Source organism: Benincasa hispida, chromosome 8, assembly GCF_027475165.1.
Source record: "Benincasa hispida cultivar pf3 chromosome 8, pf3_genome.v1.1, whole genome shotgun sequence".
NCBI lineage: Eukaryota > Viridiplantae > Streptophyta > Magnoliopsida > Cucurbitales > Cucurbitaceae > Benincasa > Benincasa hispida.
The window spans coordinates 19,568,958-19,640,372 of record NC_143485.1 but is presented as its reverse complement, the minus strand read 5'-3'; the positions used below and the strand labels follow the sequence as shown (position 1 = coordinate 19,640,372).

General features: G+C 34.7%; 4 protein-coding genes and 3 long non-coding RNA genes across 16 annotated transcripts; 6 read left to right on the top strand and 1 right to left on the bottom strand.

Annotated features, from left to right (window-relative positions):
• Positions 1 to 14,555: 14,555 nt before the first annotated feature.
• Positions 14,556 to 19,711, top strand: RBL1 (RHOMBOID-like 1). The gene is made up of 6 exons (XM_039039625.2): positions 14,556 to 15,290; positions 15,810 to 15,973; positions 16,570 to 16,733; positions 16,812 to 17,068; positions 17,245 to 17,371; positions 19,297 to 19,711. Exons 1-6 carry the CDS (start codon positions 14,974 to 14,976, stop codon positions 19,417 to 19,419), a joined length of 1,152 nt encoding a protein of 383 aa, XP_038895553.1. The 5' UTR covers positions 14,556 to 14,973; the 3' UTR covers positions 19,420 to 19,711.
• Positions 19,712 to 27,465: 7,754 nt separating this feature from the next.
• LOC150034419 (uncharacterized) lies at positions 27,466 to 37,221 on the top strand. 2 transcript variants are annotated; one of them, XR_016531380.1, is made up of 5 exons: positions 27,466 to 32,821; positions 32,913 to 32,948; positions 33,014 to 33,089; positions 35,196 to 36,069; positions 36,161 to 37,221. It is a non-coding gene; the product is annotated as an uncharacterized LOC150034419 (long non-coding RNA). The 2 variants fall into 2 exon arrangements; XR_016531381.1 differs by lacking the exon at positions 33,014 to 33,089.
• A 421-nt stretch (positions 37,222 to 37,642) lies between these two features.
• On the top strand, positions 37,643 to 40,689 carry LOC120082939 (uncharacterized). Of its 2 annotated transcripts, none has more exons than XR_005483334.2 (2): positions 37,643 to 37,770; positions 39,829 to 40,689. It is a non-coding gene; the product is annotated as an uncharacterized LOC120082939 (long non-coding RNA). The 2 variants fall into 2 exon arrangements; XR_016531348.1 differs by lacking the exon at positions 37,643 to 37,770 and adding an exon at positions 37,807 to 37,946.
• Positions 40,690 to 42,241: 1,552 nt separating this feature from the next.
• On the top strand, positions 42,242 to 45,146 carry LOC120082938 (PGR5-like A protein). Its single transcript, XM_039038374.2, has 7 exons — positions 42,242 to 42,694; positions 42,788 to 42,850; positions 42,942 to 43,028; positions 43,624 to 43,861; positions 44,023 to 44,096; positions 44,291 to 44,389; positions 44,729 to 45,146. Exons 1-7 carry the CDS (start codon positions 42,467 to 42,469, stop codon positions 44,813 to 44,815), a joined length of 876 nt encoding a protein of 291 aa, XP_038894302.1. The 5' UTR covers positions 42,242 to 42,466; the 3' UTR covers positions 44,816 to 45,146.
• A 2,435-nt stretch (positions 45,147 to 47,581) lies between these two features.
• LOC120083785 (uncharacterized) lies at positions 47,582 to 50,546 on the bottom strand. 3 transcript variants are annotated; one of them, XM_039039656.2, is made up of 6 exons: positions 50,033 to 50,511; positions 49,307 to 49,410; positions 48,581 to 48,613; positions 48,350 to 48,479; positions 48,187 to 48,271; positions 47,582 to 47,837 (listed from the first exon to the last, which is right to left on the bottom strand). In XM_039039656.2, exons 1-5 carry the CDS (start codon positions 50,141 to 50,143, stop codon positions 48,233 to 48,235), a joined length of 417 nt encoding a protein of 138 aa, XP_038895584.1. In that variant the 5' UTR covers positions 50,144 to 50,511; the 3' UTR covers positions 47,582 to 47,837; positions 48,187 to 48,232. The 3 variants fall into 3 exon arrangements, with proteins under 3 accessions (XP_038895584.1, XP_090172493.1, XP_038895585.1); XM_090316367.1 differs by lacking the exon at positions 48,581 to 48,613; XM_039039657.2 differs by lacking the exons at positions 47,582 to 47,837; positions 48,581 to 48,613 and having other exon boundaries at positions 47,996 to 48,271; positions 50,033 to 50,546.
• A 5,832-nt stretch (positions 50,547 to 56,378) lies between these two features.
• LOC120082506 (uncharacterized) lies at positions 56,379 to 58,146 on the top strand. 4 transcript variants are annotated; one of them, XR_005483193.2, is made up of 5 exons: positions 56,391 to 56,862; positions 56,951 to 57,023; positions 57,109 to 57,202; positions 57,289 to 57,357; positions 57,923 to 58,146. It is a non-coding gene; the product is annotated as an uncharacterized LOC120082506 (long non-coding RNA). The 4 variants fall into 4 exon arrangements; XR_005483192.2 differs by having other exon boundaries at positions 56,417 to 56,862; positions 57,099 to 57,202; XR_005483195.2 differs by lacking the exon at positions 57,289 to 57,357 and having other exon boundaries at positions 56,379 to 56,862.
• Positions 58,147 to 62,313: 4,167 nt separating this feature from the next.
• Positions 62,314 to 67,656, top strand: ORP3C (OSBP(oxysterol binding protein)-related protein 3C). 3 transcript variants are annotated; one of them, XM_039039317.2, is made up of 11 exons: positions 62,314 to 62,514; positions 62,778 to 62,933; positions 63,979 to 64,072; positions 64,463 to 64,579; positions 64,668 to 64,740; positions 64,855 to 64,973; positions 65,193 to 65,314; positions 65,833 to 66,009; positions 66,604 to 66,748; positions 66,909 to 67,087; positions 67,179 to 67,656. In XM_039039317.2, the coding sequence occupies exons 2-11, from the start codon at positions 62,833 to 62,835 to the stop codon at positions 67,429 to 67,431; spliced, it is 1,380 nt and encodes a 459-aa protein (XP_038895245.1). In that variant the 5' UTR covers positions 62,314 to 62,514; positions 62,778 to 62,832; the 3' UTR covers positions 67,432 to 67,656. The 3 variants fall into 3 exon arrangements, with proteins under 3 accessions (XP_038895245.1, XP_038895246.1, XP_038895244.1); XM_039039318.2 differs by having other exon boundaries at positions 62,361 to 62,514; positions 62,821 to 62,933; XM_039039316.2 differs by lacking the exon at positions 62,314 to 62,514 and having other exon boundaries at positions 62,517 to 62,933.
• Positions 67,657 to 71,415: the final 3,759 nt, after the last annotated feature.

Here is a 71,415-nt window from a genome sequence, read left to right as displayed (position 1 = left end):
ACAGACGATCAACCTCATGAATTACACACGCAGGTAACACAAAAATGCTACACCAAAATACCTGAAAGGATTGTAAGACAGACCTAACAAGCTGTAACCTCCCAACAAAGAAGAGGGACCATGCTGCCCAGTTTCTAATACGAGCTATAATCCTCTGAATCAAAGGAGCATAATCCTCAGCCCTCAACCGACCCACCAATAAAGGTAAACCCAAGTACCTAACAGGCAGCGAACCAAGAGAGAAACCCATAAATGCAGCTAGTTCCTCCGCCTCCCCAGATTCCATACCCACAACAAACATGGAACTCTTTCCAACATTTGCAACTAACCCAGACAACCCTACAAAATCTGCTAGGACATGCCTCACAAACTCAAAAGAATCTCTCTCAACTGCATAGAAAATCATCAAATCGTCTGCAAAAACCAAATGCGTCAGGCCCACACCTCACACCGATCATGGAACCTAAACCACACAAGGACAAGAAAAAATTATATTAGAAAATAAAAATAAAAGGAGAATCAAGAAATTTAGATTAGGAAAATTATATTCTAACTCTCTCCATATCTCTTTCTTCCCTAATTTTCTCAAATTTTCTCTCAATATATTCCCCAATCTTCTTCATAAAAAGAAGAATGATTACAAAGAGACTTTCTTTCTGGTTTCATCGAAAGACTTTTTTAGGGTAATCATGGTACTGGTAGCTCACTTTGATTTAGAGCTACACCAGATGGATGTAAAAACTGTGTTTCTCAATGGGAACATTGATGAGACGATTTATATAGTGCAACTGGAAAACTTTGTGTCTGGTAATTCAAAATCTATGGTGTGCAAATTGAATAAATCCATCTACGGTCTCAAGCAAGCCTCTCATCAATGGTATCACAAATTCCATGAAGTGATAACCTCCTTTGGTTTCGAGATAAACATAGTGGAAGATTGTGTATATCACAAGTTCAGTGGGAGTAAATCAATCTTTCTGGTGTTATATGTCTATGACATACTCATGGCTAGTAATGATGTAGGTTTATTGCATGATACTAAGAGATTTCTCAAAAGGAATTTTGAGATGAAGGATCTTGGTGATGCTTCTTTTTTATTAGGAATTGAAATACTACGAGATCGTTCTCAATATATTTTGAGATTGTCACAAAAGAACTACATTGAAAAGATTTTAAGTAGATTTGGCATGAAAGATTGTGCACTAGGAGATTCCCCAATCGCTAAAGGTGATAAATTTTGTCGAAAAACAGCTTGTAACCCTAGGGGTATTTTAGTAATGTATACTCTAGGGCTTCCCTCTAGTCTATTTATTTAGCCTATTCTCTTGTACTTTGTGTATCAATTCAATAATAAAAAATCAGTCTCTATCGTGGTTTTTTCTCCCTGATCTAGGGTTTTCTACGTAAATCTTGTATTGCCTTCTCTCTTTTTCAACATGGTATCAGAGCATGGCGACGAAACCCTAGCCACCATCGATGAGAATAGACCAGATTCTCCATGAAAAACCTCCATTGGGACTAATGGGACCGTAAACATCGACATCACTAAAGCCGTACGAGAGGCCATGGAACAGTAACTCAAAGTCATGCTGCTGAAAATCATCCAATCAATGTCGGACTTCAACCCTAGCCGACCTAGCTCCAGCCGCCCATTCCCAGCCGAATAGATCCCATAGGATTTCAACCCCAATCGACCCAACCGCAGTCGCTCGACCACATCCGGACAGCCGCACCTTCAGTCGCATGACCCTAGTGCGTTCCAGACCCAGTCGCTTAATTCTACTGCCCGACTTCACGATGACCTAGCTGAGCAGTAACCGGTTGCGCCAGACCTCCAGTCGCGTGACCTAGTGCGTTTCAGACCCAGCCGCGTGATTCCGCCGCCTAACTTCGCGATGGCCTAGCCGAGCAACAACCGGTCGCGATGATCCAGCTAGCAAACCCAGCACTCTTTATGGTCGAGTCCTCCCGGGAGAAGTCGGTTGAACCCTATGCGTTGGTCTTCTGCCCAAGTGCTTCGACCGGCTCTTCGATCCAGCGGTCTGCTTCGATGGCGCCAGCAGTGGGGTCTGCACAGCAACCTTGTCGAGGGTCTACAAATGATCTCCAATGGCGTTTTGTCCATCTCTAACAGTAGATTGTCGATTTTGGAACGGTTCTTAGGACGAACTCTCAACTAGAATTATTGTTCAACATACCAAATATATTCTAAAAACTCAATAAATTTTTTCCCTATTTTACCCACTACTAATATTATGTTTGGATTCATGGGAAATTCTGCAAGATTTATTACCGGAGAAAAACTGAATAGCCAGAACTACTTTTCCTAGTCTCAATCCATTAGAATGGCCTTGGAAGGACGTCATAAATGTGGGTACTTGACTGGAGAGATACCTAAGCCCATACCAGGAGACCCTTAGGAACGGATCTGGAAAGAGGAAGACTCGCTGTTGAGATCTGTTCAGATTAATAGTATGAAACCCCAGATTGGCATACCGTTACTTTATGCTGTAAATGCCAAAGATATTTGGGATGTTGTTCAACAACTTTATTCAAAGAGGCAGAATGCATCCTTGCTTTATACGTTACGAAAATAGGCACATGAATGCAAGCAAGGGACTATGGACGTAACGTCCTATCTCAATAAAATGTCTCTTTTGTGGAAAGAGATGGGTCTTTGTAGGGAGATAGTCTGGAAATGTGCATATGACGGAGCACAGTATGCAAAAATTGAAGAAATTAACCATGTCTATGACTTTCTTGCTGGGCTAAATTCGAAGTTTGATGTCGTTCCGAGTCGTATTCTAGGGCAATGCCCTACTCCTTCTTTCATGGAAGTTTGCTCAGAAATATGTCTGAAGGAAGACAGATCAAATGCAATGAATAACATAGTGATTACCTCTACAGATGTTGCTGCTTTTGCCACCCCCAGCACTGACGGCCATAAAAAGCCCACTCCTATCTGTGAACGAAAAAGTCGTGGCATACAAAAGACCAGTGTTGAAAGCTACACGGACGGCCCTCGAACAGTAAACGTCACCAGTCACATGACAAATCAACCCCTAGATGTGCTCTTGTGAGTGACTCGGCGAATGAGAATCCTCAGCATCAACCCTCAGCAAACAGTACAACCAACCTAAGTATAATTGGAGTCAGTGCCATCGCCCAGTCAGGTACTATCCAATCTTTTGGTCTTATTAGTATTAATGGTAAAAACCATGGATTGTTGACTCAGGGGCGATAGATCATCTTACTAGTACTTCTAATCAGTTTCTTTCATATTGTCCAAGTGCTGGTAACGAACGAATTAGAATTGCAGATGAGTTGTTTGCACCTGTTACAGGGAAAGGGCATTTATCTCCGTTTAAGGGTTTAGTATTGCGGGATGTATTTCATGTTCCTAAAATATCATATAATTTGTTATCCATCAGTAAAATTACAAGAGATCTGAGTTGTCACGTAGTTTTTTCACCTGACTCTGTTTTAGTGCAGGATCTGAGCTCGGGGACGACGATTGGCACTGTCCGACACGATAGAGGACTCTACTTCCTGACTGATAATACTTCCTTTAGGAATGATTATAGGATTAGCCTTGTCTCTTTAAATTTTTCTACTTTTGAGAATGATTTTTTGTTATGGCATTATCGCTTAGGACATCCAAATTTTCAATACATGAAATACTTGTTTCCGTATTTATTTTGCAATATTAATATGTCTTCTTTACATTGTGATGTTTGTATTCGTGCCAAACAAAGTCGTGTCTCCTTCCACTCTCAGCCCTACAAACCATCCAAACCCTTCACCTTAGTTCATAGTGATGTTTGGGGTCCCTCACCAACCACAACCTCCACAGAAAAATGCTAGTTTGTCACCTTTATAGATGACCACACTCGGCTTACTTGGGTCTTTCTTTTCACTGATAAGTCCGAGGTGTCATCTGTATTCCAGTAATTCTATGCTACTATGGAAAAATAATTTAATGTCAGGATTGGTTTTTGAGAAGTGACAATGGGCGGAAATTCTTTAACGCTTCCTTCTAGGACTTCCTTGCATCCAAAGGAATTATCCACCAAAGTTCGTGTGCATACACTCCCCAGCAAAATGGGATAGCTGAAAGAAAAAATCGTCATTTGGTGGAAGTAGCTCAGTCAAAGATGGGATCGCAATGTCCCAACGGAAATATACTATTGACTTCCTAAAGGAAATAGGAATGATTGGGTACAAACCTGTTGACCCCCCAATTGAATCAGCAACACAGGTAACAGTGTCCCGATTAACAAATAAAGGTATTAGCGGTTAGTGGGGAAATCGATATACTTATCTCACATTAGACCCGATATATCATATGCAGTGAGTACTATCAGTCAGTTTATGCAGGCTCCCTATGAAGAACACATGACAGCGGTTGAACGCATTGTACGATATCTGAAAGGAACACAAAGTAAGGGATTAATGTTCAAGAAGTTTGATAAACGTTGCATTGAAGCCTATACTGATTCTGATTGGGCAGGATCTGTTGTTGATAGAAAATCAACATATGGATATTGCACATTTGTCTGAGGTAATCTAGTGACTTGGAAAAGCAAGAAACAGAGAGTTGTGGCCAAAAGTAGTGCTAAAGCTGAGTATCGAGCCATAAGTTTAGGGATATGTGAAGAAATCTGGTTGATGAAAGTGTTGTCAGATCTTCATCAAAGAAATGAGCTCCCAATGAAATTGTTCTGTGACAATAAGGCAGTAATAAGTATTGCAAATAATCTTGTTCAGCATGACAGAACAAAACATGTTGAGATCGACCGACACTTCATTAAGGAAAGACTTGACAACGGAAGTATATGCATTCCTTATGTTCCCTCAAATCAGCAAATTGCAGATATACTCACAAAAGGGATACTCAGACAAAACTTTGATTATTGTGTCAATAAGTTGGGCCTTATTAATATTTACGCCCCAACTTGAAGTGGAGTGTCGAAAAACAGCTTGTAACCCTAGGGGTATTTTAGTAATTGTGTATATCCTAAGGTTTCCCTCTAGTCTATTTATTTGGCCTATTCTCTTGTACTTTGTGTATCAATTCAATAATAAAAAATCAGTCTCTATCGTGGTTTTTTCTCCCTGATCTAGGATTTTCCACGTAAATCTTGTGTTTTTGCCTTCTCTCTTTTTCAACAAATTTTATTTAGACCAATGCCCCAAGACCACACTCGAGACTAAGGAGATGCAGAAGGTTCCCTCTATATCGGCCATTGGAAGTCTAATGTATGCTCAAGTATGTACGCGTCCAGACATTGCATTCATTGTTGGAATGTTAGGCAGATATTTGAGTAACCTAGGGATGGATCATTGGAAAGCAGCCAAACGAGTTATGAAGTATTTATAGAGAACAAAATATTATATGCTCACTTATCGGAGATCAGAAGTTTTCGAGATCATTGGGTATTCTGATTCTGATTATGCTGGATGTCAAGACACTTTGCGATCCACTTCAAGCTATATCTTCCTGTTGGCTGGAGGAGTTGTATCTTGAAAAAGTGTTAAACAAACACTTATGGCTTCTTCCACCATGGTTGCAGAGTTTATAGCATGTTATGAGGCAACCAAACATGGAATATGGTTGCAAAATTTTGTCACTGGGTTGCGGATAATGATTGGCATAGAATGACCACTAAAATTATTTTGTGACAATAAGTCAGCAATGATGTATTCTAACAATAACGGAAGCAATACAAAGTCAAAGCATGTAGATGTGAAGTTTCTAGTTATTAAAGAAAGAGTTCAGAATGGTCAAATTTTGATAGAACACATAGGAACAAACTCTATGGTGGCAGATCCATTGACTAAAGGTTTACCACCTAAAGTTTTTCATGAGCATGTTACTCACATGGGTGTTAGTCACTTTTCTGATTTCATGGTTTAATGGGAGTTTGTTATTGAGGATGTTCTTTGACCTTGTTTTGTTTATTTTCTATATAAAATAAAGTTGATGGTTTATGTTTTATTATCTGGACTCATTTATCATGCATGCAGTTTAGCATAAAGTTTTCTAAGAATGATCTCATTAAGGAATTTGGACCAGTTGGAAACAGACATGATCTAGATCACTTTGCATGTAATTTCCATGCTATTCATCCATACTTGACATATGTCATTGAATGTATTGAAATTGGTGATCAAGGAAGATTTAGTTACAAGGGTAGTAACAAAAGTCGACTTAATTCCGTACTAATACAGGAGATGGACCAGATTGAACTAAAGAGGAATTCTATTATTGAAATAACTTGTTTATGCGTGCTTAAGGTTTATGTGATTTAATTATAATAGATACACAGACATAGCCCAAGTGGGAGATTGTTAGATATATTTAAATAATAATATGTTTAATTAAAGTATAGGCTATGTATGTGGATAAATAATTATCACATTGGGTTATTTTATTAGATTGGGTCCTATTATGTGATCTAATTAATTAAGGTCCTAGATTCCTAATTGAGTATGAACTTAATGGGTAGAAGTCCATTCCTAGTTAATTAGGGTTTAATGGGAACCCTAATTGAACTAGTATATAAAGAGACCTTAAGGCTGTGGTCCTCAATATACCAAAACAATAAGCACTCAGTCTTTCTTTAATCTCATCTGGAGAAAGATCCCACTAAGGGCATTCGGAGTTTTGGTTGAGGAAGACCATAGTCATCTATCATCATCATCTTGAAGTTATCATTAGTTTCTCAATGGAATCCGGTATGTTATTATTTTTGACAATTTGACATGAATGATCCTAGGGTTTATCTATTCAATATAGATTTAATGTATTTATGCTAACACTAAAAAGATCTAGCGCAGGTTTTGGAGTTGTCAACTGTTCTGGTTGTTACTATTTTTGTAGCCTCCCCACCCAAACCAACTTATATAAATGTATTGTTAAATGGATTCTATGTTAGAAAGGTGTCTCTACGGAAGAGTTTTAATACGTTAGGTAGAATAACTAATCATTTAAGTCAAGGACATATTAGGGATATAATTAATCATTTTAGGTTGGTTTCTAAAATAAATACAAGCAATAAGTCCTAATCTGGTAATGAAGAGGGTCGATAGACTTAATTTTAAAATATCAAGGCCTCGTTCGATAACCATTTTGTTTTTTGTTTTTAAAAATTAAGCCTACTTCCTCTCCATTTCTTACAATGATTTGCATTTTATACCATGGTTGAATTCTTAACTAAATTCCAAAAAGAAAAACAAGTATTTAAAAGCTACTTCTTTTTTAGTTTTTAAACTTTGGTTTGGTTTTTTAAACAATTAGTAAAAAGTAAATAACAAATGAATAAATTTGGAGGTAGAAGTAGTGTCTATAGGCTTAATTTTCTTTAAAAAAAAAAAAAAAAAAAAAAAAAAAAAAAAAAAAAAAAAAAAAAAAAAAAAAAAAAACAATGATTACCAAACAGTGCCTAAATGGTTAAAAACAAGGTTTTAGTTTTAAGTATTTTAAAATTAAATCTATAAAAACTACTGTTAAAAAGTAGGAGATAAACTTGTCTTGTTGGAGTTCAATCAAGATTTCATTTTTTTCAATTTTTTTAAGTAAGGGGTTTGAATCTCCAACCTCTTGGATCAGAGCGCATGCCAATACAACTTAGCCAAGCTCACTTTGGTTAATTTTCTCAATTTTAAAAATGTTAAGAAATTAAAAAAAATATATTTTAAAAATGTGATTTCATTTTTTGAATACACGTCTGATCTTGTTTTAATAATGTAACTACGTCTAAAACAAACATACTTCTCTTATGCTCCTATAGTTAGGATGACTAGCTTTCAACTAGAAGCAGAGTGAAAGTTGGTTCAGTTTTAGGACCAATCAAGATCAAGACCAAACCGATTGATTTTATAAAGAAAGAATTCAAATCGATGTCCAATAAAATAAAACTAATTGATTGATTGTTATTTTTGGTTCGGTTTATTATTGACTTGGTTCTCGACTTTTTGCCTTTTTTTTCATTTTTTATTTTTAAGCTAAATTATACAAAATATCCTTAAACTTCAACTTTCAAAATAGGGGCAACAAAAGCTTTGATTGAGTAGTTATATAGAATTAGTTGGCCAACAAAAGCTTTGATTGAGTAGTTATACAGAATTAATTATTTAGTTAATCAAAGGCTTCAATATGTAGAAAGCTTCAAAAGGGATTGTTGCTCTTTTAATCTCACAACCTATCCAACAAAAGAAAGCATCTCTTCTAAGCCTTTTTTTTGGTATTTTAAGTAAGGCATATTCCAACAACCCAACAACATGGTTATGGTAGTTGGATTAGGATATAAAATGATGAGGCACAATAAAGTATATATATATATATATATATATATATATATATATATATATATATATTAAATTAACTATTCATGAATCAGAATATAATCCAACTAATTAAACCATACTTCATAGAACGACTCAATATAACTTTGTGTGGCAAATGTGTGCTGATACAAGTTTTTCTCTCTTTTTTCTTCATTCTTCTTCCTTTTTCAAATTTATCTGTTATTTTTGTAATTTTAATTAATAAAATATGCAATGCTTTCTAGTTTGAGTCAAAGAAAGGTTATTGGTTATATAATTTTTAGATGTTACCTAAAATTAGTGGATACATTTAAGCTTTTTTTCCAATATTCAAAAATTAAAAAAAAAAAAAAAAAAAAAAAAAGTTAAACAAAATCATTAAATTTGACTCTACCTTGAGGGTGCAAGAGATTAACTTCTATGAATCTACCTAAAGAAAAATGATTATACTAAGATCTTGTTTGCTAACTATTTATTATTTGGTCTTTGGTTTTAAATTAGGTTATGAAAAGTCTATTTTCATTTATTGATTTTTTAAGTTCGTTAGGTACTTTTCACCCATGTTTTCAAATTCTAAACTTTTTTTTTTTTTTAAATTAAAACTTGTTATTATATTTTAAATTTTTGCTAAGAATTTAGAAATTTCTTTTTTTAAAATTAATATTGTGGTAAGAAATTTACAAGAAAAAAAACAATTTTAAACAATAAAAACTAAATAATTATAAAGGGCCTAACCATTTTAAGTTAAATTGCTAATGCCAGATATTAAAAAAATTTAAGTTTGCAAGGAAAATTAAAATGAAGGAATTGGAAAAGGAGTTTGATTGGCTTTTTATTGAAAAGAAAGGCAAGAATTGGATACTAACTTGCTTCTAAAGCCTTTTATATTGGATTATAAACTAAAGAACTCATCATACCCAATTCTTGCCTCTATAATCCAATAACAATTCATATTGAAATCTAAATTAAACTTAAACAAAGATGATGAGGATGAAAGATAAGGAAAAAAAAATTATATTTGGTGAATTTAGAACCTTATACATTTATTTATTTTTAAGGTCTTTTTAAATATGAAAAAATATTTAAAAATATTTACACTTTATAGTAAAAAATTCCAAGAGTATAAAACACTTTTGAAATTTTTTACTATAAAATATAAATATTTTTTAGATTTTCCTATTTATAAGAATTTTCTTTATTTTTTTATCCTTCAACCTTTAAAATAAAATTTTTATTTTAATTCTTCAAATTTTATGTTTTTTTCCCTAGCTTTTTCATAATATAAATTCAAATTCATTTTTTAATCTAACATTAGAACTCATCCTCCACTCGATTCAACTCAAACTTCTTATTTATGTTAACAAGTAGAGTAAATATATGTTTTATGTGGGAGGTTTGTATTAAATATTTTATATCTTTCCGCAATTTTAAAAGATTTTTTTTTTTTTTGATAATTTGTGAGGTGAATGAATTGAATCTCTAATCTCGAGGTTTATAATTCAAGCACTACATCAATTGAACTAGGTTCATTTTAATAAATATAAAAAATAACAAATGACTAATTTTTGTATTTAGTATAATTCAATTATTACTTGTTTGATAAATAAATTGACTTTGCTAAAGAATGTGCAAGTGGCATGGGCATATATATATGTGTGGGGTATCAACTCATTTGTTCAAACTCTTATAAAATCCATTATTAGAACATTTGATCACATAATAATTGCATATTAGTAACTGCCAAAGTGAGGTTAACTCAACGATAATTGACATGATTTTATTTCTAGAGGTCGAAAGTTCGATTTCTCATCCTAACCATTGTCGTTGAAAAATAATTACATATTAATAACTTCCATCAATAACTTCATTACATGTGCACAACAATACATTGGTTCACATATGAGCAAGCCAACTTGAACTTACTAAGAGCATATTCAAAACCAAATTTTTTATTAATCAACTTAAGAGCTAGCGAATTTGAACATAATTCAATTGGTTAAAGAATATGTCTCAACTTCGAAGTTAAAGGTCTGAATCTTACTATTCCACTTATTATTGAACATGGGGCAAAATAACAATAATGAAATGGTTATTTTTTAAAAGCTCAAGAACTACGGTATAAATTTTAAAAGTTGATAAACTAAAATAAAATTTAGATCCTATTGGTAAAGATAGCTAAAATAAAAGTTGGTAAAAAGCCAATTTAGTTGAGATGAGTCATATAAAATTTCATCTTGAACTTTTAATTTCATCGTATTGAACCTTAAACATGAATATATGTTGCAAAATATATCTTATATAATTTTCTTTTTTCAAAATTCACCGCACCATCTTGATGCGAAATTGGAAATACAAGAATTAATTTGAAAATTTTTCAAAATCTAGAGAAAAAACAAGACTAAAAATATTCTAGTATGTGAAAAGTTATAATAATCATACATTAATCTTTTCACGGCCACAATTACAAAAGCACACTCTAAAAACATTATACCACTCATACAATTGAGTTAGTATACCAAACTTTAAGGCCCCGTTTTGTAACTATTTTAGTTTTTTGTTTTTGTTTTTTAAAATTAAGCCTATAGACACTACTTCTCTCTCTAAATTTCTTACTTTATTATCTACTTTTTAACAATAATTTAAAAAACCAAACCAAATTTTGAAAACTAAAAAAATATTTTTTCAAATGTTTTTGTTTTAAAAATTTGGCTAAGAATTTAACCATTATACTTAAAAAAAATGTAAATTAGTGTAAGAAATGAGGAAAAATTATGCTTAATTTTCAAAAATAAAAAACAAAAGAATAAAATGGTTACCGAACGGGCCCTTGGTTTTAAAAAAATTAAAGTCTATAGACACTACTTTCATTTCCAAATTTCTTCTTTGCTATACTTTTTGCAACTGTTTTTTTTTTAAAAAAAAAATCTAAATTTTGAAAACTATTAAAAAAAAATAACTTTTTAAAAACTTGTTTTGTTTTTAGAACTCAGCTAGAGATTCAACTATTGTACTTAAAAAATATACAAATCATTGTAAAAAATGGAGAGAAAATAAACTTAATTTTCAAAATAAAAAATGAAATGATTACCAAACAAGGCCTAAGTGTTTTGAATTGGAATTATTAGAAACCAAAAACATATATAGACTACTTTTATAATGCTTGGAGTTCATTACTTTATTGAACCTTTCAGACGTGGGACAATTGCACTTCTAATATTTTGTCAAAACGTAACAAAATTCCATCTTGACAAGATATATGAATAATTCACAACTTCTGCTACAACCATTGTCTTTACCAATAATAATAATTCTCAACTTAAAGAATTATAACTCACTCCACTATTAAGAGTAGACCACTTGGAATACCACCTTCTAAGAATTTTTCATTTGAAATACCACCTTCCAAAAATTTACTTTCTTGTCATATGCCAATAGACATTATTAAAATTTATAGTGCAACTTCCACCTACTTGGATCATCTGGAAGTTCTTCCACCATCGATACAACTTCCACTGCACACCTTGCATAACTGCTAAGTCAATACCCTTATTCAAACTTATGGAACCGGCCAACATAACGTCCTCTATCATGGTCAAGCGAACATACTAAAATGATGAGTTTCATCTTTCTTCAAAGGAAGTCACTGTCTCCCCTAACGAGAAAGACAAGGTTAGCATTCGACCAAAAGCTCTTTGCCAAACTTGCTATATGCATTTCCAGCAGCCTATCTTATACTTGAAAACTCCCTTCTTTGAACCTTTGTTGGAACTACTCCTAGAATACATTGGACCACTATCACCACTTAACTTGCACTTGTATAACCTAGATTGTATCAATGTATCCTTGACTTACACTTGCCATAAGTCGAAGTTCATCCTTCCATCAAATTTCTCCACATCAGACTTTACTAGACTCATAAAGCTTGACATATCTACTTCGCTTCTTAGAAAAACTGCAAATAGTGAACAACCCCATTATTCACACTATCGTAACCCATTTCAAAAATTCCTTTATGATATGGAAGTTCAAACAAATGCTACAACCATAGAGCATACTTAAAAATTAAGGAAACTACAAGTTCTGATATCATTTGTTAGGAAAAATCTCACACTACTACTACAAGAATAAGTAGAAAAATAATAAAGATAATCAGAAAAATAATAAAGAAGTTAAAAGAAAATAGTAGAACTAGGAACATAAAAATTAACATGAAAAAACTCCAAACCAAAAAAAAGTAAAACTACGGAAAAAAATTGTAAAGAATTAATATGGAAAAACTCCAATCACATAAAAATCTTTTCTCAACCCTGGTTACAAGAGTACTCTCTCAAAGTATTATACCGCTCACACAATTTAATAGTATATCAGATTTAGAGTGCTTTAAATTGGGATGATTAGAAACCAAAGATATAAGCTACTTTTATAGTGCTTGAAGTCCATCGTTTTTTTAACATTTCAGATTTGGGACAACTACACTTCTAATATTTGCTAAAACCTGGCAATGTCTTCACTTCTTTACAACTTCTATTAAAGTAAAGATTTTAATTCTTGTCAAAGATCAAAGTTAAAATTAATGAAATTGAAAATTTAGAATAAAAATTGATATGTGCTATCAAGTCAGACATAAAAATTGATCTTTTGACTTACATATTACATGGTTAATACTTGAACCTAGAATAATGCAACCAAAATCCTCTTTTTCTTTTTCTAGTACTCCAACCTTGTTGGGTGGAATTTTAGATCTCTAACCTCTTAACGAAGGATATATATATATATTAGAGATAATTGATTAAAAAAACTCATTTTTCAAGAGAAAAATGCATAGAGGGCCCAAAATAAGAGGCCCAAATGAAATTTGGCCTTATTTTTTTAAAAACAAAAAAGTGGCCTTTTGCTTACATCATTCATCCATGAAATTACCACTTTAACCCCTATAGCCTTCTTCTTTCTCCTTCTTCGTTTTCTAGATTTTCTTCTTCTTCTTCTTCTTCTTCTTCTTCTTCTTCTTCTTCTTCTTCTATCTTCTGCCTTTCTTCCTCTTCTTCTTCTTTTCTGGCTTTCTTTTCTTCTTGTTTATGTGTTTTTTTTTCTGGAAGAAGAGAGAAATGAGATCGAGATCAAGAAGCATAGCAGAATTTGAATTTAGGAGAGAGAAGCGAGATCTAGAGAAAGGAGAGAGAAATGAGATCGAGATGGAGAGAGGATCGAGATCAAGAACGAAAAGAAATTGTATATTAAGGAGAGAGAAACGAGATCGAGATGGGGAGAGAAACGAGATTTTGATGGAGAGAAGATTGAGATTAAGAACAGAGAGTAATCGAGGAGAGAGAACCAAGATTTAGGAGGGAAAGGCGGAGAGAATTGACATGTAGTCTGACGTGGATCGGGATTGGGGAACAAGAATCAGGAATGGGGAGCAGGATTGGGAAACGTGGAGTTGGACCACTGATCGGGATTGGGGATCGGTAGAAGAGAACCGAGAATGAGATCGTGAATCGTGGTTGGGACGATGGGGGCTAATCATGCACATCTTCGGGGGCAATTGGGTAATCTCATAAGCAGCCGACGTAAGCAAAAGGCTAAATTTCAGTGATTTCTTCAATGCAGGTCATTTTTCAGTTGACCCCCCAAAATGGGCCATCCGTACAAAACCCCCATTTTTTCAAGCCCAAAATGATTTTTGCTTAACTTTTTTAAAACTTAAGTTTTTTTTACCTCTTGCTTACATCATCCTCAAGTTATTTTACAAAATTACCCAAGCTTTCTTTTTCTCTTCCTTCTTCTTCCTTATGCATTTTTTCCTTCTTTTTTATCTTCTACTCCTTCTCTGGCGAGTGATCTTCTTTGACGAGCGATCTACTTCTTCAACGATCTTCTTCTTCTTCTTGTGTAGATTTGCCAATGTTACAAATGTTAGAGAGTGAGAAAGAAGAATGGAGAGCGAGACCGTGAGAAAGGAGAGCTAGTGGAGAGTGAGACCGTGAGAGGGAAGGGGGAGATCGCGAGAAAATTAGAGTGATGAGAGTGATTTGTGAGTGAGGAAAGGGAGTAGGAGAACGAGAGAGCAGCCAATTTGTATGCACGAAAATTTTGTTATGGTAATTTTACACGAATTTGATGTCAACGAAGGGTTAAAAACCTCATTTCATAAAGCGGCAAATCTTTTTGTTTTTTTCTCCAATTTAGTCCATTAGTACAAAAATCTCTATATATTAGTGAGTTGTGCTCGGATTGGGTCGATGATCTCTTAACTAGGAGGCTATGGGAGAATTGCCTTACGGTTAGAAAGAACCGAATAAAACTACAGTTAAAGTTTCGTTAAAGTTGAATTATTTAAGATGATGCAAATGAGTGCAAAGAAGGAGACAGATGAGATCCACAAGAAAGTTATCGTTTTGTTTTTTTTTTTTTTTTTTTTGGAGTGAAAGCTAAATCTCTTTGTTGATTTTGCGTTAATCGGCCCAATATCGCCTTCGGCTACCTATTCCCTCCAAATCAAGCCAAAATAAAACTGAACCCACCAATCCTTTCAATCTCTTGTTCTTATTTTCAAATCCCATTGGTTCTATCGATTCTGAAATCACTGGGATTCACCCGCTTCTGAATTTCATTACATACCCTTTGTTTTCTAATCGAAACTTGTAAATGGCGAGGGATAAGCCCACCGCCGGCATCGAAATCAAGGTCCATTCCCGTCATGGGGAACCCGAGGTTCAACCGGTGGCCGCCAGATCACGGCCGTCGGGAACTTCTCCTACCGAATTTGGTCAGTACCGGCCATTTAAGAAGTGGGTTCCATGGCTGGTGCCGGTGTTTGTGGTTGCTAATTCCGTTCTGTTTACAATTTCTATGTACGTTAACGATTGCCCCAAGAACTCTGCCTCTTGTGTTGGTAGGTTCTTGGGTAGGTTCTCATTTCAGCCCCTTAAAGAGAATCCCCTTCTTGGCCCTTCTTCTTCAACGTGAGTTTCTCTTTTCTTGTCATTGGGTTTTTGTTGGTTTAATCTACTGTTTTATTAATGGAGGATTAGTGCTGATAATGAGTGTGGATTATCTGTAAGATAGCATTTGGTATTGTTCTTGTTTCTTTTAGACTTTTTTGTTATGTTCTGATTTTATGAGGATTCTATCTAGTGTTAAAAATGTGTTGTAGAGATGGTTTGAATGTAACTGGAGATGATCATGACTGCATTGAAGTCTATCTTTATTGTCAAAATGAAGTGTGTATCAGAAAATAGTTAGTGTGATGAAGTTTTGGGTTGGTGTAACAAGCTGCACTCATGGGTTTACCCAACAGAAAGGCTTTCTTTGAGAGTGCTAAGTGAAATTTTGTTGACATTTCTGGTGAAGTATTTTAGGATCATGTTGGTTAGTTAATTCATCTGTTATATGATTCATAATTGTAAGAAAAATTATGCACATTGTAGAAGTTATTGTACCTAAGTTTTTCTTTCTCACTTTATTTAATCTCCAAATTTCAGATTAGAAAAGATGGGTGCTCTGGAAGTTGATAAAGTGGTTTATGGGCACCAGCCATGGAGATTGATCTCTTGTTTATGGCTACATGCAGGGGTGTTCCATATACTTGCTAATATGCTGAGTCTTGTTTTCATTGGAATAAGGCTCGAGCAAGAGTTTGGTTTTGGTATGCACGCGGATTTGAAATTTGCCTTTAAAATTCAATGCCTTCTTGAAAATTTTAGTGTTGATTTATTAAAGGTCGCCCATCTCGTAACATTTTGTTTTGGTTTTCTGTTTTTAAAATTCATTTGTATTGACTAACATTTTTCTTTGTTTTCCTATCTGGTAATTGAAACCTTAGCTGAATTTTGAAAACTAAAAGTAGTTTTTCAAATGCTTATTTTTTGTTTTTCAAAACTTACGAGTGAAGTGTCTTTAGCAAGCATTAATCTATGTAGTTTCTATAACCTTAGTTTCAAAAACAGAAAGCCGACAATATAATTGTTATCGAGGCCTAAGCTTTTTGTAATGATCTTTAATCAGCTTTTATAACCTAAGCTTGATTTTCTTATGGAATTTGATTTTATATTTAGCAGACATGTTCGAGACACCAGCAATGTGATTATACTAACTGCATGTTGTGAATTGATCATGAGTTTTTTTATTTCTGTATTACAATTAGAGCTATCCTCTTTTTTTTTTTTTTTTCCTGATAACAGCTTCATATTCTTATTGCAGAACGGTGATAATTATTTTTCTGTATTCTTTTCTTATACATAGTTCGAATTGGAATGCTGTACATTGTATCTGGGTTTGGCGGCAGTTTGATGTCGGCTCTGTTTATCCAGTCGGGTATCTCGGTAGGTGCTTCAGGTGCTCTTTTTGGTCTCTTAGGAGGCATGTTGTCAGAACTCCTTACGAATTGGACAATATATGCAAATAAGGTAAAAGAAGTTCAACATAGAAAAGTCACTTGACTGTCTATGAATTGCCTAGTAACTGACTCAGAATCTGTGATGAAGCTTGCAGCCTTGTTGACTCTCCTCTTCATCATCGTAATCAATTTGGCCGTGGGAGTGCTTCCTCATGTTGATAATTTTGCCCATATTGGAGGATTTATCTCAGGTTTTCTTCTTGGATTCGTGTTTTTGGTACGTCCTCAGTTCGGGTGGGTTAGCCAACGAAATGCACCCCGTGGAAATAATTCGACTTCAAAATCCAAATATAAGCCATACCAATATGTGCTATGGGTTGTATCTCTGGTGTTACTAATTGCTGGGTAAATACTTTTTTTTTTTATTTCATATCATTTGAAGTTTCCTGTTTGAACGGCTGAATTTGTTTACTTGTTTTCTTCAAGTTGATCCCTGCGTTCATATTGAATCATCCAATATCTGTGCTACCATTAGCTGCTGGATCATCGACGTGACTTTACTGACATTTCGGAATCAACAGGTTTGCAGTTGGTTTGGCCTTTCTCTTTAGAGGGGAAAATATGAATGATCGCTGTTCATGGTGCCATTATTTGAGCTGCATTCCCACGTCAAAATGGAGCTGCAACTCGCCGAAATTATCTTGCGAGGTAACTAACTATACTTTTGGTGCCTCAAATGATTTGAGTTAAATCAGTTCAAATCTTAGTTTACTATGACTTTTACACGTCCTCACCAAATGATCTGTAGCCTAAGCTCTCATGTCCAACTTTTTAGGGACAACGACCCTCCAAATATCTTCACAATGATATGATTGATGAAAAGAGAAATGAGAAAGAGCATACAGTTTACGTGAAAAACCCTAGAATAGGGAGAAAAAACCACGATAGAGAATTATTTTTTTTATTATTATTCTAATACACAGAATACAAGGGAGCAGACCAAATAAATAGACAATAGGAAACCCTAGGTGCATAAAAAATTACAAAAACGCCCCTAGGTTAACAAGCTATTTTCAACACTCCCCCTCAAGTTGGGGCGTAAATATCAATAAGGCTCAACTTGCTAACACAATAATTAAAACTTTGGTTGAGCAACCCCTTTGTGAGCACATCTGCAACCCTTTTGTCTAGGCTCGACACAGTTTGCTAAAAAGCAGCTTCGATCGGATGGGCTAGGCTTCGATCGTTGGTCGAAGCTCCGATCTGAAGAGCTAGCTAGCTGTTGAACGACTGCCGACTCTGAATGGCGGCTAGAACCAGTTGGGGCAGCACGGCTTGGAGGTAACGCTCAATAGCTGCTTGAATGGTTACTGTGATATCGACGTTTGACTCCACCGATTTCCACAGAGGCTGCTGAAGAAGACTGTGGTTGATTCTCGTTGATGACGGTTAGGGTTTTGTCCCCTTACTCTGATACCATGATGAAAAAGAGAAACGAGAAAGTACACAGTTTACGTGAAAAACCCTAGAATAGGGAGAAAAAACTACGATAGAGACTTATTTTTTTATTATATTCTGATACACAAAATACAAGGGAACTGATCAAATAAATAGACAATAGGAAACCCTAGGTGCATAAGAAATTACAAAAATGCCCCTAGGTTAACAGGCTATTTTCGACAATGATATTATCCATTTTGGGAATAACCCTTATGACTTTATTTTTTTATTTTACCCAAAAGACCTTATACCATTGTTGATAGTTGTTCTTTCCTATAAACCCATGATCTTCCCCTTATCTAGTCAATGTGTGACTTTGATCATATTTCCAACAATCCCCCCCTCGAACAAAGGACCATCAAGCCTCCTTTTAAATAATCATCTCCCCGGATTACACATGGCACTTCATCTGTCCAAAAGCTTGAACACGAAGTAATCATCCCTCCGAATTGCACTTAAGCACACCACCTATTTGAAAGCTCAACCACAGTTGGATACCACCTTGACTAACATCATCCAAGGCTCTCCACTTCTTTGTTTGACACCCGAGGATTCTACTGACATGGCTCTGATACCATTTGTTAGGGACCATAGCTCTCCAAATATCCCTATAGTATGACATTGTCCACTTTGGGCATAACCCTCATGGATTTGTTTTGGGTTCACCTAAAACGTCTCACCATTGAAGATAATTGTCCTCTTTTATAAATCCATGATCATCCGCTGATCTAGCCAATATGAGAATTTGATCGCATTCGTAACACAACCTAAAGTCAACTTCTGATCTGGCCAAGTCATCTATACATTAGATTAAATATGGATCTCTTTTTTTGAAATTGAGTCAGGGATCAAGCCTCCTATAATCCTATCTCATTTCTCGATAGTTTGAGGTTATATTTTGTAGATGAAATATCAGAGATTCAGAATCCTATTTCTCAACAGACCTGTTTGGGAGACTGTTTTCAAAATAATTTTCCGCTCCTGTTCTTAGAATTGTTTTAAAAAACTATAGTGGTTAATGTTACACTGTATTTAAAACCACAATTTTCAGAATTACTTCTGTTCTTAGACCCCCACAACCCCAAAAAAGAAAAGAATCTCGTCATTTTTATGACTTTGTAACATTTATGCAGACAAGTCAGTTGGGGAATCAGCTGAACATGACATGCCTAAGCAACGGAAGAAGCGGCTCGTATTCGTTAACCAACAGTAGCTCCTTCGAAGCGCAACAGATATGTTCTCAGCTCTGCAGTTGACTTAGGTACGATATAAACTTTATACACAAAAAAATGTGGACTTGATAGAGCTCCTCCTGTCATTGTTCTATTATTAAAGTGTATATCATGTCTTCATACGACAACTAGTCTGTGCCAAGCTCAGATTATGGAAATAATACACAACTTTTCATTCTTATCTCTGAAACCTGAGAGTTCCCTGTATCTTTGTTATTCCAACTTACTTTGCAAACAAAGTTTATGTATCCAAATAAAACATAACAGTGGATTTAAATTGATATACTTATGAAATGTTAGGGTTTAAATTGATATACTTATGTAAGTTCATAGTTTAAATTGATGTATTTATGAGACTTCAATATTTAAATTAATACACTTATTAGTTTGGGTTTAAATTGATACTATCCCTCAGAAGAAATGAAGCAAAAGATACGGGAGTAATTGATATACTTATGAAATTTCAAAGTTTAAATTGATACGTTTGTGAAAGTTAGTTCAAATTGATACAATTATTAATTTGATGTAAATTGAGTTTCAGGGGTTAAATTAAAACAATTATTAATTTGAAGTTTAAATTAATAAATCACAAAGTTCAAGGGTGTAAATTGATATTTACCATAAATTTTAAAACAATTGTTTAGTTGATGGCAAAATTTGGATAGGAAGAGAATATGACATTCTCGAGATATTGTACTTTGGTGTGGTGCTTGCTCACAGTGTACACACAGTCGAAAAAAATGTGAATTTTAGAGTTTTAGAATGGAGAATGAACTTACTTTCCCTGCAACTACAATGATGTATATTCTAAGGATGAATGACCTAGATTATCCCAGGTGTTAGAAATCAAATTTGATTATCAATTGAACATATAGGGCCCGAACATGTGAGTAGCATGTTTCCTCTAGGCATTTCGCTAGGCTCGACCTTAGGGCCTTCGTTGCTTTCCCTCCCCATATCAATTTTAGTCTTAGGGTGTTGTTTTTGGGTTGAATCTTGTCATCTTCTTGATCATGTTACATTTGAATTCATTCTTTGTCGATTATTCCATTTGTCTCAAGTCACAGTGATTTAAATAAATAGATACTGATTTTAGATATAATGTAATTTTTTGAGTTTAGGGATTTAATTGTTACAAACTTAAGAGTACCTGGACTAAATTATTACCAACTAAAGTTGAAGATCAAAATTGTTATTTCTATGAAAGTTTAAGGGTCAAGGGTTTTTTAACCTATCATTTATTTATTATTATTATTGTTATTTTTATTTTTATTGAGAAAGCAACAACAAGCTCAACTAACTACAGAATTACATTAAGAGACACAAGCAACATAAACCATTCAAGTTACGAAATGTGAGGAGAAGAACCATGGTCTTCCAACAAGCAGGTACACCAACACATTGTGACGCGCCACACATGAGAAAATGTGACATACGATGGCTTCTCCACGACAGCGTCTTTCGAACTCCCACTCTCAAGAGCTCTCTTTCCTCACTACACGATCACCCACAAACTCCTACACGATTGCTTAGCCATTACAATTAGACGATCGCCTTCTCAAAACCTATACGATCGTCTATCAAGTGCTACACGATCGCCTAGTGGAAGTAGATGATGAGCGGCACGCTGCGATGGCTTCTCCACGACAGCGTCTTCCGAACTCTCACTCTCGAGAGCTCTCTTTCCTCACTACATGATCGCCCACAAACTCCTACACGATCACTTAGCTATTACAATTAGACGATCGCCTTCTTAAAACCTATATGATCGCTTACCTTTTACTATACGATCGTCTATCAAGTGCTACACGATCGCTGAGCTTTACTACACAATCGCCTAGTGGAAGTACACAATGAGCGGCACGCTGCAATGGCCTCTCCACGACAGCGTCTTCCGAACTCCTACTCTCAGGAGCTCTCTTTCCTCACTACACGATCGCCCATAAACTCCTACACGATCGCTTAACTATTACTATTAGACAATCGCCTTCTCAAAACCTATATGATCGCCTACCTTTTAACTATACGATCGTCTACCAAGTGATACACGATCACTGAGTTTTACTACACGATCGCTTAGTGGAAGTAGACGATGAGCGGCACGCTGCAATGGCTTCTCCACGATAGCGTCTTCCGAACTCCCACTCTCGAGAGCTCTCTTTCCTCACTACACGATCGCCCACAAACTCCTACACGATCGCTTAGCTATTACAATTAGACGATCGTCTTCTCAAAACCTATACGATCACCTACCTTTTACTATACGATCGTATACCAAGTGTTACACGATCGCTGAACTTTACTACACGATCGTCTAGTAGAAGTAGACGATGAGCGACACACTGCAATGGCTTCTCCACGACAGCGTCTTTCGAACTCCCACTCTCGAGAGCTCTCTTTCCTCACTACACGATCGCTTAGTTATTACTATTAGATGATCGCCTTCTCAGAACCTATACGATCGCCTATCTTTTACTACACGATCGTATACAAAGTGCTACACGATCGCTGAGTTTTACTACACGATCGCCTAGTGGAAGTAGACGATGAGCGACATGAAGGAAATTGGATTCATGATTTCCATGAGCAGAGGAAGAAAGATAATTCCAAATCACAATCATGAATGAACAATACATTTACAGTCGACTTCAAACAAGCGGTTATATAAATAATTACAGAAATTACAGCATGAAAAACTCAAATGAACAAAGAGAAAAAACTGTACGAACAATTGCAGATGCGTCTCCACGCTCCTTTGCGCATGACCGCTCGAACAACTGCAACCTCGAACACTCGATCTACATGATCGCAACACAGCACGAACTCTTCGCACTCGTCCTCAGCGATCGCCTCGATCACGAACTCCTCCACATCACCACGAACAGCCTCCACAGAACCTCGACGGTGTCGAGTTGAGTCTAACACCACCAACAAGGCTACCTTGGTATTCTCGGTTTAAGAATCCAGATGGTGGGCTCTGTTCGGACTTGGAATGAGGCAGACGAAGGAGGAAATACCAATCGTGTACACGACTGGGCAAGTGGGAGATGACAGAGACCTATCGTATAGGTCGATGCTCAATCGTTTAGATAAAGCTATGCGAACGTCTAGCAAAAGTTATGCGATCGTTCAGCTCATCATTTAGCTCGGTTTGTCGCCTACAGACAGTAAACGATCATTTACTTTGGGCAGCGCGATCGTCTAGCAAAACTATGGGATCGTTTGGTAAATACTGCACGATCGTTTAGCTCGCCCAACCATCGTTTACTAAATCCGTATTTACTTGGCGACTACGTGAGTTTCTTTTGTGCGAAAGAGAAATCTCAAAAACTTTTCAATCAACTTTTTGAAAATAGGAAAACCATTTTCCTTTTAAACTCACGGTTACCATGAATTCAATAACCACCCACTCACTTGGTTATTAAAGAAAAAGAATTAATTATCCAATAATTAATATTATTATAAATATAAATGATAATCAACTTATCGTACTATATTTATAACCTATAGTTTTAATATTTCATCTCATGAAACATATAAACCATAGTTTTTTTCTATTCCATGGTACTTAATGTAAATCTCATTTACATTAATCCTCCACTAGATGTATCTCATACATTATACCAATTATATCATATATAATCAAAATACCTCTTAAGAGTAGAGTAGTGGCCCCGGAGATCGCTCAGGGCAACTCGAGAGAGAACCTTAGGGCGTAAGAGTAGAGAGCGGGTCGACTCTCGCGAGAGCGAGAATATCTTTAGAGCACGAGTAGAAACAGTATAAATGTCTGGCAGCAAGAAATTACTACCAGGCTCTTTATTATACTTGCATTGTTATTTGTAATTCATCTTCATATCTATTCAATGGTAGTTCTATTTCTACATCTGCTCACTCTCTTAATATGCATGAGTAGCTAAACTAGTTGAATGGGTTTAGAAGAGCTAAGCTAACATGACCTAGGAAGTCATTGCTTGCAATTGTCTTGTTTTATGCTGTGCAAAATACCCTTTAGAGTTACTCGAGACAGAGTCTAAAGAAAGAACCTAATGCCTCGAGAGAGTTAGGTTAGAATCTGGACTCGAAAGAGCAAGTTTAGGCTTGCATAAACAAGAGATAGGGTCTTAGAGATAAGCTCTGTTTGTCAACTTGCATCGTATGCATCCTAGGAATAGGAATGATATTATGTGGTCGCATATTTGTGTGGATGTCATTTTTTCATCGCATAAATAGGAATAGAGGTTTATGTGTAAACCCTGTAGACTTATCGCATATATAGTGCATGCATTCTAGCCTTAGAAGTTGTGGTATTCACACCGAGAGGTGGTTTACTATTGTATGCATGTTGCATGATCGCAAGCATGAACGCATTCTAGGGAATGTTAGCCGAGACCTTTCTCAACCCGTTCACTGCATATTCATCGCATTTCCCATTTACCAACTCTTTTCAAACTCCGCCGCATTTGTTATTTATTTTTAATCAACAATCAACAAAACCAAACACTTTATTTATTTACCCGGTTACCGCAAAGTTTTCATCAAAATTACCAATGCAATCTATTTTCACAAGTCCCTGTGTTTGACCCTGGACTTACCAAGAAACTCAAAGGAATCAACGCATATCATTCATATTTTCACTTCATAAATACAAGCATCAATGGTCTAGGTCTTATACAAACTCTTTGTATAGGACACCCCCGCTCGCACGTCTCCATATGAATAGTCAGGATCTACTACCTGTAGTAGTTTACAACACTTGCAAAGTTTTACAAACCGGGTCGCATCCGTAGTGTCACAAGGATCAGGTATCCTACCTTAATCCTTATACTACAGACCAATTTAGGCTATCACTTAAGGCATGATCTACTTGTATATCACATATACATGCTTAAGTTTACATAAGATAACCAAGGAGCTTTGTTTATTGGATATGAGCAAATACCAGAATTAAATAATACTTATTTTATTCATTAAACAATGTGTATCTTTACAAAACAACGAGACTCCGGGAGAATTAGGACACCAATCCCAACAATCTCTCACTTGTCCTAATGACTCGGGAGACTAATGTGCAATACAATATAAAAATGTACAATATACAATAACCTAGGGCATACCCTCCCACTTGCCCTAGACAAGATGTCGCATGTCCCGCAGACCCAGACTCTCCAGGTGACCCTCGAACACTTTAGCCGTGAGGGCCTTTGTAAAAGGATCAGCAACGTTGTCCTCCAATGCGATCTTTGTGACTGATGATGGGAAATTAGATGTAAATTACTCAACAACTAAAATTCCGTGGACGCAATATGCGATGCATGTCCTTAATGTATGCGTTGATTATCATGTGTCGATGGTCATGCATTGGAATGACTATGCGTTAACAAATATATGCGATGATCATGCGTCCTGTCACAAGTTTTCTTACGCTCACGCCAAGTATAACGCGAACGCAAGTTTCTCGGGTGATATGAGGTCGAACACAGGGACTTGTAGCAAGATGTATGCGGTAATATGCATGCGGCGGTTGAATAAAAGAATGTTGGAGAGGTTGTTGAGCTAACACTACTCCTACTCCTAGCTAACAGACAACGCAATAAGAGTATGAAAGAGAGGTAGATACACGACAACTCTTGACATTAAACAAATGAATGGGAAAATAGATAAAATATGGATATGCCTTCATTGCAACCCTTAAGAGTGACCGCAAGGGCAACCTTAGTCAACGCAAGCCATGCGATCATGCTACACACACTTGAGCCTAACTCTAGGACGTATGCGATGTATATGCGAAAGTTCCAAGAAGCCTATGTGATGACATGCAAAAATGCATGTCATCTTAGGCCTTTCACTTAGAATTATGAAGGTTGTTAGGCATAATATACGGCAATTATGCTAGGAATTCACGAGAAAATGAGCTTGCGTCGATCAACATTAAAGAATCTTGACTAACCTGTTATTATGCTCTATTATGCGTTCAATGTTCTATTTTTGTAGCTAATACAGGAAGTGGATGCAAACGCGGAAACCAGACCATCGCATAGACGACCACATGCGGAGAAACTCTCCATCGCAAAGGCGAACATCGATCAACGCATGGATGTTGCGGTAATCAGCCGTATGTGTCCATCGCATGGGAGTTGCACTCGTCAAGCGATTGCGGTCATCGTGTAGAGTTGCGGTATTAAGTGAATGCGGTCACTAAATGATTGCGGCTACGCGATAACACATACTAATGGGATCAACGCAAGACGATCGCGTTACCCAGACAAATGCGTGAGAAGACGCCTGAGAGTTCTTCACCTCCGTCATCCATTCTGAGTGACGACCAGAGCCTTCGACCGGAGCTAGATCTCGGGAGAGTCAACTCTACCGCCCATCCATGGCACTACCAGCAGCCTTGACGCACATCTGTTGGAAGCAAGTCTTTGCTTCCATCCGGTCATTTCATTTTCCTTTCTTTTCTTATATTGTATTGTATGACATTTCGTGATTAAGGAATTAATACAATTTGTTTTCAATGCATTTCTCTATTTCCTTCGACTCCATCTCCATCTTCTTTGCTTAACATTTTTACTTTCATTGCAACACTTAGTGAGATTGCTTGGGTATCGCATACTAGTCATGTGGATTAGGGATATGAAGCATGTAGCAACCCACCAAGAGGTGTGCGTTGCGTGAGTGTGGAGTAACCTTATTTGCTTAGTGTGAAGCTGCGGCAACGTCTGTCTATAGGCTAATACAATATTTGTCTATGAGTAAAGCCAGTAACAACCAACTGTCCGAGAGGGTAAGTGGTTGGTCGCATTAAGCAATGTATGCATTGTTTACTAGAGATAGGAACAATCTTAGGTCAACCAAGTTCATGCGGTTACCTTGTCCTATGAGCGCATCATTCATAATTTAGGCATACTTAGGAGAGTAGTCTAAAACCCAAATCTAAGACTCGAGAGAGCGGATTAGAACGCATAGGCAAGAACGGTGAACTTAGAGATAAGCTTCGTTTGCTAACCTGCATCATATGCACCCTAGGAATATGTATGATATTATGTGGTCGCCTTATTTGTGTGTGTGTCACTTTGTCATCGCATAAATAAGAATAGAGGCTTATGTGTAGGCCCATAGACTTATCGCATATATCGCATGCATTCTAGCATTAGAAGCTGTAGCATTTGCACCGAGAGGTGGTTTACTATTGTATGTGTGTTGCATGATCACATGGCTTGCGTTGACTAAGGTTTCCCTTGCGGTCACTCTTAAGGGTTGCAATGAAATCATCTCCACATTTTATCTATTTTTCCATTCATTTATTTCATGTCAAGAGTTGTCTTGTCTCTACCTCCCATGCATATTCCCATTGCGTTGTCTATTACTTAGGAGTATGAGTAGGGTTAACTTAGTAACCTCCCTTCCATTCTTTTATTCAAACCGCCACATGCACATTACCGCATGCACATTACTGCATTCATTTTGCTACAAGTCCCTATGTTCGACCTCGGATCACCCGAGAAACTTGGCGTGAACGCAAGAAAACTTGTGACAGGACGCATGGTCATCGCATACATTTGTTAACGCATTATTATTCCAATACATGACCATCGACGCATGATTATCAACACATACCTTAAGAACATGCATCGCATATTTCGTCCAAAGGATTTTAGTTGTCGAATATTTGACGTCTAATTTCCCATCATTAAACTTTCGGCGCTGTTGCCGGGGGCTTGGCAGTTAATTGTTTGTTGAGATTTGTCTCTACAGGAAAACTTTTTATCTTAGGAGTATTGCAGCTTGTGTGACCAGGTTGCAAACAATATTGAAGTGTAGGTGATGCGCTGAAAGCCATATTGACCCCAAGGTAGAAGGGCAATCAGTCGAAAAAGAGCTTAAGGTAATTCTAAGCACATGGTGGCCAACATGCGCCCAACAATTGCCGGAAGTTCCAATGGTCAAGGCAACTTGACCCGAGCAGTTGAGAGTCATCTCCTGCATAGAAAACTCCTTGCGGTGACAACACTCCTATTTTTCCAGGGACGTCTTCTACTCTATCTTTAACTTGTTTTCTTAGTATAGGTTATTTTTATTTTCATTGTTATTTTGGATATATGGCTGCTTCCTTAGTTGTGGTGCGATTGTTCCTTGTAGATGCAACAATAAATCTCCTCGGTTCGCAGAACAACGGAAGAATTCCTTCATTATTCAACGCATGGCTTCAGTCGCGTGAATTCCACGCATGATCGCATGCGTTGTTCCGCCTAAGGTTTTTTTCTGTTATCTTGTATGCCTTATCCTTTTGAAATTCTCTTTTTCCCGATTGCGTTGCTTTGCGGTGTTTCTATGATGGTACGTATAATTCACCGCATCTTCTAACTAATCAACGCAAGGCGTTCTTTACTTTTATTAGCTTCTTCAAATTTTTAAAGTCTTAAGTTTTATTTTATGCAAACCTTTGTTCAAACATTTATTACCGCATTCTTGTAATTTTGTTTTTAGTTTTGCAGTGAGAACGCTACCAATCTCTAAGTTTGGGGGTGGCAGTGGTTTAGGAGAATTGCGTTCATTGCATTGCGATCATTTGAAAAAAAAAAAATGAAGCGAGTTTTTTAGAATAATAACTCCACTATCAACGTAATGGGGAAACCCATGTTGATAAGAGTTAAGTTGTGAAAGGCACTTACTCGAAGTTAGATGTCCGCATGACACACGTGGGGCAACAAGCTCCCAGACGTTATTGAAGTACATAGACTCCATTTCCTGGTTCATGGCCTTAACCCATTCATCTTTGTCAACATCCTCCATTACTTTTTTAAAAACTACGGATCCTCGACCCCATCATTCGTAATGATGTTTTAGGCTTCAGTCAAACCCATGTAGCGATCTGGTGGGTTCATAACCCTCCCACTACGTCAAGGCAGTCTCAACTCTTGAGCTAGTTAACTAGACGTCCCAACCTCAACAACTCTTGTTGATCTATCGGTATGTTCAACAACTCTTGTTGAACCCTCAGCAGTCTCAGTCTCACTTGAGATCTCACATAAAACGAGCTTACTTCGTGGCTTATGATCCCTCATGTGGTTTTCTTCTAAGAAGATAACATTTGTGGAAACAAACACTTTGTTCTCACTTGGGTCATAGAAGTATCCACCTCTCATTTCCTTGGGGTAGCCTATAAAGAGGTAAACCTTTGAACGCAGTTCTAACTTCTTTGGGTTAGTCGCTAGCACATGTGTCGGACAGCCCCAAATCCTGAAGTGGCATAAACTACCTTTATGGCCTCTCCATAACTCAAAAGGTGTTTTAGAAACACTTTTCGAGAGAACATTGTTCAGGATATAACATGCAGTCTGCACCACATAACCCCAAAACAAGTCTAAAAGATGAGCATAACTCATCATAGACCGAACCATGTCCAACAAGGTTCTATTTCTCCTTTCTGATACACCATTTTGCTAAGGTATACCAAAGCCGAGAGTTGGGATGCAATCCCATGTTCTATCATATAGTTCTGGAATTGGAGGTCCATATACTCTCCATCACGATCAGATCGTAGTGTTTTTATCTTCTTACCTAACAAGTTTCCAACTTCAGTCTTATACTCCTTGAACTTGTCAAGGGCTTCAAACTTACGTTGCATTAGGAAGAGATACCCAAACCTTGAATAATCATCTATGAAAGAGATGAAATATTCATACCCACCTCAAGCTCTAACATTCATCGGACTACAGAGGTCTGAATGTACAAGCTCCAAGGCTTCCTTGGCTCTGTAATATTTTCTAATAAAAGGTCTCTTGATCATCTTGCCTTCGAGACATGATTCACATACCGGAAAGGAGTTTTCTTCTAAACTCTTTAGAAGTCCACTTTGCACCAACTTCTCAATCCTATTAAGGTTGATGTGACCTAACCTAAGATGCCAAAGATGGGCATTTTCTTTTGGAGAAACCTTTGGTCTTTTAGCTGTTGTTGTCGTACTGAACATTTCAGTGTTAAACAAGGCTTTTATGACTAACGGCCTTAGTACATATAAGTTATTTTCCATTGAACCATAACCAATCTCCATTCCATTCTTGAAAGTAAATACTCTATTCTTAGAAAAGGAGACGGTATAGCCTTGTTCAATGAGACAAGAAATCGAGAATAAGTTTGTCATAATATGAGGAACTACAAAAACATTATCCAGTAATAGATAACGTTTCTTATCAACAAATAACTTCAGCTTTCCTACAGCAATAGCTGAAACAACCTCACCAGTTCCGACTCAAAGAGTCATCTCTCCATGTGGCAACGTTTCCCAGGAACTGAATCCTCAGTAAGAGAAACTGACATGATTGGTAGCACCTGAATTGAATATCCGGGCAGAATCATCATTCTCTACCAGACATGTCTCCAAGACCAATAAATCATATTTATTGTCTTGTTTCCTCTTTTGAAGAGTAGTGAGATGGAGGTCATTTGCACGAAATTCGTTTCACACGATTCTTTCCACTGTAAATAACAAGTCATTTTTAAAAGCTTTAGACAGAAATACTAACGAGTTGCTGGAAAAAAACACATCGACCTACGTTAGGTTTTAAGCAAATACCCGTTGTAAAACAAAACAACATCCAATAAGGTTTTAGCAAAACTAACATGAACCCCGTGTGGCATCTAGTTTCGTAATGATGCTTCAAAGGTTTAGGACAAAAGTCGTCAAAGGGAGGTCAGTTATCCCTCCTCTGAATTGAGAAGTTCTCAACTAGTCATTAATACCAAAACAACTCTTGCTCCTATAACGACTAGTCATCATTGATTTGGCCAAGAGATCATTAACTTACTTAACAATCTCTCGTAAGTGTGATCCGCCATTTTAAGCCCTAGAGGTTCGTCCCAAAAGGTCAATCCGAAGGGAAAAAATCTAATTGGGGCAAAACCTAAAGCGACCCTATCCATTTCTGGAGTTCACCTTGATATTGACCAACTGCACAAAACCCATCCGAAGGGGGACACTCTAAAGGCGATACGAAGGCGTACAGAATGATCTCACGGTGTGGACCAATGACAAAAACCATAGGACGTGTTGACACACACCCTTCACCCACATACTATAAACACTCTCCCCATTCACCTTGATATTGACTCATGCAAACACCATCCGAAGGGGAATGCATCCTGAGCACCACGAGGCCAAACATGAATCTCACGGTGTGAACATACAGGGAGAAGCGTAAGTGGATTCATAGACATATCTGATACGCCTCTTCCTCCCACTGAGTATTTTATAACCTAGGGTTTAGCTTACTTAAAAAAACACGGCTAAGGATTTTAACTAAGTGACTTTTAGGTTTTCCCAAGTGTAACTTTTACCTTGGATAGTGAAACAACTTTTGATCATCATCCGATACTCTTTAACGGAATCTTTGACCAAATCATCGCATGCTTGTTGAAAATCTATTATTCAGCCTTAGACAAAAGGTCCTTTATAGATAAGTTTACAACAAATTCAATCTTTTATTCAACCAATTTAATCCTATTAAACCAATTTTAAAAGATTAATCTAGGTTACTAAACTATTTGAACTTAGGTCTATCTCAATCCAATTTTAAAACCCTTTTAAAAACTTGAGTTCACCCTAAGTCCACATGAACTCTGAATTATCAATTTTAGGTCTAATTTCCTTTATAATACTTATAAACGGAAACAACCAGCACAATGCGAAGCTAACACATGCAAGACATTCATAACGCTTATAAACAGCCTAAGTGTCATGCTCAATGCATTGTCCATTCATTTCTACTTCTTTTATATAACACTTATACAAAACAGCAATGAAACAAGCAAAACATGCCTCCATTCACTCTTAGACTATAACATTTATAATAAAAGGATGATGCATGATAATGCTCAAAGCATGCAAAATATAACTCTTATATTGCCTGATGCATGCGCATGCTTTCAAGTAATTTCTTCATGCAATATTATAACATTTATAATACATGGTGCATGAATAATTGCACAACCTAAGGTGGGTTTTAACTATATGACAAACACTTTGACATATAAGCACCATTCATCACATGTATAAGCAATAAAAGTTGATGAACCAGGTGAAATTGTCTTAAAAACACAAAAGGAAAGCTGACTATTACAACGACAAGGAGTCTTCGGTTCAAACAGGCGAACCAAATCTTAAACCGCTCGGGCAAAGCATCGCTTCTCCAACCAACCATCGTGTACTAAGCACCCCGCGATCATCTACACGATAAAACAAAATCTTTACTCTATCGCTTACCAGCGCTCTCAGAGTTAAACGATCGTTTAGCATTTACTATATGATCGTCTAGAAAAATCCAAACGATCTAGTTATTACTACACGATCGTGTACCTTTACTAAGCGATGAAGCCTGAAGTACACGATTGCTTAGCGCGCTCTGCAAAATGCTCGCCTTCCGTGATCGTCTAAACGACTACGATGTCGCGAAGCACCATTGCCTAAGCGATCACATAGGTTAGTAACAAAGCGATGAAGCTTGCTAACTACACGATCGTCTAGCGTGCGCCTTCTACTAAACGACGAGCATCGCATGCTCCCACTACGATCATCTACCTCCAGTACCTACGCGATCGTGCAACCAATGCCACACGATATGGTAAACGATTTACTTCATCGCTTAGAAGTAGTTAAACAATCGATTAGAAAATACTACACGATCGTTTAGAAAAATCTAAGTGATCGCTTAGTTAAATCCCAACATCGTTTATCTGAGGCTACACGATCCGACCAACGTTTGGTCTTCTTCTTCGTTGAAAACTGCATCGCCATGCTCCGAAGCTTCATCATGAACGACTCAATGAACTCAAAACTTTTGAATTACAGACTCGATTGTGATGTTAATTTCGCCAAAAAAAAACATAGAGGCCCTTACAATTAACACTTTGTAATACCGAAAGCTTTAACAAAAAGGTAATTTAAACCCGAAATGTTCATCAACGTAACCACAGATACAGAAAACGGTTAACCACAAATGCAGAATCCCAACACGGCACGTTGTGATTGCTTAGTATTAGCCTCTTACGCCGCATTTAAAAAAAATTAAATCAGTCACGTGCGCGTCAGAGTGATTTGAACCCTCGACCTCCTTTAAAACGAATCTAAATCTCTGTAGCGTGTCAGCGCCTCGTCCCGTCCCATCCATTTAATTTTCCCAACGTCGAACACTCGTGGGTCAAGTTTTCAAAACTTGACCTTTAACCTTATAACCCCCCTCCTCTCCTTTCATTTTCTCACATTTTCTCACTGCCTTCATTCTCTCATTCTCAATGCCTTCAGCCTTCGGTCTCTCATTCTGCCTTTTTCGAACTAATTAAAACTCTTACAAATTTGCTTCTGCCTTCTTCATTTCTTCATTGGCAAATCTTCTTCTTCTCCCACATTCGTCCATTAAATTGTGAGGTTTGTACCTTTACTATACAAAATTTCTTTTTTTTTTTTTAATAACCATAAATTTTGTTCCTATTCTCATACTATTATATTTTTTTTATAGTTTTTGTTGCTGTTTGGGAAACAAAGAACAAAAAAGGTAATGTTTTTTTCATAGTTTTTGTTGTAGATCCATTTGCTCATAATATTTTGTTTTTTTCATAGTTTTTGTTGCCGGATAACGGAGAAAAGAGAGACCATTATCACTTTAGAGGAAAAAAGTAAAACCATTATTAAATTTGTGAGTTTATTATTTATTTATTACTAGTTTTTTTTATATTTAGTAGATCTACCATGTTAATTTTTTAGTAGTTGTTGAATTCAATAATATTTACATATTGATGTTAGTAGTTCTTTCTCTATTAGTGTTAATCTTAGTAGTTGTTATTAGTGTTAATCTTATTTATATTATGTTATACCAACATGTTAATCTTATGTATATTTTGTTTGTTTTTGTTTGTACTTAAGTATAGGTTATTGTTATGTTTAAAAAGTTGATGTTTATGCTTTAATATTTTTAGTTTAATACAAAATTATTATGATTTTTTGAAATATATTTATTATGATATTTGATTTTTTTAGTATTAACTTTGAAAATATAGTTTAAAATAATTTGAAAAAGTTTAATTGTTGTTATGTTTAAAATTATTATAAAAAAATTAATTTATTGTTATGTTTAAAAAGTTGATGTTCATAAACCTTAAAAAGTTGATGTTTATAATTTAAAAAGTTTAATATTTTTAGTTTAATACAAAATTATTGTGATTTTTTTAATATACTTCTTATAATATTTTATTTATTTTTTTGTATTAAATTTATTGTTATGTTTAAAAATAGTATTAAAAAGTTTACCTTATTGTGATTTTTTAAATATATTTCTTATATTTCTTATATATATTTCTTATTGTGATTTTTATTGTGGTTTGTTTTTGTTTAAGTTTGATAATTAATAGAACAATTAGTAATGTATTGTTTGTCTTTTTTTTAGAAGATGACGGACAAATGCTTGGATTTATGTTGTTTACCATGATATTGATAGAATTAACTATGACCAACCATCCAGTGGGAGTTTTAGTATAAATGTGAACAGTGGAATTGTATTTGAACAATTCATTGAAATGGTTGAGATACCTAGAACCATCAGGATCAATAAGATTTATGTCATTCCCTATTCCGAATGCACAAGCTATGGACTTGATGTTCTCAATCGCGATGTCACTGTCGAATTTAGTGCATTTGTTTGTGAATGTAAATAGGATGGGGTTGGATATAAACTTGAATGCACTATTTAGTCAGTTTGGAGATCCAACTGAATGTATTGATCCTGATCCGGAGTCAATTGCATCGCCATGTGATAATGAAGATATGGCGGTTAATAACCAACATAGAGATTTTAGAACTGAAACGGACGATGAATTTGAAGAGTTGGATTTCGATGGTTGTGAACATAAGTTACCTTCAGATACATTCAATGATTTGAATATGAATGTAAGGATAGTATTCGAGAACATGACTCAACTGTAGCCTCTGTGGACGTTGACAATACTCAGTTGTATAAAGGGATGATTTGTCAAGACAAAGAAATGCTACAACACGCAGTCAAATGTTTTGCTATAAAATGTCACGCATCATACGAGGTTGTGGAATCAACATCGACGATTTGGACAATTCAGTGTAAGAAGTGGAAGGAAGGTTGCAAGTGGAGACTTCGTGCAATAAAGAAAAAATCGTATGGCTTGTTCGAGATCACTACGTACGATGAGCAGCATAAATGTTTTTATTCAGAATAGAGTCAAAGTCACGTGCAATTGGATTCATCAATAATTGCACTAGAGTTATGTGATGTCGTAAGAGAAAAACCATCTATCAGCGTGGCACAAATGCAGTCCGACATCAAATCAAAGTTTGGATATCATGTTCCTTACCATAGGGTATAGGAGGGCAAAAGAAAAGCATTGGTTAAAGTGTTCGGTGATTGGGATGAGTGTTCGGTGTATGACAAATATCGTTACTAAGACGGGATCCAGATAGTTAGGGATTGAGAAATAAATATTTTTTTATTATATATTCAATTTTTTTTTATTGTAATCTATAAAGTTGTACATTATTCTTTTAATTGAGAAATAAATACTTTTTTTTATCATATATATTTAATTAAGTGTAGATACTTTTATTGTATATTAAATTTTTTTTATTATAATTTATAAAGTTGTATATTATTCTTTTAATTAAGTTATACATTATTTAATTGAGAAATAAATAATTTTTTTATCATGTATATTTAATTAAGTTAATTAAGTTGTACATTATTCTTCTAATTGAGAAATAAATATTTTTTTTATTTCAGATCATGACTTTAAACCCAGGACCTGTTGATCCCGATGTTTTGTACGACCAATCCATTCATCGATCATCTGTTGTATGACGAGATCGAACTACTGGAGAAATATCTTGCAGGCGTCGAGAGGTAGTTCTCCGGCGCACTATCCCACCCCACCCTCGAATACTACTGCTACTCCGCACATCTGGATTTTATGGGGTTGCGGGATTTATTCAGTTGGACTGACATCTGATCACAGCCTTGGTCGAAAGATAGAGGCCTGAGACGCATACATTTCATATGTCTGTTGGAGAGTGCACTATCACTCTACAAGACATAGAAGTGTTGTTGGGGTTATCGGTTGACGGTGAGCCGATCACTGAAGTGATGTACGATGACTGGTCACAAGTTTGTCAACTGTAACTCGGTGTGACTCCACCTGCCGATAAAATTAAAGGATCGAGGTTAAGTTTGATATGGTTAGGAACATAATTCTGTGAGCTCGTAGATGATGTAGAGGAGGAAACTGTCATAAGATATGTGTGAGCATATGTACTACAAATGATGGGTGGAAGTCTGTTTTTCGACAAATCAAGTCATTTTGTTTACTTGATGTTTCTGCCACTATTAGCTAACGTCTATGATGCGGGGCGGTATTCGTGGGGTGAAGCATGTTTAGAATGGTTGTATAGAAAACTATGCAAAGCAACAAGACGTGAGGTTTGTGAGATAGCTGGGCCTCCCATACTTTTGCAACTATGGGCTTGGGAGCGATTTCCAACAATGGTTCCACAATTACATCATGTCAATGACGCTCAGAGACAAATTTTGTGTGACTAGGACAGCCACACACGTAGTCAGCTAGCACAGATACATGTTTGATCTCCTTCAACCTGATCAGGTACATTAACACTTAACCAAATTGATTATTTTATACATATTTTTATTGTATTTGTTTTTAATGTTCTCCAATATAATATTTTTTGTTTCAGGTTATTTGGGAGTCATACAAAATTATTATGCATACTTTACCCAATTTCTATACGAATGGTCAAAACATATGGCGGACGATAAGTCCTTTCATATATTTTCACATTGGTGAGTGGCATCTTCCTAACAAGGTGTCGTCCACTCATATGTTTTCACATTGGTGAGTGAGATCGTCCTGACAGGGTGATGAGACAATTCGGTTTTCAGCAGGATGTCCCATCACCTTGTAATACTGAACCCCTAATGATGACTCAAGGACTGTAGATTGGTCTGAAAATTACACATTTGGTAGTGCGATGGCAGCAAGGTTTATTGCAGTGGGGGTTTCTATTGAACAGTTTGACAGGGGTGTCATTCAAGACTACATTCATTGGTATAATAATATCACAAGGCGCTACGTCACTCGTACGGGAGCAGCTATGGGTCATCTAGTAAATGAATGAATATTATCTAATTATTTTTAATTTAAATTTATTTTAAATATTATCTAATTGTTTTATAATTCACAGAGATCGAACAATAGTAGACTCCGTAATGTTGTGAACAATCCGAATCAGGTTCTTGCTATATGTAGTGACAACCAAAGCTATATGGAAGAGATACATTATATGTACGATATACCTATTGTACCTCCACCAGCTCCTAGATGTAGAGGACCTATTTGGGAAGATGATGAGTTTGATGAGGTTGCCCATAATATAGAAGAGTTGCCCCATGTGTTGCCCATAATGTAGAAAAGTTACCCATGTGATGCAGACGTAGAGTCAAACTGATTATGTTAGTCCGATGATGATGCCAACATTTGGTTCAGTACATTATGACTCAAAGGCTAGTCCTTCGTTTTCATATGAACATGGTCGGAGTCGTGGAGAGCATAATGAATATTTATATTATGAAGCGCCTGTAGAGGTACCAAAGCAACATCGAGAAGAATCAGAGCAATCTCACATTTGAAGTCGACGATGACAACCAGCTCGAAATCGACAACGTCCACCTTGTGGGACACATTGATTTTTGTAATTATTTTTATATAAATGAGATATTTTAATTTACATTTTTTTATTTTTATGAGATATTTTTTTAATTTGTTCTTTTTAGAGTTAAGTTAAATAAAATAATAAAATATAAAATATTTTTGGAAATTTTTTTATAAAATAGAAAATTAAAAAAAATAATGAATGTCAAATCTTCAAAATTCGACCTAGTAGGTCGAATTTTGAAGACTCAACACATTATATAAATGAAAAATTAAACAAAAAAAAAAAGGTCGAATGTTGCATATTAAAAAAAAAAACCATATTTTTATAAATAGTTTCAAAACAACAATATTTTTATAAATAGTTTTTAAAACAATAATATTATTTTAATTTTCTCCTATAAAATTGTAAAAATATCATTAAAAATGTCAACATAGGGGTGTAATCGTAACGATCATATATGAGTAGTCTCTGCAATTTCTTCCAAATTTTAAAAATAAAAATAATGAATAAACAATAAAATAATAATAATAATAACAAACCGTCTCTTTCATTCTCCCGCTCGCCAAACCCTCAGTGCCTCGAAGCCTCCGTAACTTCCTCTCGAATCCTCTCTGCAACTTCTTCCATCTCAGGTATTTTCTCTCCTCTCTTCTCTTTCCTTTTTCTTCATCTTCTTTTCTTTTCCTCCTGCTTCCATTTTTCCTTTCTTTCCTTTCTGTTTCAACCCATTTCTCAGAATCTGCAAAACAGAACCCCCATCGTCACCCTTTTCGAGATAGGGCAACTTTAATCTTTTCTTCTAATGGAGGTCTCTCCTCCCTTTAAAACTCGCATACCCACTTCTTAAAACTTTGATTTTCTCTGCTGACATTGTGGTGAACAATATATAAAGCGATCCCTAGTGGGGCCTTTTTACACCTGCAAAAAGATATTGGTGTATACCCCTGATTTTCTTTTTTATTACTTTAATGATTCTTGCATGAATGTTCTATGTATCCTGATTGTTTCTGTTCCCCTCTATGTGGGATTTCTTGCAAACCTTTTTACTGGAGAACTCGATCTTATAAAGACTTTTTTCTTCTGGGACTGCAGTTTGTTCTCATGATGTTTACTGGAGATAATTTGCATCTGATTTTTTTCCCATTGTGCCTAATTAGTTTAAATAATAATTAGCATCTTCTTTTGGCACTTGTTGGACCTTGAAACCAAGGAACTTTTAGTGAATGATTATTGAATTTATGTTCTGCTTCTGTGGCACAAGATTACTGCTCTCTAACATTGTAAATGTGATCTTGTTTCATTTTCAATTGTTATTGAAATTTCTTAAAGGGGCAGGCGTTGGGAGTGTGAAGGGCTCTTTTGGTGCTAATTTTTACGTTAATTGTCAAATGTTATGCTATTCGTTTGATAGTCCATGCCCTTCAAGCTATAATCTAACAATAGAATACGATCAATCTGCATTGATACTTCTTAGCAACCAAGGTTTTCCATTTTATTTTCTCTACTTACCTAATAGCTATCTAGGGCTGTTTTGAAATAGTCTAGCATAAGATTGTGGTTGTCTACCAGCGTGGGAAATTTTGAAAGACAAATCTAAAACAGGTTACTAATAGCATTGAATTATTATATGGTTTGGAGTGATGGTAAGAAGCTACTAATATGGATATAATTAGGGTAACTTAAGCCCTTGGGACACCTTGTGTAAGAATGAGAAGTATTTTTACCCCATTGTTTGATGTGTGTGTTACTAGGTCAAAAGTGGATTTGAATTAAAAAAATATTTGATAGCATTTTTTGAAGTCCGCTTACACAAACAGTGCTTTTCAAGTGCTTCTAAAAGTGCTCATAAAACAATTACTCCACCTAAAAGACATTCCAAATTCACACCGTTAAGACTATTAGAGATATTATTTGGATATTAGGAGAGCATATATTTCAATAGTAGAGAGTTGGTAAGTTATGAGAATTTATCAGCAATTGGGTAGTTATGGGAACTTTTAGTAAGGTATGCCCTTTTTTACTTTTCTTTTTGGAGAACAGTAAGGGATAGGGTAGGAATTTGGACCGTGGACCTTTAAAGAAGTTACTGGTGCCTTAACCATTGAGCTATGCTCATGTCCTTGTTTTTTTTTAATAAATAATCGTGTAGGAAAAAGTCGATAGAGGCCAACATAAATAGTAAAGACCTGGAGAGAATGAATTCAAACCATGGTGGTGTCATACCTAGGATACACAAGGGAGGAAATGGATGACTGCTCAACTCTTTCCAGTTGTAGGGATGATTCTTTTGCTGACTAGCTTGAGATAAATAAGAGGATGTTTTAAGGATAAGGAGAACTCTTGGGTGGAGGTTTGAACCTTGGTTAGGTTCAATACCTCCTTTCCAATCTCCATTACCAAGGCATTCTGGGGTGGTCCTATTCTTTTGAATCCGCTTTTTCTTTTTAGTTGTGTAGTTTGTTTGTTTTAAAACAAAACACTGGAAACAATATTCATATCAAATGCACGTAGACAATAAGCTATTAATCAATCTATGAAGCCTTTATTCTCTAGAGAGAGATCAGTGATAGCAGGTAATTTTCTCCGCGTAAAGTTAATGAAAACAATACTTGTATTTCAATTATTCTAGATGTATTTGGTATTAAATGCTAATCGCTATGTTTATTTTCCTGTGTCGATATCATTTCCAGGTTAATCGTTCTCCTGGACTATTGTGGCTCTATGGGTAAAGGACGTGTTCGTGGCATGAAGTTAGGACCGACCTCCACCATAGTGTTCAAGTCTACACCACGTCAATTTACGGAGATTGAGATTCATAATGAGGCCAATATGGAAGATTACCAAAATGTAGATGCTAGACTTTCGATATTAGAATTGAAAATGGCCAATATGATTTCAATCTTGGAACAAAATGGTTTCATGCAATCCAATAATCCGACTGCTGCACATACAAATGGTGATTTGCCATACTGTATCTACAAGAATCCTGGACGTGTTTGTAGCATGAGATTACAACCTACATCGACTCAAGTGTTCAGATCTATCTCACATCGGAATATCCGTAACGAGGCTCGTATGGATCAAAATGTAGATACTAGACTTTCAATATTAGAGGCTCAAATGACCAAAGTAGTTGCAATTTTACGACGAAATGGTCTCATGCAAGGCAACATGTGAGCAAGACCAACCACAAACCTTTCAAGAAAGGTACGACTCATTTTATGTTTTATAGTCTTGTTCTTTCCTAACTTAAGTTAATCATTATTATCATGATTATTTATTGTTAGAAACAGGGAGTTAACACACTAATGATGCTCAAGTTCGTGAAGTCAACTCAGCATCTTTCATAATTTTTAGTTGTTTGTAATGGCGAAAAGGATTTGATTTCCTAACTTTAGAGTTAAATATTGTTATTGTGTTTGTTTTTCTTTTTTTGGATGATATCAAGTATGTATTAGAGTATGCTTCTATTTTCAACCCTTTTTTGTGTTGAAACCTCATTGATGGTAGTATTAGTGTGCACATGTATGTATAGATTTGCATTTACAAAATTCCTTGTGCTTTTAATGTTTCGATAATATTAAAAAAAAAAGGTTGATAGGAGGATGGCTTATGCTTCAATTTTAGTTCATGTATTTTGAATAAAATTTTAAAATATCACTCGGTGTATTAATTGCGTCCGAAGTTGTTAGTAGTATTTATCCAATTTTGAAGGAAAAAAATTAAACTAAATTTAAGATTTATAGTGATTATGGTTCTAAGTCTTTTGAGATTTATCTTTAGAACAATATCTACTTTAATATACACTAAAATTAAAACTAGAATGTTATTCTTTAGAAATGACTATTGATACTTCTTTAAAATTGACGATATGGATTTTATCCATAAAAGTATATATATATGTATATCTTTTTTTTCCCTCTGAAAACATAGGTTCATATTCACCAAGACTTCACATCTCCCACAATGAAATTGACAAACAATGATTGTCACTTTTTTTTTTTTTACTGTCTTTTCAATCTTTGATATACAACGAAGTTAAAATGAGAAGTGTACTATTTAGAAATGGCTAATGTTCTTATTTAAAGTTATGAAAAATTGACTAAAAAATTACCAAAAAATTTCCATAACACAATAATATGTTGGAGAGGTTTTTTATTATTATTATTATTTTTTATAACTGAGGACAAGGTTCATATTCATCAAAACTTAACATCCCAAAATTGAAATTGATAAATGATGATCGTCACTCAATTTTTTCACCACATGCTTTCGATTTTTGTTGGTATTGACGGCTTCTATTTAGGGATTATCTTGAAATTTGGCCTCACTTTTCAATCTGCTCGATTTTTTGCTTTCTCTTATGTCATCATCTAGTGAATTTACCACTTTAACCTTTCCTCTTTTTTTTCTTTTCCTTTCTTTCTTTTGCAAAAAAAAAAATTTGTTCCCGTTTTTTCTACTTTTCTTCTTCTTTTTTTCTGGTGATTTTTTCTATTTATGACGTCCTTTGTATTTCCAGCAATTTTCCTTTTTTCTTTTCCGACAATTTATGTTTATATCGCTTTTTTTTCTTCGTTTTTCTAGAGAGATTTTATTCTTATCCTCTTTTCTTCAATTGCCCTCCTTTTTTGGTGATTTATTCTATTTATGTCGACATCTTCTTTTTCTCGAATCAAAGATGTAAGTTGGAACGTGAATCAAAATGAGAGGAAGAAGCGAGAGTGAAAATTCAAATGAAGGGAAAAAACCTACAAATTTGATGAGGAAGAAACGAGAGAAAGAATTCAAAATAAGAGGAATAAAACAAGGAAAAATGGAGAGTGCATCGTGAATTCGGGAACGAGAGGAAAAAACGAGAAATCTGGATTGTGTTTGACCACGCGTGCGTGTTGGGGTTAAAACAATGTTTTCACACATTACTGATGTAAGTAGAAAGATAAATTTCGAGTGTTTTTCAAAGTAAGATAATAAAAACCATCTATACAAAATTTGCTTCAATTATATGTTTTCACAGACGACTGATGTAAGTAGAGAACCACACGTTGTGATATTTTGGTTAACGTTAGCATTTTAAACTTTGTTTAACCATGCCAAGACGACATGTCGACGTATGTGACGACAAATGGAACCATAGGCATTTTAACCCCACAGGATGGAGTGAAGAACTGAAAAATAAAAATCAAGAAGAAGACAGATTGTGGAGAAGGAGAACCAGAAACCCATTCCACCATAGAAATTCTCTCTCTATAACTTCCCCTGAACTCCAACCTTCTTCAATCATCACCTCCCAATTTCTCCGCCTCATGTTCACCACCACCCCCGTCCATGGCCGGCACATCCACTTCCTTCTCCCGCCATCTCATCAAATCCACCGTCTCCGACCTCGCCAGAACAATCCGCACTGCCGCCCCCTTTCATCGCGTTCCTTTCGCTACCAAGACTCCCAATAACCCCCTTTCCTCTTCCGACGACCTCGCTCAAGGCCCCTCTTGCATATTCGTCGGCCCCATCGAGACCGCCACTCAAGAAACCCTCGAATCTCTCTACCTTCAGGTTCTGGATTACTCTGCCGCCTTGCGCTCTCTGTATCTCTCTCTTTCTCTTCTCCCTCTTTGACCTGTGTTCTTCTTCTGCTCTTTGTTTTAGGCTAGGGATGCGTATTACAGTGGCCAACCGCTGATCCTCGATGATATGTTCGATAGAGTCGAGGTAAGCTCGCGATGGGAAAACAAATTCTTCACGACTCCTGTTTCTTTTCTTACTTTGTTCTTACTTTTTAATAAATATTTGTTTGAATCAGTTGAAACTGAGGTGGTATGGTTCAAAATCTGTGGTCAAATATCCTCGTTGCAGTCTTAGACGGCAATCCACATATTCAGATGCTGAGGTGATTCTTCTTCTCATTTCTGTCTTTCTTTCTGCTAGGGTTCTGGCAATTTCGTTCTTATGGTTCAGCTGTTTAGGAATGTAACCCTATAAATGAGGTCTTTGATCGTTTTGATTCTAAGCACAGACACACTTGCTGATACATACAATAACATACCAATTTTCTAAAAAGAAATTAGGATATGGATACGTTGGGATACTTTTTAAAAGAAAAAATCTAGGTTAATGTGAATAATCGAGTGAGTTATTTTTTGAGTGACTTGGTAGGAATTCAGGAGTGAAGATTAATATTACATGATTCTATGATTTGGTTTTTTATTTTTCTCTTTTAATTTTGGGTTCGGTAGTGAGCTTTTTAACTAGGTTACTTACTTTGAGAAAAGGCCGGGCATTCCCTATATTTTAAAAAAATAATAATAATAAACAGATATGCAAAATCCCGTATCAGATATGTATCTGAGAAGTATTATTGTTACTGGATATATATCCGATATTGCCGTGCATGAAGTATCTGGGTTGTATAATTTTGATTTCATATAAATATTCAATGTTGTTTTTGCTTCATTTGAATATTCAATGACATGCATGTAGGGCAGGAAGATCTATCACAGGTTCTGGCATTAGCAGGCATATGGTTGGTGTTTCTGGCACTTGGCTGTTCAGCATGTCTTGTTCCTTTAATCTGCACGGCTGACTTAGTTTTCAAGGATCCACTCAGTTTAGGACTTTCCTATAACAGCCATGGATCTGCATTTGAATTTCTTTCTGCTATAAATGCCATCCTCTTCATGGCATTTGGGTCTCTGATTGGCTACCCAATTGCTACAGCTTCTGGTAAAAAATGGTTGCTTGTTGATTTTGCAATTCAATATATACACTGAAGAATGTCTTAATACAAGTCTAACGGATATTAATGTGGTACTCTTATGCCTCTCATATTCAAGATTATGCTTGCTTATTTCAGACTATTTACTGCCTTTTGGCTATTGCTGCAGTGGGAGTACTTCAGGGCTTATGGAGAAATGATTTGGTGGCACTAAAAGGAGCCTGCCCAAATTGTGGAGAAGAAGTATGTTAATCTATCAATAACTTATACCGGCACTATTGTTTCGAATGACTTGTGAAACGTTCTTTTATGTTTTTCTCCCCCGCATTACCATAATTTATGGATGAATACTAGTTTCTTTCCAGTATAATCCTATGTCAAAGGGAAAAGAATCTGTTCAACATATTTTTACATGTTTAAATTACTCCATCTTTTAGGTGTTTGCATTTGTAAGATCAGATCGTGCCAATGGCTCTCCTCATAGATCAGACTGTCATGTATGTGAATGTTTGTTGGAATTCCGGATCAAGTTTGAGGTAACTTACTTGGCTTTTGTTTAATACCAAGCCGAATTATTAGTTGAAGAAACTCCAATCAACTAATACTTCATTTTTCCTAACTAATACGAGCTGAAAATGATCATCATGCAATTATCCGATGAGCATTTTTCTGATTAGTATCCCCTTCCTCCTTAAATTTCTATCATATACATGATTCATATGTCCTGCAAATGAAGCTCATATGATACGAACTACTATCCTAATCTGTTTCCGTTTTCCCTACCTCCAAGTTAGTGGCTTGACCTGTCTTTTAAGTTCATGAAGGAAACTCTTCTGAACAGAAAGACGCATTAATCTGGGGTTGGTATTGTGCAGAAATTGAGTTCAAGACTTGGTCGACAATGGGTTTACGGGCGTATCTACCTTGTAAGGGGTAAAAGCCGGCACCAAAGATTGCTGTAGGATCTCAACTCTCAACTGTAAGAGCAACTTGTCTATATGTAGTGACATGACTCTTTTCCAGTCTTCATCTTGCTTGCAATGTAACAGTGTAATAATATGCAATGAGGTCTTGTAGCTGTACCATTTTAGACATATAGTGCCAGCTAGATGATTAAAAGTTAAGTTAGCTGCTGCCAGTAGTTGATAATGTTTCAACATCTTCATCCCATGGGGTTTGCAACTTGCATTTTCCATTTGTAATGTGTGTCTTGCTCCCCCAGCCAAGAACTGACCAATCAGCTTGATAGTATACTTGTGGGAAATTCTAGAAAATTTATAATGTTCTCATCTAGATTGATTGTTTATAGTCACATTATGTGAAATATGGCCAATTATTTAGGGTTTTAGGAATAATGTTGTTTAAGAAGTAACTTCTAAAGTAGAGTGGTTTTGAAGGTAATGACAAAATAATGTAATTTTGGCCAAGTGGCATATTCTTACTGCAGCGAATGTGAGTTTGATTCCAATAATTTTGTCACTTGGCTAAAATTATCTATTTTGTTATTAATTTAAAAAACAACTCCATTTTAGAAATGGTTTTTTTATAAGCTGTACTATACCTAAAGCTAAGTCCCCATCATCAAAGCTTTCAAATGGCTATGTTTTATGCCAATATTCCTATTTTTTATTTTTATTTTTTTGGTTTATCATTTATTGATTCTTCTTTTCCTTTTTTTCAAAGAAAGAACTGGATGTGCTTGTAAATTGTTCCATTTTTGTTCTTTCTAACCTTTGAAGAAAATGATGTATTGATGTGTAAGTTGAGAAACAAATTTTAAAATAATACTTCTATTTTTGTTTTGGAAACTGGAAATAAAAAACATGAGTCAAGAATATTATCAGACTATGCTTCATAATTTTTCATGGTTTCTTTTTATAGGGAAATGTTGATTACTTGTGATAGAATGCTTGCACCCCCTTGCTAAGACTAATTTCAATGTCAATTGAGTTTACATCCAAAACTAAGGTAGTCCTTTTTTATTTATTAAATTAAGTTGGGGTCTGTTTGGATCAAAATTATTTCAAAAAATTTATTTTTATTTAAACACTTTGATAAAACTAATTAAAATACATTTGAAAAGTAAAATAACTTTTCAAAATGATTTATTTTCTAAATTAAATACTTACGAGATGTATTTCAAATATTTAACTTAAATTAACAAATGGATTTAGTATCTATGGTTATATTATTAGAACAAGAGGTGATTTATTTACTTCAATACAGCTTATTTATCTTTCAAGCACCCATCTAAAAATTCCGATGGACAGATGTAAAATAATTTACATCACTTGGTAACTTGAACTACAGTGGTTTTTTTATTACATATTTGGAATGGAGGATATGAACCACAGATCTCTTGGCCTTCCATGTATATGGATGTTAGTTGAATTAAGTTTTTGTTAGCTGAAGTACTATCTATCAAGATCAAGATTGTTCATTTTAAAAGTAGAAAATTAACTTCCATTTAATAATCATTTGGTTTTTAAGAATTAAACTTATTTTCTCTTAATTTTTTTTTACCATAAATTGCATCTTTCTTTTTTATTCTTTTCTTTTAGAAGGAAAAAAAAAAGTTGAAACTATCCTTATTTTAGTTTTTAAAATTTAGCTTGGTTTTTTAAAAACATATGGAAAAAGTAGATGAAAATGTAAGAAATTTAAGGGTCATTTATTTTTTGGGAATGTAGATAATCAGAGTTATATATATTAGAAATTATAGATGTCCGACATCTTTAGATTATCATGTCTATTTTTTAGGAATATTTTTACCGCTATCTGAAAATATTTTGATAACTGTTTGTTTCGTAGGATTTCTATTGGTAGTAATTGAAATTTACATACAATTTTTAAAAAGTCCTTACGACTATTTATTACTTTATAATTAATATGATATAATTTGAACTTATATAACATATTTGTTTTTTATCAATTTAAATTCCTTTTAAAATTAATACAATTTATATTATTTTTAGATGTAATTTTTCTAAAAAAAATAATATATCGTTATTTAAGATTTTTTATAAAATCAATATTAATTTAAATTTAAATTTGAATATATTGCTAAAAAAATAATAAGAATTACAATATAACTAAAAATATATGATATACATGGTTGACATTATTTATATTAAATATATAATGCAAATGAAGATATATATATATATATAAAGACAAAAAAAGTGAAATGAAAATGCCCTCAACAATACAATACTGCAAATAATCCAAATACCCACTCCATGAAAATCTAGGATCCCACGAAACAAACCACCCTTGAAATGGTTATTTATAAACTTAACTTTTATATATATATATATATATAGGCCTCTAAAATTAATTATAAATTTTATTTGGTAACTTAAAAAAAAAAAAATTAAGTCAATCCTTACACCCTTAAATTTCTTGCTTTTTTATATACATTTTATCAATATTTTTAAAAATCAAGCCAAATTTTGAAACTACAAAAAATAGTTTTTAAAAACTTGGTTTCTTTTTAAATTTTAGCTAAGAATTCAACTCTTTTATTTAAAAAAAAATATGCAAACCATGGTAAGAAATTGAAAGAAAATGGACTTAATTTTTTTTTTTTAAAAAAAAAAAAACTATTGACCTAAGTTATTTACCATGACCCCCTACATTCATAACAACATTTTTAAAAGATATGTTGACAATGCATTGAGGAATATAATAATCTCGGAGTTAGAGAAAACATATAAAAAGTTCATAGGTAAAAAGCAAAGCAACAATCAAATTCCATATCAGATATCAGAAAGAAAATCTTTAGCTAGAAGAATATAATGAAGAGACCAGAAAATTATACAACAGATAACATTTTAAAAATGAAGGCTAAATTACTTCTTCCGTCCTTGTTGTTTAAAACTAAAATCCAACTCCCTCAGATTTGATTTGATTCTCTTCAACATGATGCCAGCTCCTAGACCATGTGCCAATTCTTAAAATATTGCCATCTCCAGATCTTGCCAACTAGAGAAAGTTCCATACAAGAACAAGATGCTAATGAAACTTTTACAAGTGTAGGAACGAAAAAAGAAACAAATAATTGCATCGGTTTCAAGGTTCAACGAATAAAGGTGAGACCCTTAACTTCGACCTTTTGGTCAATAGCATATGTCTTAATCAGATGAGACAGAAAATTGCATTCCTTTGAACATTTTATTATTTTAAGATTGTGGATTTAACCATCAATAATAACAACTAAAATTTGGTTACTTGTAATCCTAATGAAATTAATCCACTTCTGAAAGTGTTTTCTCTCCTTAACAGCATACTGCACAATCACTAATAAAAACGGCAAGCAACAATGGCGACCAACCTCTCCAACAGTTCGCCCGAGCTTGAGAACGATGACAAAACCATTATCAGAAATGTCCCAAGCTATAAATGAGGGTCCACATAAGCTGAACAGAAGAGGCAAAGGAAATTCAGCATTTCAACTAACTAAATCGGAATATAATTTATTAGAAGACTTCGATTACCAGAAACAAAGTTATGGAAGCAAACAGCCCTTCCTGGAGGAGAACTCCATGGCCGCCAAATTCTTCTTCGTCTACCTTCAAAATCATTGCATAATATCCATATACCATCGTGGTTGATATCACCAAGAATCTGAAAATGGGACCAAACTCACAAAAATATCTCAAGTCTTCTAAGTGAAAGAAAAGAAATGTTTAATGGAGAGAACTAAAAAAAATGCATAAAGAACTGACTCCATTTGTCCATAGCTGTCTAAACCCAAATGTCTGCAATGATGGAATTTCATCACATTTTAGTACTGTGCATAATAAATATGTAAATATGCTATTTCAGACGATGATATTACAAGACAATCAAATTTTCTATTATGTCTCAAGAGGAAGGCAAGGAGCAATGCATTTATGGATTGGACTAAAGATCCATTTTAATGGACTGACTGACTTAATGAAAAAGATTTAGAGGTGAAAAGAATGTGTGAATAGTTAATGAAAGTAAAAGTAAACAACAACCACTCATAGACCAACCCAATTCCAAAAAATTAACAGATCTAAAATGGTTAAAATCATTTTTGTCATTTTTGTCAAAAGTGTAAAATTAAATACCCGAATAACTTTCGAGTGATGAAAGGAGTTTTGGAGTGGCTCTAAACTTAACAAAAGTGATTTTAACCATTTCAAAATTACTCCCAAACATGCACATAGCAGTTTGATAGTTTTTTAGAAACATTTTCAAAATTTTCACAATGTTTGGTTTTAAAGCACTTAAAAACATTTTACAATTTTCACAATGTTTGGTTTTAAAGCACTTAAAAACATTTTACAGTGCTTGGAGTGACTTAATGATTAGTATGCTTTTCAGAAGTGACAGTAGGGGAAAGTTTCATTCAAAAACACTCTACCCACCAAAAGAGATTATAAACGCATCTATGCCTAAGAAAGGAATAAAAAATGGAAACTTACAAGATGAACCAAATTCCTCCAACCAGAGGTATGGAACCCCAAAGCAGCCCACATACAAGAGCAACTGATTGTCTCATCCAATGCAAGACATCTCCTAGTTGATCCTGCATTGAGAACAGAACAGAATTGTGTTATAGAAAATATTCAAGCCAAAGGCCAAAGCACAACTTTAATAACAAAAAAAAGTTCCATTCAATTCAATTGAGATACCAACCATCATAAACCTTCCCATCCATGGCTTCCCTGTCCCCTAACTGTATCTTTTAGTACTATAAGGATTTGGAGATAGTCATTAACACATACTATATATCACTGAACTATGCTCGTTTTGGCCCCTTTCCCCTTCCTTTATCAAAAGAATGGCATTCAATAACTTTTAGTACAACAACAATGGCAAGGATGGAGGATGGAACCTCCGACTTCAAGAGAGAGTACATGCCAATTCTTAGCTCAGCTTGGCGAATCAATAACAGACTAGGAAACTCAATTTTCATAAGAATACACACTAGATAATGGATAAACTATCTCAATTCGTTAAACTTGATTGGTAAAGCACAAATTTCACTAGTTAGAAACTAAAATTCACACAGCAGAACGAGCAAGAGCTTGAACCAAACCAATAAAGACTTCAGTTCCAAAAACCCCACAAAACAGAGAAAATTATTAGGATTTCCATTGGGCTAAAAGTGAAGTAAAGAATTCGAAGAAAGTTAAGTTTATAAAAACCTTATCCCATGAAGTCTCTGGATCGAACAATTTAGCCAATTTGAACGGCGGCAAGTGACCGTTCTGATGCTGCAACTGAGAATTGACCTTGGTCGATTTCCCGTCCTTCATGCCGACTGATCAGAAATCGAAAAATTGGGTAGAGATACCCAGTGAAGAATATGCAGAGAGAAGACGGGAAGATACTACTGCCAACTAGGGTTTTCGAAAAACAAGAACGGCCATGAGATTGAGGGAATTGAATAAACAAATTCAGGAGACGGCTTTCTGTAGATCTCTCTCCATTTTTAAATTTCTTAAATTTTGATGAAATCCGATCCCAGTCTGAAGTGGGAAATTGTAGTTTTTGTTTCTTATGAAAAATTATTGGTCGGCAAAATCTCTCTCTAAAACTTGAAGAACCTTTTGCTGCTTTGATCGCATAGCCGCCGCCAGCCTTTTGTTCTTCTCTTTATCGACATGTCGTTGATATCCCCATTATCGCCCCCTGTTTTTTTTTTTAGTTTTTAATCTAGTATACACTTTCATCTATATTTTTCAATCTAATCCTTATACTTTAAAATTAATAACAATTTAATCCCTATTATAGAAATTAGTGTTAAGATTTAATGAGATTTCTTACATAAATAAATCGATAAACTAGTTAGAGACTCAATATTTTTATGCAATACAAAATCTACATCATAAAATAATAAAAATTGACATCTAATTTTGATAAGTTTATATGCGTTAGGGACTAAATTGTTACGAATTTAAAAGTACAATAATTAAATTGTTACATACAAAAGTTCGAGAACTAAACTATCACAATTAGATGTGATAGGTACATACAAAAGGCTCGAGTCGTTAGCAACAGCAAGGTAGGGTGTTTTCTACCACTCGACGTGAGGCCGAGAAGTCAAGCACAGTGGTGACAGGTACGCTTTCCATTTTGGGGCACCATGCTTTAGTTTTGTTTGACTCTGGTTCTTCGCACTTGTAAGGCATGCCATGTTAGATTCAGAACCTTTGCCCTTTGCAATGTCTATCTCCACTCCATTAGGAGAGATCATGTTAGCCACAAAAAAGATAAAAGCATGTCAGGTAGAGGTAGCAAATCACGCATTAGATGTGACCTTAATAATTTTATATATGCGTAATTTTGATGTGATTTTGGGTATGGATTGGTTAATTTCTAATCATGCCAGCATAGATTGTTCCCGTAAGGAGATCATCTTTAACCCTCCTACAAAAGCTAGTTTTAAGTATAAAGGGGTTGAGACTATGGTCCTACCTAAAGTGATTTCAACATTAAAGGCTAGTAGACTGTTTGACCAAGGAGCCTGGGGCTTTATGGCCAGTGTGGTTGACACTAGAGGGGCTGAAGTCACCTTGACTTCAGAGCCAGTAGTGAGAGATTTTCCAGACGTTTTCCCAGAGGATCTTTCTGGACTACCCCTACAGCGGGAGATAGATTTTGCTATTGAGTTGGAGCCAGGCACGACCCCTATTTTAAAGGCTCCATACAGGATGGCACCAGCAGGGTTGAGGGAACTGAAGGTCCAATTGTAGAAGTTGTTGGACAAGGGTTTCATAAGCCCTAACGTGTCACCATGGGGTGCACTTGTTTTGTTTGTGAAAAAGAAGGATGGATCGTTACATCTGTGCATTGATTACGGAGAGCTGAACAAGGTGACCGTCAAGAAAAAGTATCCCCTCCCTAGGATTGATGACTTGTTCGACCAGTTGTAGGGAACTAAGGTATTCTCAAAGATTGATCTCCGGTCAGGATACAATCAGCTAAGAATAAAGAACAGTGGCATACCTAAGATAGCTTTTCGTTCGAGATATGAGCATTATGAGTTCATAGTGATGTCGTTCGGACTAACAAATGCCCCAATAGTGTTCATGGATTTGATGAATAAGGTGTTCAAGGAATTCCTCGACAACTTCGTGATTGTTTTTATTGACGACATCTTGGTTTATTCCAAGACATAGGCCAAACATGAGGAGCATTTGCGGAAAGTTTTGGAGACGTTGAGGGCCAATAAGCTGTATGCTAAGTTTTCTAAATGTGAGTTTTGGTTGAGGCGAGTGTTCTTTCTAGGGCATGTCATGTCGAAGGAAAGTGTGTCTATGGATCCTGCAAAGATTGAGGCAGTTACGAGTTGGGCTCGTCCAACCACAGCCAGTGAGGTGCGCAGTTTTCTGGGGTTAGCTGGCTACTATAGACGATTTGTAAAGGACTTCTCTTGCATAGCCGCCCCATTGACTCAGTGACCCGAAAGAGAGCACTTTCGTTTGAAATGAGACTTGTGAGAACAGTTTCCAAGATCTCAAGCAGAAGTTGGTTTCAGCCCCAGTTCTTATAGTACCAGATGGATCAGGTGGTTTTGTCATTTACAGTGACGTGTCCAAGAAGGGGTTGGGAGGCGTATTGATGCACGGCAGAATAGTTGCTTACGCTTCACATCAGCTAAAGAAGCATGAACATAATTATCCCACACACGACTTAGAGTTAGCAGCAGTAGTTTTTGCTCTTAAGATCTGAAGACACTACTTATATGGAGAGAATATACAAATCTTCACCGACCACAAGAGTTTAAAGTACTTTTTCACTCAGAAGAAGTTGAACATGAAGCAAAGGAGGTGGCTAGCGCTGGTGAAGGATTATGATTGCGAAATTTTGTACCACCCAGGGAAGGCGAATGTAGTGGCAGATGCCCTAAGCAGAAAAGTGACACATTCATCAGCCTTCATTACTAGACAGACTCATTTGTGCAAGTAGCTAGAACGGGCAGAAATTGCAGTAGCAGTGGAGAAGGTCATGACACAATTAGTGCAGTTGTCAGTGCGACCGAGTCTAAGGCAGAGGATTATTGATGCGTAGCGTTGTGACCCTTATCTAAAGGAAAGAGTTCGTAAGGCCAGGATGGCGAATTCTCAGTATCAGCGGAAGGTGGTCTCCTCTATCAGGGACGTTTGTGCATGCCAGTAGATAATGATATTAAGAATGAGTTGTTGTTAGAGGCTCATAGTTCCTTATTTTCGATTCACTCTGGTACCACCAAGATGTATCAAGACTTGAAACGTTATTACTGGTGGAATGATATGAAAAGAGAGGTTGTGGAGTTCATCAGTAAGTGCTTGGTGTGCCAGCAGGTGAAAGTCCTGAGGCAGAAGCCAGCAGGCTTGTTACAGCCACTGAGTGTGCCAGAATGGAAGTGGGAGCATGTGTCTATGGACTTCATCGTGGGTTTGCCATGGACAGTCAAAGGTTTCACGGTGATTTGGGTTGTGATAGACAGACTTACAAAATTAGTACATTTCATACCTGGGAGGTCTACCTTTTCAGTAAATAAGTAGGCACATATATACATGAAGGAGGTAGTGAGATTGCACGGAGTGCCTGTGTCCATCGTGTCCGACAAAGACCCTTGTTTCACGTCTAACTTTTGGAAGAGTCTTCAGGCAGCTTTGAGAACCTAGTTGGATTTCAGTACAGCTTTTTACCCACAGACTGATGGGCAGACTGAGCGATTGAATCAGATATTGGAAGACATGTTGCGTGCCTGTGCCATAGAGTTTTCAGGAAGTTGGGATACTCACTTGCATCTGATGGAGTTTGCTTATAATAATAGCTACCAGTCCACTATTGGGATGTCGCCATTTGAGGCCCTTTATGGGAAGAGTTGCAGGTCCCCTGTGTGTTGGGATGAGGTAGGAGAGAGGGAATTGCTAAGACCCGAACTAGTGCAAACCACAAATGAGGCAATACAGAAGATCGGGGCTCGTATGCAAACAGCTCTTCTGAGACGTAAGGACCTGGAATTTGAGACTGTTGTTAAAGTGTTCTTAAAAGTGGCACCCATGAAAGGTATTATGAGGTTTGGCAAGAAAGGGAATTTGAGCCCGAGATTCATTGGACCTTTCGAGGTCTTGGAACGAGTGGGCCCCATAGCTTACTGTCTGGCATTGCCCCCAGCACTGTCTTCAGTTCATAATGTTGGGTTTTATGTCCTAAATACTCGCAATTTGTAAAATGATAAATATTTTCTATTATCAATATACTTATTATTGATCTCATAAATTGTATGAAAGTCTAAATCCAATAAACTAAGACCCATGACTATTGTATGAGTACTTGAACTTTATGTGGAGACATAAGAGTGGATCAGGTTCGAGTAAATAGTCAAAATGATCTATGGTACATGAATGAGGTTGGGTACCTTATTCTGATAACACCATTGGATGTGACCTACTCTGTAGTTGTTACAAAGAGTTGTAAAGTGCTACATACGATGTGATCCTAATTCGTACATGTTATGACATGAGGAGTGGGGGCGTCTTATGCGATGAGTTTGCATAAGATCAGGACCAAGAAATAAGTCACTCTTACTTTATAACGCTGTTTACTGTTTAAGACTGACTATTTCACCTAAATGACCTAGGTAACTCGATCTTAATCTTGAGCTAACTATGAACTCTTGTTTATTCGGGATTGCCCTTAGATTTTCATAGTTGAGGGTTGGCTCAACAGCGGCTCAATAAGACTCCCATTTCAGGGGTAAGACCGGATAGATAGTTGGGGACATAGGGTGCAAGACGGAGCTCACGCCTACCCGATTTAGGGATAGGAGAAAGGTTGTTCTCTCAAGTACTGAATCCAGGTCTTGAACAAGCGGCCTCACTCTCTCACTGGGCTGAGAGAGTTTGGTTTGGTGATTGGATCACAAACCAGTTTTTCATTAGAGGATCAGTAGGCACTTGAGGAATAAGACGTAATCTTGGGGGTAAAACAGATATTTGACCCAGCCGTTATTACGAACAACCTGTGAAGGGTCGACTTGCTGATTATGGTTAAATCATGTAGACATGATATATCTACAGTGAGGGGAGTGCAACTATGGACTTTAGTGGAATGACCCATTAGTTAACGAATGGAGATTAATCTGGTCTAATGAGTTTAGCCAATTAATCTCCGATCGTTGGAGCCTATGATCTGTAGGTCCGCGAGGTCCCCCTACTAGCTCGTAACGGACTAGCTCTAGAATAGCGTGATAAGTTAATTTGAAACGTTCAAATTAGAATTAAGGGAATTAGTAATTATATGAGATATAATTATGTTTAATTTTAGAATTAAACGGAATAGGAGAATTTATATATTTAAATATATAAAGATGAATATGTGTTAAAATTAATTTAATATTTGATATTAAATTAATTAAGTTTTATTTAATAATTAATTCATGAAATTAATTATTTTTTTCTTTTTTAAAATCAAATAGATTTTTAGATAAAATTGGAAAATTAGAAAACAAAAACACAAAATGGGAAAATGAATTTTTCCATTATTCATCTTTCAAGTAGCTCACACATGAAGCAACATCTTGGCCTTGTCTTCTCCAAGCGTGTGCTACAACTCATGCAACTCTTCTCTTTGTATGTTGATCTACAATATAATGAAGAGATTGGAGTGAAAATCGGGCATGTAATCTATAGAGTTTTGAGAGAAAAACTGGTTTGAAGAAAGAGGTTCTTCAACAAGGTTGCAACAGTGAGCTTTTCTCCTTTATCCCTTGATTCAAGCTTGTTTTAAGTCCCACAACTCAATCTAGAGCATCAAAAGAATAGTGGGGAAGATCTTGAGGTGGTTTACAACAAGATATGGAGAAGATTGCAGCTGGTGAATGAGCTTTGAAAAAGTTCTACAAGAGGTATGTCTTGAAACTCACTTTTTCTGCAAAAGCATGCTTTATATTATGCCAAAATTAGTGAACTTGAGTGCTTAGATGATCCTTGTGCTTCCGCTGCTGTTGATACAATCTTACACATAATTTCTTCCATGTTTCGATGCTGAGGAATTATGTGACAGACCCATCCCATGTAGTTGACTTCGAACCCTTACAGTTGAATGACAACTTGAGCTACGAGGAGAAACCTGTAGAGATCCCCGCCAAAGAAGTAAAGACATTGCGCCGCTGGGAAATTGCGTTTGTGAAAGTCCTATGGCAGAATCACCAGTTCAAGGAGGCTACCTGGGAGCGAGAGGATGAGATAAAGACCCAGTACCCGGAGCTTTTTCAGGAATGAACTTTGAGGACGAAAGTTCTTTGAAGAGGGGAGAATGTAACACCCCTCATTTTTTTAGTAATAATGTAATTTCAGTAATTTTTTTTTATTATTGAAGAGCATTTTTGGAATTTTGGACTTCAAGTATAATTGCGAAAATTTAATTGTTGACGTGAAATTCTTCAATTTTGAAATTAATGGCAGAAATTAATTTCATTTTGGAAAGGAAAGAAATTTAATAAAATAAAGTGGAATAAGGAAAAGAATAAAATAAAGTTTATTTTATTTCTTTTTTAGTTTTATTATTATTATTATAAAAACAAAATTTCCCTTCTCCTTTTCACTGCCGCACGCCCCCCCTCTATTTTCGTTTTTCCCGTCGTTCACGTGCCTTAGTAACCGCCTCAACTCCCGCCGTTCAGACCAAGCCGCACGCTGTCATCAACGTCGTCAAGCCATCTTCTCGTACCGTCGACTAAGCCAGCATCATCCAACCGTCGATCTGTTCGCCCAGCTCTCACGCTAGCTCGCTGTCGAGTGGAGTCGTCCCATCCGTTCGCTCGCGCCAGATCCACCCAGCCGTTCCTAATTGACGTCGCGTCGGATTCTGCCAGCCCTGAAGCAGACCGTTCATGCGCCAGATCGATCGCGCGTCCGTCTGCTCCAGTACGCTGTTCGTCCAGTCAGCGTCGATCATTTCTTCCGTTCCATCCACGCCCTCTGTTCGTCGTCCGCCACCACCGCCGTCGTTGGGTTTTCGCTAGATCTGGTAGTTTTGGGTAAGATCGGTTGAGTTTTGAAGGTTCTTGTTTGCCCATTAAATTTTGGTTTTCCTTTTGGTTGATACCTATTATATTTAAAATTTAGATCCAAGATTGGAGTACTTTGGAGTGCGTAACGTGCTATCCAACGGATTCGAGTTCGTTCGGCAAGTAGTTTGGTAAGTGTTGTGATCCTTGTTGTTGGTTGTTGGACACCTATTGATTATTGTACTAAAGAATGGTTTAATTTTAAGTATTTTGAAGGTTCCAAGTCATCGTCCATTGAGTTTTAAAATATGCTAAGAGGAGATTTTGGAGTCGAAATCTTGCGAGTGTTTGTTGATCAAGTTTCGTTTGGGTAAGTTAATTGGTGATCATTGGATTAAATTTGTATGTTTGGGTCCTAGTTTCAAAGACTGAAATTTAGTATTATGTCTGTATTAGGGGACTTAATTCAGGATTTATTTTGTTGGAGATCATTAGCTTGGATTAAGCTCTGAATTTAACTTTGAAGTAAGTAATCTTACTATACTGGAACTGCCCACGGGCCAGGCACTAGATGTAGTTAGTATGATAGAACGATGGCATGATAAACTGATAATTTAGTATAACCGATGTATGTTCTTGATTGAGGATCTGAAAGATTTATTTGTGCACATAGATACTTGAATGCTAGCATGAGATGATATGTGATTCCATGAGGTTGTATGTGATCTGTGGATATTGAGGTATGTATATATGTTTTAGAACCATGATGTTGAGGATATACGTATGTCATAGAACCATATTGTGATAATTATGATGTCGAGACTATGATAGTGATTTTACTGATTAGTTAGAATGCCCACTAGAGATTGTGCTTCCTTCGGGATTCACCAGAGGTAGTCGGCATATTTAGCTACAATAGGATAGAAATCAGTTTTTTTTCCCATGTATGTTGTGTCCCATGAGGACTAGGACGGTTTATATGTTCCACCAGAGGTAAGCATCTAGAAGACATAGATGTCTAACCTGACCCCAGTAGTGGGATTACTTACTGAGTATTTTATACTCATTCTTTCTCATGTTGTTGTTTCAGGTAAATTAGGGATGCACCGACGATGGACAAGCAGAATTCGTGATCGAGTCACTGAGACTAGTTTTATGCTTCCGCTTATGAGACTTAGATTTCCTTTCACGTTTTGCTAAATTTTTAGTTGTGATGTTTGAAACCTATTATTAAGAATTTTTTTTTCAGACTTATTTATTAACATTTATGATTTATGGGTACCCAATTGTTATTTAAAAATTCGCATTTAATAAGGGACTTTGAACTTATCTTATTTATTAACATTTATTTCATCATAAAAGAGTGTCGCTTAAAGTTCCATGCATGCATGTATATAGTAACGACCTAACTTAAGTCATAGGGGGTCGGGTCGTTACAAGGAAGGTAGCCTATTGGTGGTGTTTAAGAAATCCCAAAGGAGAATTAGCCATTTCGTCTAAGTCATCAAACCAAAGTCAGTTTTTGTTTCCCTTTCTTTGTAGGCTTTATTTTTAAGCATGCTTAACCTAGGATTTTCTCTGTAGGTTTAATTTTGTTAAATCTTTATGATATTCTGTATTTCCCAGTGTACTGGTATTTCATTTTCTAAATCAATTTTGAGAAAAGGTCTTGATATTTTCTGTTGCGCTAGGGTTTTTATCCCTACAATTATCTCTCGACGCATAATAATAGAGCATCGGAAGATCTGTCCAATATGCCGACATGTGTTCTATGACATCAGTAGGAAGCAAAACTCTTGATGCTTGCGTTACGGCATTGGGAAATGTCGTTTCACCTGACGATCTAACCACCAACCCTTAGTTTTAGCATCAAGATATATTTTTTTTCTTGTAGTGATTATCTTTTTCTATTCCCATTTTATTTTTCGAACTCTTAATTTCTCTCAAACCCTCTTAAATTTATTTTTAATGGTTATTAATTTCCTATTAATGATTAATTGTTGTATTTGTAATTTACCAACAAATTTTAATTCTTTTAAAAAAATAATTATCTATTAATAATAATTTAATATTGAATGTTATATATATATATTTTTATTATTCTTCAAGTAACCATTTTGTTTATTAATTATATAAGCGTGTCAAGATATCAAGATGAATGTCTTATAGATAAAAGTGAGCATATCCCAACAATAATTGACATATACTATTTCTTTGAGGTCGAAGATACAAATCTACATTATTCTAAGGAGGAGATCCTAAGCTCTGATACCATATATAAGAAAATGGTGAATAATTTTGTCAAACATAATGCTCACAACCCATGATAATACTGCGGTTAAAAGGTGTATTAATAAGCAAAAGAGTCCTTTGTGGCATTCCACATAATCTTAATTTTAATAATCATTGAAATAGATACCCAACAAACTTTAATCATCAAGATTTCACAAATAGGTTTTGGTTGGAAGTCTCTTAGAACAATATTTTATGTAATTGGCTCCATGACACCACATTTGAGGTGGAAAAAGTTGTCAAAAAAGTAGTGTTATGTAAGTGGGCATTGGATGCTACAAATGGGATTGAATCAAAATGCCAAAGCACAACTCTTCTCAATAATGCACATTTTTTGCCTCAAAGAATGTTTGCTGCACATGAACTAGCCACAATATAATTGTATACATTCTTGTTAAGGCTTCACTTTTTTGGTCAAAGTGTGATATAGCACTACTATCATAAAAATGAATGATTAAGATAGAGAGGAAATAGTGAAATGTTTTTGTTTTTTTTTTTTTTTTTTTGAGTTGTAAGGATTCTATTATATTTTTAAGATGTAAGCAAACTCTCAAATCTTTTATTTGATTAAAAGTTACTTTTTAGTCCCTAACGTTTAAGCAAGTAATAGTTTAGTATCTATATTTTCAATTTTGTAACAATTTATTTCCTATATTTCAAAACTTGTAATAATTTAGTATCTGAACTTTAATAAGCATCAAATTAGTCATTATACTTTACAATTTGTAATGATTTAGTCCTTATCGTAAAAGATATTGTTTAGATTTAATGAAATTTCTTATACATGTAGATTTTAGTAAACTAGTTAATTAAGAATCAAGTTTGTTTATAAACTATAAATGTTAAGTCATTACATAATCACCAAATCGAGCATAACTCAATTCATATCCGAGTGTGCTAGAAATCTCTAGGTCCATGATTCAAATCCCCCTACTTTCGATTGTACTAAAAAAATCATCACATAATCAAAGTTGACAATTATTTTCGATGAGATTTATCACGATATAGACTAAATCGTTACATATTGAAACTTAATGATTAAATTATTTATTTATTTTGTTGTCTTCTCTAATGAACTTGAAAAGTCCATCAAAAGATAAATTGTAGCTATCTATGTTGGATAAATAAAAATGAAAAGTGTTTAAATAAAAATAAGTTTTTTTTTAGAAACACATTTTGTTTTTAAGTCAATCGAGATATAGCCTTAAATTTCTATCAAACGTCTTTTAAGACAAAAAGAAGAAAAAAGATTTTTTCAATAATAGTCATTAAAATAATGCATGACTCAATTTTATATTATCTTATGTAGGGTTACCACTATATGGATTTTAAAAAACTAATGTGTTTTTATTTAATAAATTTATGTTTTGATTTTTTCCTTCTCTTTTAAGTTAAAAGAACATGGAGAGTTGGAAGAATTTCTACAAATTGGTTGATAGTATATATCTTCATCAGTTGAACCAACTACCTTCAAGTTCAAGTTTGACTATCTCATCTTTTTCTAAAAAGAAAAAAAATGGCCATCTCATGAGCTTTATTAGTATATGAATCTTTCTAATTTAATTTACCAAATTAATAATTTTTTAATTAAAAAACATTTTTGGTTTATGAGTTTTCATAGAATTAACAATTTAATTACTGAGCTATAGATTTTTATTTGGTCTTATATTTTCAAATTTATAACAATTTAGTCCTTGAACTTTAATAAGTATAAATTTGGTTCATATATGTTATAAGTTGTAATGATTTAGTCTCTGTTGTAAAAATATTATTAAGATTTAATGAAATTTCTTACACTTCAAGAGTCAAGTTTGTTTATAAATTATAAATACGAAGTCGTCGTATACTCAAAATTGAGAATTAAATTTGATGATATTTTTTTATGATAGGGACTAAATTACATGCTAAGGTTCAAGGAACAAAATTACCATAAAGTTTAAAGTACATGTACTAAGTTATTACTTATGCAAAAATTTAGAGACCAAAAATAAATTTTAACCTAACTTTTCTTTACACGGTGAAACTTGGAATTTTCATGGAGTATAATTTTATGTATATAAAAGACAATTGTTTTTATTGAATTTAGTGCATGAGAAATGTTGATGTCAAATCTGAATAGGGAAAAAGGTTTGACCTTTGGACAACATAAAAAAGTTTGTTTGATAGAGATGAAGGATGTTACCTGTAAAACATGAAAATACATGCATTTGACGTGGTATTTGTCACATATGTTTTGATACTTAAGTCAAAGAATTGATCAGGACAATAATCTAATAGTTTTTTAGTGGAGAATGAACTTACTTCTCTTTGATGCTATCATGATATATTTATAAGAGTGGTTGATCTAAGTTGTCCCAATAGAATTTCAAAGTTATTTTAGATTCTTCAACTCACCGGACGAAGGGCTTGTGCCTTGTTTCTCGTTTGGCTAAGGTCGGCCTTTGCTTTGACCGAGGCCAAGTACCTTGCCTTATGTCTAATTTGGTACTAGAGCGATGTTTTGGGTCGAGGCATACATGGGACATGTCCCATTAACTATTTTGCTAGGCTCGACCACGTCAATTTGCACCTTGGCATGAGCTAACCCTATCCTTTAGGGTGCTATTTATGCTTAAACATCATTATTTTCATGGCCTTGTTACTATATCTCTATTTATATTGATTATACCATTAAATCTAAAACCATCCATAACATGGAGTAAGAAAATTGAACTTTTAACTATATATTTTGATCAATTGAACATAGCCTGGCCACGCTTACTAATCCATAATGAAAATTGGTACATCGTAATGAGATTTCCTTGATAGATCAATCATAACGAGTCACAATCGCAAAAATAATTGGATTGCTTTCGATCATGTTTATTTAGAATTATGAATCTATGACATTTACCATTACCATTGCCGTTATCCTTAGGTCAAACGGTAATGATGATAGGAGATGTGACATATTTATAATTATTTGGAACAATAACAATAACGATAATTATAGCAATAACGATAATAACAATGATATCGACTAGAGAGTTCAACACAATTTTGAAACGTAAGTAGATTAATCATCTTTTACACATGAATTGAGTTACATTGTTTGATCACAAATTTGAAAGTAGATTTCACATTTTGTTATGATTTATGGCTTTTCAAATTATCGTTAATTTATTATGATAAAAGTGGTAATATGTTCAAAGAACTTAGTCGGTAAGCATAAAATCTAGAAGGACTCGGAAAAAAGTGGTAAGCATGAAAGTAAGAATTTAGAGGGTGGGGGCAAAAGTGTAATAAAAGGAATACTTCTGAGAGCCGCGTAGACGGCATTGGAGGGCCAGCCCAAGCAAGCAAGCAGTTGAAAGAGAAGACAAGACAGAGAGAACCAGCAGCCATTTTCCGGTAATTTTCCCTCAAATTGACTCCATTTCTATACGTCAATTCTCTTAATTAGCTTTTGCAGACCTCCCTTATACCGCCATTTCATTTCCAATTTTCCCTCTTTCTTCCAATCGGAGATCTATCTCTTCCACCCTTCTCCGATCTCAATTTCCCTCTCTGAACCCCTTTTCTTCTGCACAATCATCAAACCCCAATTCCCTTTTTTCAATTTCTCTTCTTGTTGCCCGCTTCTTCTACCCTTTTGGGATTTCATTGTTTTGCAGGCTTTTCTGATTTCCTCAACTAGTGTGTGTTTTATATTTGAAGTGGGCAAAAACAATGGGTACACCTGAAAAGAATGACAGTAAGGGGGGTTTCTTTGCTGCCATGACTTCTGGGATTTCCAAGCTTAGCAACGCCATGCACCGATCTGTTAATGGGTACTTCGAATTTCGTACTTATGACATAATCTGTTTTTCTTCTTCACTTCCTTGTTTCTTGATTGGTATCTATTTTTTGGGGGGTTTTGAAGCTGTAATCGTTGTTGTTCTTGTTCTATTGCTCTTTTTGTCTGGATTATTAGCTCCAATGTCTGCTCTGTTGTGCGGATTTGTCTTGAATGTATCTCTGTTATCGTTGCTGTGGGGTGTTTGCTTTGTAAACAACCTTGAATGTGTATAAAAAAGTGTTCTGTTTTCCTCTTTGTACAATCGTCTCATCGGTTTTGTGATTCGTTGTTTTGAACTAGTTCTTGTGAATTGAAGTTCTTACCTTCTATTCTACTTTTAGAGGAGTTTGATCTGGGTACGGATCCTTATTTCAGATTTTGAAAGATCAATAAAGTTTTTTACTGCTGAATATTTTCATACTGTGAGTTTTAGTTTCTTGATAAGAAAGTAGGATATAGATACGTACGTCACTTCAATACATGGCAGTGTACTTGGTCTCATAGCTAGGAGGAATGTTTTTCAAAGCCATTGAAATCAGGTGGTGACATATCTCATTTTCCAATATGATCATTTCAAGCCTGAATTGCTTCGTTTATATGGTTTGTTATTTAGATTGTGGCTTTGAAGCTCTGCTAGTATTTATTATCAATCATTGTTGCATTTGATAACCTCGCAAATGTGGATTCAAATCACTAGAGTTTACTGTGCTGATAAGATTAGAAGGTTGGTGGTTTGCCTGGATGATTTTCATTTGAGTGCTCGTCCAAGCTTCCTTTCTCTCATTTTGTCAGCTGATCTTGAATTTGTGCAACCATTATTATTTATGGCACTGCAAATAAATGGCATCCCTCTCAAACCTAGTCATATTGTTAATGTTGTTTTCTGTGGGCTTATTGGTGTGCTTTGATGGTTTTACTTTGCTGGACTATACTTTTCTCCAGTTATATGTTTCTGGTTCATGTATTCCATTAATACAAACTTTGAAACAATGTTAGGGAGTATAACTCATGATTACCGTGCTTCTCTTTATTCTTAGGTTTCTTGGTTATGAAGGGGTAGAAGTTATAAATCCTGAAGGAGGCAAAGAAGATGCAGAAGAGGAAGCTCAGAAAGGAAGATGGAAACAAGAGGTTTTTATCATTTATGCTCTGACCTCTTATCTTTGCTTGCTTTATATCTAATTTTCCTTTTTGTCATCTTACAAATATATTAGTGCTTAGTGGGGAAATCAACGAAGCATCTTTACCATAGTGTTATAGCTTAAGATTCTTATGGCAGAAGGGTAGTAGGCAAGAGGACAAAATAGGGGTATAATATGTTTGGGTCAAGGGCTGATATTTCTCTGTGAATTTAAGCTTGGATTCTTGCAAACCCAATACACAAAATCTTTTTAATGTGAAACCCATGGTAAAACAGGAATGTTGCATATTTACTCTACCATGTGTGTGGAAGGCTCTTTCTTGTATATGTCTATAAAATTATTAAAAAGTTTTCATTTATTTATTTTTGGGTTAATAAAGGATCGTGAAAGTTACTGGAAGATGATGCACAAGTATATTGGATCAGATGTCACATCAATGGTCACTCTTCCTGTAATCATTTTTGAACCAATGACAATGATTCAGAAAATGGCCGAGGTTTGTTTTTTGTTTGGTATTATTTTTATTTTCTTCTTCAAACTTTTTCATTTATATCATGGTGTTAATATTTCAATATTTATTACAGTTAATGGAATACTCTCACTTGTTGAATCTGGCGGATGAATGTGAGGATCCTTATATGCGGTTGGTGTATGCATGTAGGTATCAAAATCTTAGTATGGCTTAAAGGCTGGCCTATGTAGGTCTATGATCATTAAATCATAGAGGCACTTTTTCTTTTTGACGATGAAGTATCTTTTCACTTGTTACAGCATCATGGGCAATATCAGTGTATTATGCTTATCAAAGGACCTGGAAGCCTTTTAATCCTATCCTTGGAGAGACTTATGAACTGACTAATCATAATGGCATCACATTTCTTTCAGAGCAGGTGAATTTCAAAGATTTTATTGCTTGTAAATATGTCTACTTTTGCCCCCCAATATCTTTCTTCCAAGTCCATCATGATACAAAGTTGCATGCAACTGTTTACATTATAATAATCATTCTTGTTAATTGAGGTTTTGTTTGTTTCTTTTTCTTTTTTCATGTTTTAATTTTATTCCTTTTTTTTTTTTATGTATAACTTTATGCCAAACAATGTTTTCAGGTGAGTCATCATCCCCCTATGAGCGCTGGGCACGCAGAAAATGAGCACTTTAGTTATGATGTGACTTCAAAGTTGAAAACTAAGTTTTTAGGGAACTCGTTGGATGTCTATCCTGTGGGAAGGTAAAGTTCTGCTTTCTACCCTCCCTTTCTATACCCTTCAGCTCATTGCTTAATTGATCTCACTCCTAAATGTCAAAGGCAAGTTATTAACTTATAAACTTCGATGCCCTTGAGATCATGTGTTCGAACTTTGATTCACCTGCTTCAAATGTTTAAATATTTTATTTTTTTCTTGACGAAAATTGTTATAGAATTAAATGGTTATCCATAAAATTTGTTGAGATACACACATCCAAAAGTTAGATATTACCCACTTTCATGGGAATCACAGTCAACTCAATATTTACTTGGAATTTTAGACGCGTCTTTTCAGTTTATCCCATATGTAGACTCTTGGAATCCAATTGCTACCGCCGTCAACTGAAGATGTACTTGGGATTTTAGGCTTGTCTTTTCAATTTATCCCATATGTTGACTCTTGAAATCCAATTGCTATCAGTTATAGCTTTGTTTATTTTACCATGACCCTGATGTTTGATAATGCTGGATTTGGTGATGATATGGTTTTGCCTTTGCAGAACACGGGTCACTCTAAAAAGAGATGGTGCAGTATTAGATTTAGTGCCACCGCCCACTAAAGTTAACAACTTGATATTTGGAAGGACATGGGTTGACTCACCTGGAGAGATGATAATGACCAATTTAGCAACGGGTGATAAAGTTGTACTATATTTTCAACCATGCGGATGGTTTGGGTAAGGATCTTTTTCCTATCACTCTTGACGTTATAAATTCTGTAGTAATAGTGATCTTATATTAATGTGTCTGATTCTGAGAGATGACTGCTGTTACTGTATTGTTGTGCATATCTTTATGGGTTTCCTTGTTCATTTTTCTGTGTTATGCATAATCTTGGAGTATTTCATAAAAATGAATAATTTAAAATATATTTCCAAATGGAAGAGGAAGATTGTACTTTCATGTGAGAAAAAGTCCAATATTCTTCTTTTATTTACCGGGGATTGGTTAGAAAACCATGGCCCTTTTGAAATCGTATCTTTTTTTTCTCTCCCCCTTTTGCTCAATTTTCCACAATTTATTTACTTTTGTATGCATGATTTATACAATGATCTGAGAGGGATTCCTGATTTGAAGTGCATACTCCGCCCGGCCTTTGCATTTTCTTAGTTAAAACCCTAGCAATTTTCTGGAACTGGACTGAGGTTAATGGGAACTTCTGAGCACTTGGAATGTTTTTCTTTTTTACTCAGAAACATTCAGCTTTCCTTATCATCAAAGGAATTTATGTCACTTTCCATCTGGTAATTAACTATTATTTTTGGTTGCAGTGCTGGGCGTTATGAAGTGGATGGTTATGTTTATAATTCGGCGGAGGAACCAAAAATTTTGATGACAGGGAAATGGAATGAATTTATGAGTTACCAACCTTGTGATATGGAAGGGGAGCCTCTTCCAAACACAGAACTGAAAGAGGTAATAATTGTTGTCCCAATCTTAGCTAATTTTAAAATTTGCAGAAACTAGCAGCGTTGAATGTTGATCAATGTGTTTGTTTCTGTTGGTGTCTTGGTCTTTGATTCGAAATTTGATCATACCTTTTGCATTGTGTTGTTTTATTGTCTTTGTTCTTTAGGTTTGGCATGTGGCTAAAACACCCGAAAACGACAAATTTCAATACACACATTTTGCACATAAGATAAATAGTTTCGATACTGCCCCTAAGAAGTTGTTGGCATCGGACTCCCGGTTGCGTCCTGATAGATATGCTTTAGAGAAGGGTGATCTATCCAAAGCAGGGTCGGAAAAGAGCAGGTTTGTTCCTCTAATCTTTCCAATCCTTTCTTAAAGCTGCAATCAATTCAAATTCTTAATGAGGATTTCATACCTATTTTTCTATGGTCAGTTTGGAAGAGAGGCAAAGAGCTGAAAAGAGAACTCGAGAGGCCAAAGGACAGAGTTTTGTGCCCAGATGGTTTGATTTAACTGAAGAGGTTACATCCACACCGTGGGGTGACTTGGAAATCTTCCAATATAATGGTAAATACACCAAACATCGGGCTGACATTGATAGTTCTGGTTCAAGCAACAACGACGAGATTGATGTTAAATCGATAGAATTTAACCCCTGGCAATATGGGAACTTGTCGACAGATTAAGGGTCTCCTCATCTATGTTTTGTTTGGTTGGCTTCCTCAGATAGTTGGTAATATTTTTCAGCATTTGATATTATAGTTGTCTGTTGTTTGTTTATGTAGAGCTTTTACATTTTGTAACTTTGTTATCAATCTTTGCCAGTTGTTTGATCAATCCTACAACTTTCAACCAATGTTTTATTCTTGGTGATATGATTCATAATTTATGTGGTTCGACTTTTAGAGTGATTGATTACGTGTGATAGAAATTAGTATCTTTTTTATGCTGCTGATCCAACATGATTTGAAATGTAATTCCATCTTCTCAGCCATAGGATTCCTTCCAATTGTCACTTTCAGGGAAATAAAGATGGAAAGCAACATCAAACTATGAACAACTTCTCAAGTGTCTTAGAAACAGTAAAAACAGTTTAGACGAAATCCGATCAAGATATTATTATTATTCAATAGCTCAATAAAAAGAAAAATAAAGAATTCCAAAAGGTGGATCATATCTTTGTGAAGGGTCAAAAGGGTCCATAAAGATGCTTTACTTATAATTTTTGAATTTAAATTATGGTCATTATCATCTCAAGGACATTAAGTATTGAACAACTTTTAAACACATCTTTACAACTTTACCACATTGTAGGGTCGAGTGTCTAGGCTAAGTGATTAACCAAAAATAAAATGGCTTAATTGAATTGCTTAAAAAGTGATTTTTTAGTATAACAAATGTAAAATATGAATATTTAGACCTATAATAATTATAATTGAGTTATACTCTTACTGGCAATTAAAAAATGAATTTAAAACACATTTTAGCAAAAGTAAATTACTTTTTTAAAAGGGAAATTTTCACATATAAAAGAGAAATAGCAAAAAAAAAAAAAAAATCGATAAACACTTATTGTCTACTATCCGTAGTTTCCTTTATTTTCTATTTTTGAAAATCCCCAATTTTTAAACACTTTCTAAAAAACGTTTTTAATTAAAATGCTAGAGATTGGTTGGAGTCTTTCTTTTTTTGTTTAGATTGGTTTTAGTTCCAAGTTTGTTTGGTTGTGATTCTACAAATGTTTAATTACCTTATATAGTTACTTGAGAGTGATTCAACTTTCAGCCTATAACTTTATATTTAATCAACTTTAAATGACTTTAATATCATTTTTTTAAGATGATTTTTACCAAATATTACAGGTTTGAAAATATTTTAAAAAAATTTTAAATATCATTTTAGTCTATGAATTTAAAGTTTGTTCAATTTTAGTCTATGTACTTTCAAGAAATCTTAAATTTAGTCCCTACTACTTGTTTATGTTGATTTTTCCAAAACCTTTTGTTATCTATTAGCATATTCACTCTAAATTTCAAAACTATATTCGAATCCTATATTTTTTTTGCATGAAAAATATTCTTTAGCTAATTTTGATAAAAAATTAATTTTGAGAGACTAAATTTAAGATTTATTAAAAGTATAGGAACTAAAATTGGACATTTCACAGTGTAGAGACTCAATTGGAAAAAACAATCTAAAATAGAGGCACAAAAATGAAATTTAAAAAAAAAAGCATTTTTTTCAATCCAAAATTAAAGACCTAAGACACTTTAAATTCTTTGAATTAATTGGATGGTCAATATCATAGGGAAGAAACTTAGGGCGAAAGTTTGACTTCACAAGCTTAGGTTTTTGTAATTCTAATGGCCCGTTTGGTTCATAAGAATAAGAGGTGAGAATGTAAAATGATGTTCTATCACCATGTTCGGTACAAGTTTTTAACCTTGAGAATGAGAATATATTATTTAAAGACATTTTTCATATTCCAATCTAGGGAGGTTTTTCATAACCACCCAAATCGATGAAGTTTCTCTATTTCCAATTGTTTTTTCGTCTCTCTTACTTTTTATCTTTTTATTTTATTTGTTTTTCTTCTTTGTTGATATTAATTAATTTATTTAGTTTTTATAAACATGTTTAGATTAAATTTATAATTGATATATATAATTAATTTTATTAATAATAATGCTAATATGGTAATTTATTCTATTAATATAAATTAATATGAAAAATCATAATCTTTTTTTTAAAAAATATGAATAACCATAGTTATATTTACTTAAATCCCTTTTTATTGGTAATATATATTAACATCATAAATTATTTATTAAAATTATTAATTAATCTTTAAAAAAATAATTAATTAATAATAAAATAAGTTAACTTTTTTAAATTAAACAATCTTGTACACTTGTACTTCTAGTTTTAATCTAATCATAGTTATTTTTTTAAAAAATTTAAAATATTGTTTGACGATTTAAAATCAATTAGTTTATATCAACTTCTTTTGTATATATATAATACTTATGATTGACATTAAATAATTAATTAATTAACTCTTCAATTAACAAAACTACAGAAAAAAAGAAAATAGATATTTAAATTAATTATCAATATTATTTTAATAAAAATTGATAATATAAATGTGCAATATAAAAAATTTAATTGATAACAAAAATATTAAACTGAAGGGTGAGTGGGTAAATTTAGTTAAATTTTAATAGCTTAAAATTGATTTAATAACTTAATGTAATAAAAATAAATTACCAAACTAAAATTATTTATTGAAATTAATTTTTATTAATTTCATTCTTTATAATGGCATAAAAAGTATAACACATTCTTAAACATCCTATTCTCAAATACATAATAAAAAAAAGTCATCTTTAATTCTCAAACATCTTAGTCTCAGATATCCTATTCTTAGACATCCTTTATTCCCAGACATCTATAAAACTTTCATTCAAACGACCTATAAGGATATAATTTGAGGGTTTAGATAGTTTAGATTTAAGAATATTGTGTTTGAGGTGTAAGTTTAAGAGGTAGGTTTACAAAAATTATACCGAGATGTAAGTTTTTATAGGCTATAAAATTTCTAGTATGAGTATTATAGTTATTTGTTCACATTATAAAGTTATCTTCATAATTATAAGTAGATTTTACATTAATATCAGTTGACTCCACTTTATTTTTAATGTGGTACGTAATAAATGGAGAGAGTATAAAACATTATTCATACCAGGGAGTATAGGAAATTTTCCGTGTAGGTTACGAAATTTAATGTGTTTTCAATATTTTAATAGTATTTTTTTTTCTTTTTTTATTTCATCCCCTCCAAAATAAATACCAATATTTGATTCGATAAACAACTTTATATCTCAAATAAATAGATACATAAGTTTATTTACTGTGATATAGAGTTATTTTTAAGTCTATTATTTCCTTCATTTTAATTTTTCTTTTATTATACAATTATATTTCTTTTTTTCCCCACAATATGTGAAAAGTGGGAAAATTAAACCTAATGGAGAATTTTCAAAAATAGAAAAATAAAGGAAACTACTTATACAAAATAACAAAATTTAATCATTTTAGATTTCTATTAGTTTCTATCAGTGATATACATTAATAGAATTCTTATCAATGATAGACGTCTATCTGTTTCTATCTTTGAGAGACACTGATAGCTATCAATATTTTTTTTTGCTATTTCTGTAAATAGTTTGACATTTTTTCTATCGATAAAAATGTTTTGATCTCTTAAGACATTTCTCTATATTTAATGTAATTTTTAATAAAACCTAGACAAAGAAACGATGGATGAGCAAGAATCAAAATAAATAAAACTTAATTTCTCATATATATATATATATATAAAAGATTAGTTGGTACCATTTGTCAAACTTGACAACATTTTACATTTTTCATCCTTTCCATATATTAATTAATAATAGATAGATGGCGTGACACTTTATTTTGATTAAATCCTTTTTCCTCTCCCCTCCGTCCCTCCTCCATCCATAGCCTCGATCGTGATTATCGTCACCTTCGATTTCTTTTTTCACTTCCTCTTATTTCCTCTCATTATTCTTTCTGTTGATGGAAAAATATGAATACGAAGACAATATCTACACGTAACTTCAATGATAAATTTATAATTATTTTGA

Bases quoted from the DNA above. Each gene is read 5' to 3' on its own strand.
- LOC120083785 (XM_039039656.2), bottom strand. From the start codon at position 50,143: ATGAAGGACGGGAAATCGACCAAGGTCAATTCTCAGTTGCAGCATCAG. The intron at 49,411-50,032 runs GTTTTTATAAAC...TTCTCAATGCAG, and splicing joins CAGAGACTTCATGGGATAAG to GATCAACTAGGAGATGTCTT. The intron at 48,272-48,349 runs GTAATCGAAGTC...TCTTCTGTTCAG, and splicing joins CTTCCATAACTTTGTTTCTG to CTTATGTGGACCCTCATTTA.
- RBL1 (XM_039039625.2), top strand. From the start codon at position 14,974: ATGGCGAGGGATAAGCCCACCGCCGGCATCGAAATCAAGGTCCATTCC. The intron at 15,291-15,809 runs GTGAGTTTCTCT...TCCAAATTTCAG, and splicing joins CTTGGCCCTTCTTCTTCAAC to ATTAGAAAAGATGGGTGCTC. The intron at 17,372-19,296 runs GTAACTAACTAT...ACATTTATGCAG, and splicing joins CGCCGAAATTATCTTGCGAG to ACAAGTCAGTTGGGGAATCA.
- LOC120082938 (XM_039038374.2), top strand. From the start codon at position 42,467: ATGGCCGGCACATCCACTTCCTTCTCCCGCCATCTCATCAAATCCACC. The intron at 44,097-44,290 runs GTATGTTAATCT...TCCATCTTTTAG, and splicing joins GCCCAAATTGTGGAGAAGAA to GTGTTTGCATTTGTAAGATC. The intron at 44,390-44,728 runs GTAACTTACTTG...GGTATTGTGCAG, and splicing joins AATTCCGGATCAAGTTTGAG to AAATTGAGTTCAAGACTTGG.
- ORP3C (XM_039039317.2), top strand. From the start codon at position 62,833: ATGGGTACACCTGAAAAGAATGACAGTAAGGGGGGTTTCTTTGCTGCC. The intron at 62,934-63,978 runs GTACTTCGAATT...CTTTATTCTTAG, and splicing joins ATGCACCGATCTGTTAATGG to GTTTCTTGGTTATGAAGGGG. The intron at 64,974-65,192 runs GTGAATTTCAAA...CAATGTTTTCAG, and splicing joins TCACATTTCTTTCAGAGCAG to GTGAGTCATCATCCCCCTAT.